Source organism: Periplaneta americana, chromosome 1, assembly GCF_040183065.1.
Source record: "Periplaneta americana isolate PAMFEO1 chromosome 1, P.americana_PAMFEO1_priV1, whole genome shotgun sequence".
In the NCBI taxonomy this organism is placed as follows: Eukaryota; Metazoa; Arthropoda; class Insecta; order Blattodea; family Blattidae; genus Periplaneta; species Periplaneta americana.
The window spans coordinates 148,020,292-148,092,380 of NC_091117.1; the positions used below are offsets into that span (position 1 = coordinate 148,020,292).

At 35.8% G+C, this 72,089-nt stretch overlaps 1 non-coding gene across 1 annotated transcript; it reads left to right on the forward strand.

The window, feature by feature from the left end:
- The first annotated feature begins 24,820 nt into the window (after positions 1–24,820).
- On the forward strand, positions 24,821–24,893 carry TRNAN-GUU (transfer RNA asparagine (anticodon GUU)). The gene has a single exon. It is a non-coding gene; the product is annotated as a tRNA-Asn (tRNA).
- The last annotated feature ends 47,196 nt before the right edge of the window (positions 24,894–72,089 follow it).

Consider the following 72,089-nt stretch of genomic DNA (forward strand, 5'->3'; position numbering starts at 1 on the left):
GAAATGATTATAGCTTTCATTTACTAATTTTGGAGAAATTGAACACTATTGTGTACTTGAGCTAAGCAAAAGAGAAAGAATAGGTTAGGTTTTATTTACCATTGGGATCCACTTCGATTTCGTGACCAATTTACAAATAAATTAAAATTACATTACATTTGGCATTAGAAAACATTTCTTTTCCACGAATTCACATATTTTGCTCATTATGACATCATACTGCATCATATGGCATACAGGGAAGTATGTGGTCATTTAGCGTCCTGAATACCACTGTTACATTACATACTAGTAGTACGTACCTATTCCAAAATACTAACGTTCCATTAGATACTAATCATACGAGCATATTCCAAGATACCACTGTGCACCTGTGTAGTTACATGTAGTAATTGTTATTTGGAACCTAATACCTTCACGGAACTGGAATAGTTGGAACTGTTACGAGGAAATAACTTTTCCCATCTCTACTGCGGACAGTGGAAGTATCGCTTAGTTATAAGTAGGCTCCGTATTCCACCTACCTGTAAACTGGAATGAGGTTGTCGGATTCGAAGTATATGTAACGTCACAGCGCTGATACAGGTACGTTCGTATACAAAAGAGTTACGCAACCTCTTCCCTCTTCCTCTAAAAAGTCAAAACCGGGACGCAGTCATAGTGCTTAGTCTTATCGATCACTGCTCTTACTAGTCGTATTATTTAAATAGCTACATCTTTGTGGCTGATTCAAGGTTCATTGCACAGGTAAAATGGCTTAGTTACGATGCTTGAGCGTGTAATATTGCAGCGCATAGTTGAGGATATTTTTAACTAATATTTTCACTGTAAATATAGTCAACATTACATATAAATTGTGTAAAATAATATAAAAGTGACAGAAACACTACACTGAAAGACACTTCAATACCAAAAGGCACAGAAAGTGTGTTGAGAGTAATCCAAAAGAACCAGTACCATCAAAATCTGAAAATTATGAAGATAATAACTCGAAGTTATCATGGATTTGTGTAGCCTACCATGATGTTCAGTGCAAGCGAATTGTATAATCTACATTTTAGGTAATTTCTAGAAAAGTACATAGCAAATTAGTGGGTTTACAGTGATGAGCGACATGTGCAATATCCTAATTAAACAGGAAAAAATACTAGACTATAGGAATATCCTCTATTACATCATGCACCAATAACATCATGTGCTATTGAAATAATTGCTTGCAATATAAAATAATTTCAAGTGACATCCGCAAATGTTGAAGTTCCGTGACTTACGAATGCACGTTATTATTCACTGCAAAGATCACGACGAAAATGAACATCACGGCTCAAGCATGTGTTTACTAGTATAGCTAGCTTCAGAATGTCGGGAGTTGACTGTACTCCACGAACACGAAGCGACGACTTGTTTGTTTATATCCTTATCCGTTGCATTACCTGTATTCGGCGTACTATATGAATGTATGAATGTATGTATTTGTCTTTAAGCAATATACCTTTCGGTGAGACGGCACTTCACATTATTAGTATACAGTGCCGTCTCACCGTTTTACACGCCTCTCGTACAAGTCATTTAGGACATTATTTATTTTGAATTTATTATTGCAATTCTTCCATTAGTCTTTTCTTGTCATCATCAATTCTTCCTCTACTTTACTCCTAACCCATCATTAGGCTATACCAAAAATACTATAGCTCCTTTCCTGTATGACACATTTCCCCTCGCTCTACATCTCTAATTATTTGCACTTTTCACTACTCCCTTTTCCACATTGCTACTTTTTAGGTCTTCGTTTTCTTTCCTCAGAGTTTATTTCCCCTCCACACCATTTCCATAAGTCATACTGTTTTTTCACATTCTTTTTCCCTCTTCCTTTATCACTGCTCCCTGAACTATCTCCTACTTGCGTTACTCTACTCCTCGTCAGCCTCGATTTAGGTCTTAGTTCCTTCACCCGCTTCGGAATTGCTCCCATCTGATGTCCACTATTTCCATTCGCTTGCATTGGGGTCTTGTTCTGCTGAGCTTGCTGAACTTGCTGAATACCAGTTCGCGTCACTCCTGTTTCTTCTTCAGTTGACGTCACTGCCTGCTTTCCGGAAATTTTCGCTGAGTTTGACACGTTTGCAGTTGACTCGCGTACACTCACCATACTTGTGTCACTAACCTCGCCTTTAGATACGAAATTCCTGATTTTTTCTTTCAAATTTTTTCGGTTCCTTTCCTTTTCTTCTGAGTCTAAGATCGGTTCCTTTAACGTTACTAAGCACTCCTCTACACTAAAAACCAAATTGTTTATGGCGTACTATATTCCCAATGTTTCTTTAACTTGAGTCTTTAGGTAGCTGGAATACGAAGCCTAGTTATAAGGAAATAAAACAAGCGCACTGTTTTTTCCGATGGCCTCGTCTAGGTAGAGATTACTGGTAGACACAGAAAATAGTGTTTTTCTGAAATACCAATGTTAATTTCTGAATTACTGCATCACATTACAAATTCAGGAAGAATTGGTTTTCTGACTGCATTTCCATCACAGAAGCGCGTTGTTGTGTTAGCAGAGATTATTCTTCCGGTAAGCCGAATTGGTTTAACTTCCGTGTGTCTAATCCCCGGCCTGCGGACTCGACGCCTACGCAACCTCTTACATTCTATTGATTTCCCGCATCCGTCCAGTATATACTCACACCAAGCCTCGATACCTTTTTATACTCCCCATATTTTTTAGTTTATTTTTGGACACAAGGGAATTTAGAGTCTCGGGGGGGTTTGAAAGCGAGAGGAAGGGGAAGGATGTATGTGTGTGACACATTTAATAACGCCCCACCGCCATGTTCGTTCGTTACGCAGGTTGCTGTGTTTTTTTTTGTCGGTCCATCATAAGCCACCCCCTTCTCTCTAGCCCTCGGAGTGGTTGTATCATCCCTTTATCTGATCCAGCCCTTTCCATTTCTAGTTTTTTTTTTGTACCAATCGTTGCAATGTTTCTCTAGTTTCGGTGTTTAAGCCTATACAAAAAAATGGCATGACTGATCAATAACTGATGCTCTTTTTTCGTAATTAAAGTGAACTGCGGCTAAATTCTCTAGCAGATATAGGAATAAAAACAATTTTTTATTCTCCCCGATTCAATTTGGAATGTCAACATATTTACATATTTCAACAAATGGCTCGCTTTCATTTGCCATATTTTTATTATGCATTTTGCAGCGAATAGGTACATAAAGTCGTATGTTCAGAGAAATTGTACAAAATTTTAGAGAATATCTCAGTGTCTCTCTTAAAAATATTTTAAATGTATATCTCTGAAACATCATCAATACTATCATTACTATCACAACCACAATAATCATTACTATCACTACATAACCACGGGTTACATCAGCTGCTTGTCTATGGGAATGACGTGAATATGTTAGGAGAAAATCCACAAACGATTAGGGAAAACACGGGAATAGATAGGTTTGGAAGTAAATCCCGAAAAGACAAGTATGAGATTATGTCTCGTGACCAGAATATTGTACGAAATGGAAATACAAAAATTGGTAATTTATCCTTTGAAGAGGTGGAAAGATTCAAATACCTGGGAGCAAGAGTAACAAATATAAATGATACTAGGGAGGAAATGAAACACAGAATAAATATGGGAAATGCCTGTTATTATTCGTTTGAAAAACTTTTATCATCCAGTCTGCTGTCAAAAAATCTGAAAGTTAGAATTTATAAAACAGTTATATTATCGGTTGTTTTTTTATGGTTGTGAAACTTGGACTCTCACTCTGAGAGAGGAACATAGATTAAGGGTGTTTGAGAATAAGGTGCTTAGGAAAATATTTGGGGCTAAGAGGGATGAAGTTACAGGAGAATGGAGAAAGTTACACAACACAGAACTGCAAGCATTGTATTTTTCACCTGACATAATTAGGAACATTAAATCCAGACGTTTGAGATGGGCAGGACATGTAGCATGTATGGGCGAATCCAGAAATGCATATAGAGTATTAGTTGGGAGGCCGGAGGAAAATGACCTTTGGGGAGGCCGAGATGTAGATGGGAAGATAATATTAAAATGGATTTGAGGGAGGTGGGATATGATGATAGAGACTGGATTAATCTTGCTCAGGATATGGACCAATGTCCGGCTTATGTGAGGGCGGCAATGAACCTCCGGGTTCCTTAAAAGCCAGTAAGTAAGTGTGTAAGTGATGTTCAAACATGAGAGAGGAAACCAAGACATTGCAAACTTCGTCTTATTTCATATGAAAAACTAATCGCAAGATATGTGTTAACATCCTTAAGCCGTTTAAAGTAGTGTCCTGCAATGTCCGAACATGAGAAAGATAATCAAGATATTACAAACTTCGTCTCACATCGCATTTAATATGAAAGACTAATAGCAAGATCTGTGCTAAAACATGAAGGTGTGGGAGTGGAGGACAGCGAATATTTTGTAACAAGTTGGAACAAACCCGACAGGCCTTTTGCAGAGCAAAAATCGACAAATGTCGAATTTCCTCATATCCGACTAATTTGAATCGAACATAATGCATATAATACACGTCGCTAAAACTTTTACCATCCGTATAGTCACACAAATATTGTGTTCGAGCAAGTGTGATTAATTTGAATAGGACCTACATTGGACTCTCCTACAGTATGTTCGACTGAACAGAATTGGAAGTTCAGTCCAATAAGGGTAGTGAGTGTGGCAGATTACATGAATACAAATTCTTATTGGTTATCCATCAACGAATACAGTACTGTACTTACATTTCCTGCCCGCCCCGAAACTTGTTTATAAGCTTCTAGTATCACAGTGGGTTTCGACAGTTGCGTCTCACAAAAGGCAAAATTCTCAACTAGAAAAAGAAGAGTTCATTCATTTAAAATCAGTGATAAATATGGATGTCCTAATCAATAAAATATTCTGTTTTTCTTTAACAAAAGTATCACCACAAGACACAGAACCAATTCCCATTCAAATGGCAATTCAATTCTTCGTGCCCGTATAAGGGCGTGTCTAATTCTCCTACGTAAGCAGTGGAACTATAGAATGTCGAACTTGTTTTCTGTCGAACTTAAGAACTTCCAATGTATTATGTTAAATTATCTGTCTTTAAATCTAAATAAAATTTCACAAGAATTGTTCTAAAATCTTTACTCAGCTAAAAGCATGATGAAATGGGAGGGGAGGGTAGGAGAGGCCAGCGAACTTCAAGGGCACAGATCATACAAGGCGCAAGTCCGAGCGAGCTGTGACAGACTCGCTTCTTCAAAACAGACTTCGGTTCTTGTTACGTTCGATAAACTTGAACCGAACATTGAGCTTGAAATGCATGACACTAATTTGTATCTTAACCTGATACATGATGTCTTTTCTCCACCCCCAAAGTTATGGCAACAAACATACCTAGCACTCCATTCACTATGACGCGTTTCGAAAATGTGTTGTAACCCCGTAATTATAAATGTGATCCCATTAATTTATTTACATTTTTTCTTTCAAATAACGTCAGGGATCATCTCCATAAACCGGGGAGGAATTTTGTGAATCACCCTGTATTTGATGAGCAAAGAAAGATTAAACTGCAACACGAAACATGTGTCGTCGGACGACATATTTATGCAGCAAGTAACGTTCAATATTGATGGAAAATAAACATACTGGCAGGCGGAATCAGCCGATTGATGTGTGTGATAAAAGTGAAGTTGACATGTTCATGTGTTGCTAGAGAAAGCATTCTAAATGAGTAAAAATGGGAATCTTAAGTGTGTTATCTCAAAATATACATATCAATATACATTTAAAGATTCAAGAAATTAATTGATATCTGAATTTATGTTATTAGTTATGTCTCAAGTGAGCATACGGCATTTTATGAAGAACTTTTCAGCTGGCATAAAGACAGTAATGATGATAGTAAAGACAGTACGATGACTGAAAAACAATAATTATTTCCCAAGTGAAAAGACTGATTTCATTTCATCATTAATGATATTTTCATATTTTTTGTTTGAATTATAATTATTATACACTCTGTTTGTAGATTGTGTACGTTTTTGTGTAAAATAATTCAAGAATAGCACGAAAATATCTGTATCGTATTTGATTTCACTTGTTATAAAATTATTTTTAAGGGCTGTTTCTTCATATTTTAAATCTCAATAAAATCTTAAGTATAAGCACAATGCTTATATTACTTTAAAAACCAATTACTGTAATCTAGACTATCAGCCCAAATGTCCATAATTATACCTATAATTCCAAATAGTTTTTCTCTAACAGTTTTTTTTTTTTTTTTCAATTTCTCACAAATTTACTTTTTCTGACTTAAGCCATTAAAAAATTTCAGTTACACTGGACAACAGCCAGAAAGTTACGGAAGCAAAATAAGCGATATCTGACTAATTTTATACCGCCAACGACAAATATGACAGTAAAAATGGACGGAGTGGTCTGGTTTTCAATGTACAGCATATGTCTGGGGTTACTAATTTCAGAAAGAGAGTACTTAAAAAGGCTTTCCCCGAAAGTAAAGTAAAGTTATTTGGTTGAGTTATAGGCTTTCCGCAAATAAAATATTTTGTTCATTATTTAAAGTGCTCTGAACTAAATTATTCACAAGCCGCGTTAAAATTTAGTTCTGAACGTAAACAGTGAGCATATATGTGTAACTTCAATGCACATACATGAGTTTTATTTTCTTCTCTATTTGTAATACTGTAATTTATCAACATTAACGTACTGTAATAAGAATAATATTTTCTTATTCTCCAATTTTCAGGTAAAATTCTGGAAATCCTCTTCATTGGTGGCGAAAAGAGAAATGTAAGTTGGAACATTTGTGAGGGCAATAACTTGTAGAATTGTCATGAAGTAGGTTAGACCTACTGTTTTATCAACTTTGAGGCATTTGGCCTAAAATATAAATTGTCTAAAGGATCATATTATGTTTTAGAATTTTAGTTGTTAACATAGGGTATGCTTTATTGGGATAATAACATACCGGAATAATTTAGATTATTCTTTTGGTATGGATATATAAAATTAGGCTATGTGACGAAAACTGATAGTTAAGGCGATATAAAATTTTAACAGTTGATCATAAATTGTGAAATCCTTATATTTAATTTACCTTAATTTAAGTAGGTGAAATTTATTTCATGAGAGACCGAAATCCTTACATTTAGGTCATCATAATTTTAGCAGATAATTTTGAATTGTGGAATTTATGTTATGAGATCCAGAAATACTTTCATTTAATTTACCTTAGTTTTAGTAGGTCATTTTGAATTGCGAAATTTATTATATGAGAGCCCGCAATTCTTACATTGAATTAATCTTAATTTTAGTAGGTCAGTTTGAATTGTGAAATTTATATTTTGAGGTCTCTAAATCCTTAAATTTAGTTCATTGTAATTTTAGCAGACCATTTCAAATTATGAAATATATGTTATGAGATCCCGAAATTGCATTGATTCATCTTAATTTCATTAAGTTAGTTCAGCTCAAATTGTGAAATTCATGTTATGAGATTCTTACATGATGCAATTTAATTAATTTTATTTTCAACGCGACGTCTTAATTTGTAAAAATTCATATTTTGAGATACTGGAATGTTCACATTTACTTCATTCTAAATTTAAAAGTTCATCTAAAATTGTGAAATATATATTATGAGATCCCAAAATTCTTACATGTTAGTCAAGTGAATTTTATATTCTGAAATTTTAGCTATAATAGATACTGTGAATGTTAAATTGAATTAATTTTTCTCCTTGTAAAATTGGGAAAATAATTATTAATATATATGCAAGACTGTGCACTCGTATGTCAACAATTGGAAGAAATAATTCCAAGTTACATCCATTTTACTCCATCCCCGCTTTTGGCTTCCTACCGTGACACCTCTCGTATCTACTTGTAGTCGACCATTTACAGCCTTAATCTAAAATAATATTAATGCTTATCTGCTCTGTTACACGTTTCGAGTGGCCGGACCTTTTATCTTTAATCTGAAAGTCTTTTTTCTATTGGAGTTCTTGATTCAGAGTTTCATTGTCGTTTTAAACAAGCCCTGAATTTTCGGAAAAATATTTCAGTTAGGTTTCAAACGATGTAGTAACAGATGTTACTACATTACTGACTTCATATTATTAGGTCGTCGTGTTGTTTTTTTTTTAAGTTTGTTTAAATGTGTTCGAAAGTTTTTCATGATACTCATTGGTTGTGTGATGTAATTTGCGCATTATGAGTATGTGACAGTCGTCAATTCTTAATAAAGCAATATAAAATGAAGAAGAAGAAGAAGAAGAAGAAGAAGATGATGATGATGATAACCTGAGATTAGAGTCCTTGTAAAGCACTACTGAAAACCAGATTATAAAGCTTTTCTGCGGCTCGAGGAATATGTGAAGTCGAGGGTGAAGTCGTTAGCTTGTAGCACAACGATGCTTCAGCGTTTGAATAATGGAAAAGGAGACATTCAAGATTTACAACTTCCTGAAAGACTTAAAGTCTGAAATATTGAGAATATTTGCAGAGATATCGAAGGAAATCCACAAAAGTGTTTGTAGATTGTCAGAAGAATTTTCTGCTTCAAAAGAAACAATATGCCGCCACATTAAGAGCTTAGGAAATCATGCAAAAGTTGTAGATCGTATCTCATGAATTGATACGTCAAGAGGTTCAACGTAGAGTGAATATCAGTCGTAATGGATATCGTTAATCCCATGGACGTCAGCTTTATGAGGAGAATTGTCACATCTGATTAAATATGGGAATATTACGGCAACTCTGACATCTCAGAACAGTGGCTCGATCCGCGTCAGCTTGCCTGAGTTCTCGTTAAACAAATTCGGTTCGGTCCCAATATAATGTTATGTGTCTGGTGGAATTTTGAATGTGTGATTCTCTGGGCGTTTGTTCCAAATAGTCGTGCAGTCGATGCGGATCATTATTTTCAACAGATAAAACGAGTTGGTGAATTTTCGAGAGAGAGGTGCCCAGCATTAGTTAATCAAAATAGAATTCTCTTGGAACAAGATAATTCGAGATCCCAAATCGCTCGAACAAACTTGGAAAAAATCCAGGAACTGAGAGAAATAGAACTTTTACCAAACAGGTCACATATTCTGATTTGCGTCTTCAGATGACCACGTCTTTCAATCTATGGCCCACTTCCTGCTTGAAAGTTTTTTTCCACAACTTGGAAGCTATTGAAATGGGTGTTACCGAATTCTTCGCACCAAAAACTAACTTTAATCTACTTGATTTATTAAAGAGAAGAATAATTAAAATATGGCTATAAAAATTATCGATTATCCTGCTTAAAATGATTTTTAGAATTTAAAGTCTTGACAATACATCAAATTTATATCAATGCATTATTAAATTTCGTACACGAAAATTACACATAGCCTACTTCTGATCATATACTCACAAACACAACACAAAAGGCATGGATACAATACGCTTGTTTGAACCAAAGTGTTCAAGGAGCACTGCTTTCAACTATAGTATTAATATCTACCTTAGAATTTATAAGAAAATTAATAAAGAAATACCCACATCTGCTTATCTTCAACAGTTTGAAATTTAAAAATGTATGTAAGCAGTTAGTTATGAGTACTTATTAATTTTAAATGTTATTTTATTGTAAATGCATGCAAATTTATTATGTATCGAATTCTTCCCTGAGCACGAGAACACTCTCGTTCAGGGGAGTGCTAGAAGTTTGTAAATTTACCATTTCTTTGCATAGTATTTTTCTGGGAATAAACAATGAAACAATGAAAAACCATAAACTGATACCGGTAAGGAATAATAAATCTCGCTGAAAGGCAGCCGTAGGCTATAGAATCTAGTGCCTTTACTTTGAAGATTAGATTAATTTCTTGTCAAGAAATACTCCAACTAAAATTTTGCTCCTAAATCGATATTAGTTATGAGTCAGTATCTGTATACAATCAATCTTCTTAATGTATCCAGGGTTTGCTGACAACATAAAGTCCACTATAGTCCACTGTAGTCTATTCAGTTGTTGTTTTTCACGAGAAATGAGGGGTATTTTGATCGGTGTTCATTATAGATGCTTGTTGATAGTAGCTAGAATTGGGGTGTAGTCAATATATACTGCAGGGCTGTATCTTCTGCAACTGGTACTGATGATTTTAATTTACTTCTTTTGTGGTTTATGGATGGACCTGGACAGTATAGAAGAATGTGTTCCAGATCTTCATCATGATTATTATACCACAAACAAGTAGGATTATCATAAATCTGAAATCGGTGTAGGTACATGAGTGACAATGTGACCTGTTCTGGCTCTTGAGTATCTGTATACAAAAGTTAAACTACATTTTTGTTGATTTACAATTTTATGGCAAGAACATATCTCTCTAACATTAAATTTTACTCTTTCCCTTCTTCTGATTATTTAAGTGCCCAAAAATTTGATTTACTTTATACTTTTCGTTGTTCGGCTTTAGCTGCTGAATGACCTTAATAATGCTATGTTGATTAATTATTATAGTTTGAGTAATCAAAACTCTCTTGGACATATTATTGAATATGTTTTACATAACGTATCTAACAAAGACATTGCTTACCTCTATATAATAAACAGCGTTTCTTTGCCCATCGCTTATATTCCATCCCTCACGATGGATCAGCAATATTAAATCGATAATCGTACAGATAAACCATCTACCCTGGTATCATCTCGCCATTGCGGAAATTACTTGGTTGAAATGCTCCCCACGCTCGTTTCTCACTGCACCGAAATTGTCTAGGATCTTGTCTAGATGGGAGTGCAGAATATGTGTTTTGAATTACATATTGCAACTCATTACTAGGTAGAATTACTCTAGGTATTTCACAAGTCCTTTGTAACACTATGGAACATGATTACTGTTTCTGGGTAATTAGTGCCATTTCCTTACTGCTTGCATCTAAAAAAATGGTCTCATATGAATTGAGCACAATATATCTGAACAACCCTTATTTCTTATTCGAATAGAGCACATGGAATATGGTGCTGCATGTTGGGATCCTTACAGATTAGAACATTATAAAGACACTGGAAAAAATTCAAAAACGGGCTCTCAAGTATTGTCGTAATAATTCACAATTAAAATGGGACACACTCACGGACCGGAGAACGCGAATTCGATTATGCGCAATGTTCAAAACATACAGAGGTGAGCCTGCCTGGAGAGAAATAAAAAATAGGTTGCAGAAGTCAAATTACTCTTTAAGGAACGACCATTCATATAAATTGAGGGAAAGAAGACAGAGGACGGACACTGGAAAGTTTTCTTTTCTCAATCGTACTATCAGGGACCGGAATGCTTTACCTGCAGACTTACTAAAGGCTTTACCAATAACCAAAAATATATTTAAAAATAGGCTTAAGGACATTGCTAATAGACGGTAGTAACTATTTAAAGGGTGTAATTCATATCTTGTTAATTGAAGTGTTCTATCAGTGAGGAAGTGTGTTGTGTCAGTGAAGTGTGTAGTGTCAGTGAAGTCTATTGTGTAAGTGAAGTGTGTTGATGTCAGTGAAGTAGCTGTGCAAAGTATTTGAACAGTGAAATGGTTAGAAGTGTTAGTGAAATCAGGTAGAATCAGTGCAGTGAGTGAGTTGACAGCGAAATAAGTGTAGTGCCGACAGGTACTTGTGTAGGTATGAACCTGTCGCACTCGTGGATATTAGTTCGAACTTAGGGTTAAGATACAAATTAGATTTACTTGAAATGTTATTCTAAGTGACCATGCTTCATTTAATTATTATTATTATTATTATTATTATTATTATTATTATTATTCTTACTACTATTATTATTATTATTGTTTTTATTAGTTGTGTTTATTATTAATGGACATTATTGAGTGTAATTAGTTACCACTGCCACCGGGTATATACCCATTTGCAGTGTGAATAAATACATACATACATACATACATACATACATACATACATACACAAACAATCTGAAATCGTTCATTTGCGTTGAGCACTAACACATTTTCCTTCCTATTTTCCACAGACTTAGGACTAACAGCATTGATTTTGCTGGTATGGTTAAAAATGTTGGTCAGAATTAAAATCATGCAACTGTTTTAATTAAAAAGATTTGCAGTGGTAGACTGCTCGTTTTACATAATACAGAGGGCTCCAAAAAATGTACTCACACTTTGATAATCAATTTCTTGGGAATGAAATGACATGTAGTTACAATTCTTGCGAGCTAATGCAGTGTACCGTAACGTTTTCTCAACAGATAGCGAAGGTCACATGAGCCACGCGCGCTGGAAGCAGACAACAGTAAAAATGGCTGAAATGTTGAGGTTTGAGCAAAGCAAGACTGTATTGAAGTAGTACTGAAAGTATGAAAACATTTTTAAAGAGGTACAACGACAATGACCGAATGAGTTTGGAACTCAACCACCAACACGTCGGACAATTGCCCATATTCGGGATAAATTTGAAGCCGGCAGATTGGTCCTTACTTCTTTAAAGGTATCGTAATTGGTCAAGTGTATCTCGATATGCTTCAGACATCGATTTTTCCAGCCATTAAAGAGGTGTTTGGAGATTATAAATTTTATCTACAACAAGATGGTGCTCCACCTCACGACCATCGAGATGTCAGGGCGTACTTGGATGACACTCTACCTGAACGATGGATGGGTCGAAGAAGTGCTATTGAGTACCCATCACGGTCTCCAGATCTAAAACCTCTCGATTTCTACCTATGGAAACCTCGAAGAATGACGTTTATCGACAAAAGCCAGCTATACAAAACACGCTACGAGAATCTATCGAAACGTCGTGCGCACCCATCTGACCGGACACACTGACAGCCGTACTTTGCCAAGTAGTTTGGCGGCATCGACGCTGTTTAGCCATTGATGTTGGTCACTTCGAACACATACAATGACTCTCTCTCTCTTTCTCTCTCTCTTTCTCTCTCTCTCGCTCTCTCTAGCTCTCTCTCTCTCTCTCCCTCCGCGCAAGAATTATAACTTCATGTCATTTTGTTCCCAAGATATTATCAAGAGTGAGTACATTTTTTTTTTAACCTCTCTGTATAATCGAGAAATTACTCCTGTCATATTTTAATGATACATTTGTCAAAATATTTTAATTTTTGTGTTTCTTCGAGCGATTTTCTTTTGGCGATTGCAGCTTCTTATGTTAATATAAGCTTTTGTCTGTACTTCTCTGAGAATATCAAAAATGCATATATGTTTGGATGTGAGCTAGTAAAATTCTTACTGAATTTAGAATGAAATTCCTCGCAAGCATTTGTAGTATTTTGAGATTCCGTTGACTCACATGTCCATATTTGCGGAGGGAATAGTGCATAATCACTTATGTACGTGTCTACAACGTAATCACTGAGTCTACTGACTTCGGTAGGTAGACAAGACATGTAATCATCTACAAACGAAGGGTCGACTTCCGTTGGATCAAGGTAGGTAATCCAAAAATTGAATGCAGCCAAATACCACACACCATACTCGGATTGTTTGTTCTTATAAAATGTCGACAGTCCTAATTCTTTAATCTGTCGAAACTAAGCATGACAAAGATGAGATCGATACCAATTAATAGGTGTCAATGATCATACAATTGACACAGCGTTATGAATACTTCGTTCAAAATCAACGACTATAGCCTTTATATTAACTCTAGACCAGTGAAATGGGGGACTGTAGGTACCCAATGCATTTGTGCTCTTCTCGTAGAATCGTTTCTACCGTTGTTTGTGCTCAACTAGAATGACATCGATGTAAGTGCAGATAGTGATTTCTGAACATTGTGCTCAACACGTATCTACCCTAAAAAATATGGAAAGTTTGTATTACTCGTATTTATCTCAGACTTTGGTTTTGTGATCAAGAAAAAGAATATTTTGAAATTTACCTATTTAGATTTTAAAATAGGCAATTAAAGTAAAAAAACTGCGAATAAAAATTATAATGCAATTGCATTCAACTTACACAAAACAAACACAGTATATTATAAATGATCTTTTTTACTCAAACTTTACGTGTATACATTACATTACTTTCATGAAATATTACCCAAATTCAGTCTCCCATCATATTCTCATTATAGTGTCATTGGTATCGGTGTTCAAAGTCCATTACGTTATGATAGAAACACTCACGTTGCTCCGCCGAATAAATCCCCATATTATCCTTCACTTGGCCAAGGTGAGCATCCAGCATATTGACTGCAGCCCATTGTGCAGGACTTTCTTCGAGGTTGGGAAAACTACGTACTTGAAACTGTAGACTCGTGTGATATAATATACAAAGGACGAACAAAATTCAGTTGTACAGCTTATAAACCAGAACGTGTTGTTGAATATTACTGCCATATTCGTGATTAGCAACCCAAGTTTACTTGTTAACCTACGGAAGTATATAATGGTAAAGATGGTGATGGTAATAATAATGATAATAATAATAATAATAATAATAATAATAATAATAATAATAATAATAATAATAATAATAAACTAATAATAATAATAGATATAATATTTTTATAAAAGACTTTTCTGTGATAGTGATAACACAGGTTTCCTTAATGAAAAGATAACTTCCTCCAGCTTTCTCGATCTGCCAGTCTTCATCTGTCAAGTTTATTTTCTGCATAGGTACTCTTCATTTCCTCTGCCCATGTTGATTGTAGTCTACCTCTCTTCCTTCTTCCTTCTGGTTTCAAAATTAGCGCTTCTCTATTTAATCTATTTTCTTCTCTCATAACAGGCTTGTACCACAGTCTAGTATATACAGTCACGAAGCTCAATACGTAGTAAATATGCATCCATAGATAGTTGCTAACCACTAGGATCGCTACTAACGTCTCATTACAGACAATGCGAAATAGTACCGGCACAGTCTATTGTTCCTAGCACCCTCAACAACTCAAGCTTCGTGACTGTATAGAGCCTATACTAGATTGTGCTTGTACCGTCTTAGCTGCACCTCTTGTATCACTTTTAACAATGTAATTTGTAACGCCCTCTTTCTCTCTTATCGTAGCATCTTTTATTTTTCCCTTCTTAAAATGTTTGCCTTAGATAATACATTTCTGTAACCATAAACCTATTTTTATGTTTTTAAGCGTGGAAGCGTCAGCTCCATGCAATAAAATGCCTTTGACTATTATATTATATAATAATATTTTAGTTTAGTTTCATTAATAATATTTCTACTCCATAGGATAAGATTAAGTAAATAATAATAATAATAATAATAATAATAATAATAATAATAATAATAATAATAATAATATTTTTGTTAGCGTTTCCTACAATATAGTGCTATATCGCCGTATCCATCTAGCACAGATTTGCCAATTGCGCTACTCCGTCGCAAGGGTGGTAGGCCTGTCACAGGGAAATGATAGGATGATGAAGGGGGGATTGGGAGGGAGTCGGTTAGTGGCCCTTGAAATTGATACTATCCCAGCAATCACGTGGAGGGAATTGGGAAACCAAGAAAAAACCTATGTGAGGATAGGTGGCTCCTGGGATCGAACACCGAACATTCCGAATGAAATATGGGGATGATAACAATCGCACTCGTTCTAATAATAATAATAATAATAATAATAATAATAATAATAATAATAATAATAATAAACACTGGATCTACGTATGCTGACGTACTATTGTGAAGCATGAACTTTTCGCGCGAACGACAGAAATAAATTGCTTACATTATTGTTGTTATTATTATTATTATTATTATTATTATTATTATTATTATTATTATTATGGTAATAATAATAATAATAATAATAATAGCTATTTATTAATTTTAGGCAAGACAATGACTAAATTTGCTTTCAAGTGGTAGACATAAACGATGTGAACAATTTAATTAAGTGAGAGTGCAATAAATGCTTATAATTTTAACATTTTCTACCAGACAGGCTACGTTCATTGCTTAGATATGCAAAAAAAGTCTTAGCCTTCATCCTTACCACATTTGACCCGTGAACAGTGCTCTGGGGTTCGGAGGAGGATGTTGTAGGTTATTTTAACAGTCTCGGGAAGAATATTTGCTGTGCTTCTGGACGCTCGACTCAAGAGCGGAGTCTCTCTTGCCCAGGTAAATATTGGATCAGTACCCGAGATGCTCCGACTTCCCGGCGTGGGTGCTTCCTGCTATAATATTTGATAGTCCGAACTGGCACAGCAGCGCTTTACCAGAGTTTAAGGTAATATATTTTTTGTTAGGATTGTGGAATGGGAGTTGGAGGGGTGGCAAGCAAAGAGCAAGCAGAAACCCCTCCTCTGTCCCCCTCTCTCTTCTCAACTTTGCATATCTCTGCATGTCATGAATACACTATGAGGAGTTGGAGATACATTAGGTACACATCTCAACGACCTGCGCATAGTAATACAGGCTACAGAGTGCCTCCGAACACAGTGCACTACACTAATACCACAGCACAGTCTAGTATATACAGGCACGAAGCTCAATACGTAGTAAATATGCATCCATAGATAGCTGCTAACCACTAGGATCGCTACTATCGCCTCATCACAGACAATGCGAAATAGTACCGGCACAGTCTATTGTCTCTAGCAACCTCACAACTCAAGCTTCGTGACTGTATATACTAGATTGTGCTAATACTTTTACGCGAAAATTACTCATGCTCTGATATTTTTCAAACACTGGTACCGAAATTTCAATATTTTTTTTATTAATTTAAGACGGGATCGTTAGGAAGCCCTCTCAGCACTACGAGTATTAATTAACCTCTCATACGTACTGAACTCCGTGTTAGAGAGTGATAAAATAAGATGATACAATTCCATAAAATTCACCAGATATTGCAGACGAAACACGTGTACAAAGGGAACTCATCAACAGTACGCCACCGATAAAAGGTAGCAAGAATTACACATAGATATACGTATGTATAACTATTACGACTGATTATTATCTACATCTTATCTGTTTACCCCAAACTGTACCATTGTGTTACGAAATGAAAGAAGAAACGAGATGAGATGAAGGGTATTGGTAAATGGAAATATATCGGAAATTCACTCACCCTCCTACTTTGTCCACCACGAATTCCCACCCAGTCAGCAACCGTATCGAACTCGTGTAATGTATTTCAAATCATTGCGGAGGGAGAAGTTTGGATTTGTCTCTACTTTGATACCGGAATATAATGAAATTCATGACAAGAAGAGTTGAATATTCTTCTCCAATAATCCCAGAATACGTGTATAACAATTAAATAAGTAAATAGATAAATGGATGGATGGATGGATGGATGGATGGATGGATGGATGAACAGACAGACGGACGATCGATTAAATGAGTAAATATAAACATAAATAAATAAATAAATATTAAAACGTATTATTTTTCTTTCTTGTGCTAAATGTTACATTACCTCGTTAATATGTTTCAGTCTGCTATCGGCCATCTTCAGAACTGGTTGTTGCTAGTCTTGGCGCCTTTTGTTTGTGTTTCCTGTGAAGGTGTGTTTGTGTAGTGTAATGTGTTGTCAAAAAGTGTGTGTGTTCTGAAATTGAGTTGTGTGTTGAGACCCTCACAGAAAACACACACGAAAGGCGCCAAGACCAGCAACAAACAGTTCTGAAGATGGCCGGTAAATGTAAAGGCTGAAACATGTTGACGAGGTAATGTAACATTTAACACAACAAAGACAAATAATACGTTCTCCGAAGTGATATAGTGTTAAAAGTAGTGTAATCAAGATGTAGAAATATTTAATGTTCCGTAGAAAATAATTTTAGTTAAACCATGCGGTACGACAATGCAGGTTATGCTGTTGTGACGTCAGAGCAAGGTGTCTGCGAACATCTGAAGAGAAGAAGCACAGCAATCGAACAAAAACAAGCTAGTACTGTTCAGTGGCGGCTTGTATAGTAGTTAATTCGGGGGAATGGATAAATTGTGATTTCTTTCATACGTAATAATTTGTTTGAACATTGAATTGGGTATATACGGTTTCGAAGATATACGGAATTATACCAGTACTAGTGAAATACCATTAATATCTACAACATTTACATTTAAGCCTATATCATTGTGGGAAAATATGTATTCTTATGTATGGAATAAGGGGTCTACAGCATAATTTTTAATTTCTTGTAAGGCGTTCTAGCTTGTCAATATCAGTACGTTATATCAATGAATAGGACAAATAAAAGGGAGATGATCGGGAACGTTAATACACTCTGTTAAGTTTTTTTTTTTTTTCATTTTAGTAGGTTATTTTACGACGCTTTATCAACATCTTAGGTTATTTAGCGTCTGAATGAGATGAAGGTGATAATGCCAGTGAAAGGAGTCCGGGGTCCAGCACCGATAGTTATCCAGCATTTGCTCGTAATGGGTTGATGGAAAAACCCGGAAAAAACTCAACCAGGTAATTAACTTGCCCCGACCGGGAATCGAACCCAGGCCACCTGGTTTCGCAGCCAGAAGCGCTAACCGTTACTCCACAGGTGTGGACGTTAAGTTTTGTTCCATTACTGCTGCTACAATTTCATTTTTTACGTTTATTGAAATTTTACTTTCAATATGAAATATAATTTAAAGAATTAGGATCTCTATCGGTGTTTCAGAGTGCCTAATTTACAATGATATAAAAATTACCACGCGTGTATCAAGTGCACGAAATCAGGTGTACAGACTGTTATCATAGAATTAAATTGAAAATTTTCAGTCCTCCTCTGCACATTTGGAACTGTGAAGTTCTCAAAGGAGAGCACGATTTCTCTGAAGGATGACATCACATGGCAATGATCCTGCCGATCACTGTGCTATGATACCGAGAGAAAGATGAAAAGAAAGAGAGAGAGATGAACAAACACTAAAGTCGGTGAAAAATGTAGTTACTAATGTACAAAGAGAATGGAAATAGAAAGGAAGATATCAGAAAAGAATGTGGTGCGAATATTGACAAAGGCAGGGTGACATATTACAAAGAGCAATGGATATAGGAAGTAAAAGGACTGAAAGATAAACTATTCCCAACACAGAACTTCTTCTTCGTCTGTCCTTTATAGGTTAAAAGCCTGTTTGTGAAGAGCAGTCATCGGCAGAATTGTACTCACGATGACATCAGGCAATGCAACCAGTAATACACATGATGTCGCATGGTTGTGGGTACGGTTGAGGGCGCGCTCAGACATCATTAAAAACATTGATGGCCGGTTTCACCAAGCTTCTTTAAATCAGCACAAACGTTTTGTCAACAAACAGATCGTTTAATTTTAACGAGATCTTTAAATGTTGACCGTTTCACCAAGTCTCGTTTCTTTAAAATTAATATGCGTTTACTAACGTGGGGATTTTGTACTTCTATCTTGCATGTTGTATTTCTCATAAGACCATGGCTTCGAAATCACGAATTTCATTGGTTACATGATCATGGCTGACTTTGGCATGAGGAAACAATCATAGGCAAACTGGTAAGAGATAGTAGTTTTAAGAACATCTAAAAGTTCTTAGTTCTTGATATTCTTCTTAAATACAGTATGTTGTCATAACGTAATTAAAACCAAAAATACAAACGCTTCCAAATGTAAATAGGAGGAATGTAGAGCAGTACAATTTTGCGGACGATAAGGTCGACAGCTTCAGAATTGATGCCACAATTAATTATATACAAAGCATTCCCAGGTGCTGTTCTTAGGCTTAAATTTAGGACGGGAAATCACTTCTTCCATAAATTGCATACAACTTTTCCCCTGTATTTCATGCAGATTTATATACCCTATAACAATTTTGTCATGCTTATGTGGCAGGATTCAGGACAGCCGTCATTAAATTGGATTTTAAGGGATATCCATTGTCTCCTAAAAGAAAACATCTTTGCACTCTTTTCATTAAAAAGACATTCTCCTTTGAAATGTTGTGGTGATCATAACATTATCTTAAAGCGAGAAGAGTCTGTTGAAGAGGCGTTAAGTGGGTGATTCCTATCTGTCGTATTCTAACCTATTACGTTTTCAATAAACTAGCGCTGAGGTAGTTCTGCTGGTTTCGGAAGTGAAAATCGTTGAATTTATAAGAGATATTTTGTGGAGATGCAGTTGATCGTATATGCAAGACATAACATAAACCTAAACTAACCAAACCTAACCTGTCACGGAAGGTGTATAAGCAGAGTACGAAGGAAACTACTTCAGCGCTAGTTTAGCCACAATTTTTATATGCGGAGCTTTACATTGCCTATGAAATTGTTTGAATATTGACTGAAAAATAGGATCTTCTATTTCAGAATCTTTTGACCATATTATTCCCAGATGATGTACACAATCTATCGTTGTCAATGACGACAGGAAATTTAGCTATAAATCTATTATAAAAATAATGACTGTATTGTGGTGGTAATGTTGATAGTACGTCTGATTATTTATTCACATATCTAGACAATACAGCTTTTGAAACCACGTCCATATCACCAATTACTATTTCAAAACTTCACGTAACATTATCTTAAAGCGAGAAGAATCTATTGAAGAGGCGTTAAGTGGGTGATTTCCATCTGTCGTATTCTAACCTATATTCAGTTTCTTCTAGAATCATTTTTACTACTTATTTCCTTAATGTGTAGCTTTGTGGAATTCTTTATCACTTAAATATTCAAAATGATTATTCCGAGTGTTATTACAACATATACGTTCGCCATTATATTGAAGTTATAAACAAAGCATTTCAGCACGAATACGTCCGCCATGTTGTTGATTTCTTAACGCATCGTTACTATTTTAACGCGACGAATAGGTCCTAATAAATTAACGATGAGTTTAAAGATGCGTTAGCAATAATGAAGCTTGGTGAAACGCAAAAACTTACTAATGTTTAATTAAGTTATTTAATGAGACGTTATAATGATAACGAAGGTTGGTGAAACCGGCCATGAGAGTTTTACTACAACCCACAAGAAGGCGCATGACTCTATCTAAAGTCGTTTAAGAACCGTTACTTCCTAAAATTCGAAGGAACTTTATAGACACACTAGCATTAAGAAATGCCTGACTGCTGTTTTTGGTGAACCAGAAAATTACAGAATTACAAATGCTGGTTGAAACAACACTGTGAGCAACAACCTGATTCTGATGTTATTAGTAGTGAGCCCATGAAAAAATAGGCTATTAACTTGAAGCGGGTGTACACACTAGAGTCCTGCAAAACCGGTTGAAAACCGAACAAACTTACTTAGCGCTACTGAACGCCTGGCTTTATTGGCAGTATGCGAAGTACATCTGCTTGCGTAGTGCCTCAGTATTCGGTTTAACGAATATTCGAGTTGATTTGATCTCTTTGTGGGTGGACGGCTCTGGCGTATAAAATGAAGATCACAGTGAACCATCCAGATATTATAGCTGCGGATCATCAAGAGGAACAAACAGCATACAGCGTGAAACTACAGACGTTGTAAAGCGTAAATTGCAGAAAAATAACTTTCGGTATCCACAAATTACCAAGGTTGTAATTTTTGCTTACACTAGAAAACAGAGTTATAATATTACAATAATGACACACTTAAAAAACAGTAAACTCGATCAATAGTAAAACTAAAACAAAAATAACTTTATATCTTCTGAAACCTACTACAATCAATGCTTTTAGTATGTTTACTATGACTAGAGAATTAAACGTAATATAGGTTTTCCATTCATTTAAGTGAGCCTTATCGCCCCGTACAATCTGCAGGGTCATTTCACTTCTACCCTGTATATGAATAGCTACTGTTTTGGAGTAATGCATTTAGAGTTAATAATTATTTAATTTTATGTTTTATGATTAATTGTAATTCTATTTTGGATTTATTTACTTATTATATCTCACATTATACATTATGCTCATTTCATTTTCTACATACTAAATTGATGGAAAGATCACCAAACAACTCTAGCCTCTCTAGCAACACTTGTGAAACGAATATTGGCCATTCCATGAATAAGTGTTTCCACCGGGCGTAACTTTAGACTAGTAAAAGAGATTTATTAATACATAAACACAAGAAGTCAACTCTGATCATGTAGTCTATGATAATAGGCCCTAATAATAATTGTGAACATCAAATGGTTGATATTAATACGTGTGTAATAAAATAGTTCTTTGAATGACACTTGTTTTCTCTGAAGTAGATCTTTTCTATACAGAATGATTTGTTTCTAAACCTTGCTATTCTTTTGTTATTCGTAGTTTAGAAATGTGTAAATTATACTTATGTTGTACAGAACAACAACCATTGGGAGCCAAAGTAATCGTATTGTTAAAAATAACATTACTGTTTATCTTTTTAAATTGATTTCTTAATAAATAATATTGCAACTGATTAGAATAATTAAAAAGCATGCAACTATTGTTCTAGAGGTAGGCCTATACATTTTTTTTAGGTTAAAGTGCAAACGTCATAATGGACTTATGTACTTATTTCCTATTTTGTTTTATAATGAATTGTAATTATATTTTTGAATATGTTTACATTATGATATTTCACATTATACATTACGTCTATTTCCTTCGATGTCACTGTGTCCATTGTTCATTTATTTGTTACTAGTCAAATTACTGCAAGTTCGAAATACAAAAATAAATGTATTAAAGTGTCAAATTATTTGTATTCCTATTTGAAGCAAACATATTTTTGTAATTAAACAAAGTAAATAACCTTCAATATTATTACTCTGTTTGTATAGCCTACTGAGAAATTGTTAAAGAGTTATTGTATGATGAAATGTACCTGGTGTTAAAATTAAAAATAATGGAGGTAATTACTACAGTTGTCTGAACACGATTTATTGATAAAATAAATAAAATAATAAAACTGGTTAGAAACCATACGTGTTTCGGGGGCTATGCTCCCCCATCTTCAGTGGTTGCACCACGACTACGGTGTAGATGTTCTACCGCATGTCGTATCTTAAAGAGGACTGACTATGCTAAAGAGCAAGACAACTACTGAAGATGGGGGAGCATAGCCCCCGAAACATGTATGGTTTCTAACCAGTTTTATTATTTTATTTATTTTATCAATAAATAGTGTTCAGACAACTGTAGTATTTATCTCCATTATTTTTAATCTTCACTTATGAACACTGTTGTATTTTGACCTTTTAAGTATTTAATTAAGTACCTGATGTTATTTGGAGATCGTATTTTCTTCCTCCGTACCATTTCTTTCTGTGTGAGATTTGTGTTCTAAATAATTCGCGATCTTACATGAACTTATGTAATATCGATCATTAGGTTATACAAATCGAACAAGATTTAGTCAATATGTGACGAGAAAGAGTTACGACGTAATCAAATGATGAAGTTATGACGTATACTGTTTAACACTGGTATAGAAAACCGCCAACTATATAGCGTTTATTGGTAAGAAAAATATTCATGGCTTATGGACGTCTTGTTCTGTGATAAACTACAACATTTTTTAACATATCTATAAGCAACTTTCATTAGTAAAACTCTAAAAGTTTAAAATATAAACGATACTTATAAAGTTACTGCAAGTTCAGAATAATAAAGAAAATATATGTGTTATAATGTCGAATGAACTGTAAGAATACTTGCAAACACTTTTTTTTCAATAAGACAACGTAAATTTCCTTGTTACTCCGGTTGTGTACTCGAAAAACGTTAGTTTCATGTAAATGCGCCTGATGTTTTGTCTACTCTGCAATACATCAGGCGTAATCGCTCGACAACCGAGTTATTCGGCCCGATGTTCATCGTAGCCGGTTGAGCTCCGACCGGTCGAATCTAAACCGGTTGTGTGCGCAGTTTTGCAGGTCTCTAGTACACACCCGGTGCGGGGAACGGAGTATTTTAAGGGGTTAGGTACAGCTTACAGCAGTAAAATTTTTAGCAATATTCAACAATTTTTTTCCTCCATTAAAGTATATTGTACAATAATGAAAATTAGTATGTATAAAACACTGTTCTTCTGCTATACGAAAAAAATATATTTTTACGATTAAAGAAGAAATTATTTATACTGTATATATTTTTCTAACTGAAAATGGTGGGAGTTTAGTGTGCAGCGATGAAGCGTTTCCCTCATAACTCATAAACTTGTTCACTTTTTTATCTTCTCTCTTTTTATTTTATTGCTGAAATCCATATTTACAATATCATGCTCTATCAACTACATTCCTTAATAAATAATATATATTTTTTTTATTTTGTGTTAGAAGAAAATACTGATATTTGACCATTTTTAAAATGAATTTATTTTTTATCAGACAATCTATTAAAGACAGAGAAGTGGTCTTGCTTCATATTGTAGGCATGACATGCATAAATACACAAAAATTTAATCGCAGAATGTTGGATAGTTTTTGAGTTATGTGGGAAACGCTTCATCACTGCTCATTGAACCACAATTTAAGTCACACGGAGTTAGTGTGCACTCGAAGTTGATTGCTTGACGGTTGTCAGCCCACTTTGAGGTCTGTGGATATAGAGGGAAAAATTGGATCGGTGTCGGGTAGAGTTCCCGGGTAGCTCAGTTGGTACAGCGTTGGTACGTTAAACCAAAGGTCCCGGGTTTGATACCCGGCCCCGGAACAATTTTTCCCTCGAAATTATTCAAATCAACTTTACAGGGAGTTATACCTGAAATCTTGATTTGCATAATACACGTCACTGTTCGTTAACAGAAAACCACAATTTAAGTCATACAGAGTTAGTGTGCTCTCGAAGTTGATTGCTTGACGGTTGTCAGCCCACTTTGAGGTCTGTGGATATAGAGGGAAAAATTGGATCGGTGTCGGGTAGAGTTCCCGGGTAGCTCAGTTGGTAGAGCGTTGGTACGTTAAACCAAAGGTCCCGGGTTCGATACCCGGCCCCGGAACAATTCCCTCGAAATTGTTCAAATAAACTTTACAGGGAATTATTCCTGAAATCTTGATTTGAAAAAAAATGTTGAATATTTCCAAAATTTTACTGCTGTAAACTGTACCTAACCCCGTAAGTAAAAAATCAACGTAAATATAAAAAAAATGAGTAAAATACATGAAAAACTGCTACTGATGAAGTGTCAGATTTCCAAAAAAAAAAAAAAATAATAACTGCAACGGTTTTCGAAATATCTCCTCTCATTTTTAACGAGAGGGAATTAATTAAGAAACTGCATTCTGAAATGGAGTGCAAAGACTTGGACGGAAATTTTATAAAACTCATAACAGCGTCTATGAAACAACGTTAAAGCTGAGCAATGGATAATTACAATTAATGACATCGAATAAGGAGCAATTGACAAAGCCTAATGAATGGAAGCACTCCCATACCGTGACGGACGACAAGATGGGCGTGGCCAGCCGCGCGACAGGTGTGAAGCAGCAGGATTCGTAAACACTCAGCTAATGAACCGCAGCCTCCCTCCCAACAAGCTTACACTCATGTGACAGTTGACGATTCACTGACTGCGGTACAAAGATAAATAATTATCAGCAAGGGCCGTCTTAATGTTGCTGTCGCTTGTACTAATGTTAAGGCATCCTAAGAAAGAGTAGGCTAAAGAATATCCAATTCAATATAATATTTACAATCAAACACCGGAGCCAGACAGCCCAGAGGATCACTTCTACCAGCCGACTGTTACTCTACTGTCCAAATGCCTCAGAAGAGGTGAACGATCATCCGACCAGTACGGAGGCATGTGTGATTAGCACGATTATACCCCCAAATGATAACTTATTGGTTGGTTAAATAGTCGGATGTTCGTTACCTACCGTAGCTTCACAAATTCATCACAATACTGGGTGGGCACCGGTCCCATACATTGGCAGAAATTTATTGAGAAAATTTCTTCCGAACTAACCCGTATTTTGTAACGCTGTAACGCGAGGTATTTGCCTAATACCAGTGGCCGGGATGTTCCGTGCTCTGTGACGTCATACCACAGTACCGCCACCACTCTTTGCTCAGTAAACTCTGCATACTGAGCAGAGCGTGGAGAGAAGGTTTAACTGAACAGTGGCGGTAAGGCACGTATGTACTGACAGAGTGTGATCCATTCTTCTCATATAGTATGGGAACAGCACAATTACAAACATTTGTACGAAAAGAAAATTGTGCAACCGTGATAAATCAATGTAACAAAATATTTTATTTTGTAATCGATTAAATGTACTTATAATAACATGATATTTATAATAAAGCCAGCTACAGAAGAGTTCGCATATATAAAGGATGCTCCGAAACTGCTATAAACATACAAATATAGAAGTAAATACTTTAAGCCAGTGATCGGCAGAATCAGTGGTCTGTGATATCCCTCATAGCAATCGTGCTCTCTTTTAAGAACATCGGCATCCAGAGCTCTGAGGGCGAAGAATACCTGATAAGCTTCAATACTGAACTCTATAGTGACGATCTATTGACCTACATCTTGTTTCGTGCATATGATTTTTTTATATAATTTTGCTTGTTTTTGTTTCATTTTCCAGACAAAAATGGTTTTTATATGTAACATTCCTTAGCGTATTTTGGGAAAGCCATTGATTTAATTTCCAATATTCTCAGTCGGTTTAAGAGAGCAGTGTATTATGATAACAAATGATTGAAATAATTTTAGTTTTGTCCTTTAAATGTGTATAAATTTGATTCGAAGAAATGTAACTTTTCGTTCAGCAAAAGGAAATTTACAATGTTACATTAGTTCGGATCAAATTCCTGCACATTTAAAGGACAAAACTAAAATTATTTCAATCAATTATTAATCATAATTCACCGCTCTGTCAAACTGACTGAGCATACTGGGAATTAAACCAATAGCTTTCACAGAAATCCTATAAAATCAATCACATTACATACGAGTCATCCTGTATAGATAAAATTAGAACTTAACCAATTCTCCTGAATCACTTATACAACTGTAATAGCTTGCCGTTGGGCGATTGCTGTGCTCCTCTTCAGGTGCTCATTTAGTCTGACCTTGCTCCGACGTCACAAATGCACAACCTGCCGACCACTGCCTTAGACCATAAGGCGACTGCGGATGAGGGATAAGTTTTTGTAGCGGTATATGCTTATATTGGCAAAACATAATGTAGGCCTTTAATATTAGCGATGTGTGTAATGGAGGAAGAACGGAACTGGCCTCCCTACTCCATTATCATCTGGCTTAGTTGTCTCATTAGTAATGCCTTATTGGTGCCTCTAATGAGGTTCCAACCAGTCTTCGACTGCTGCCTAAACATACATACATACATACATACATACATACATACATACATACATACATACATACATACATAAGCATAGTTAGATTATAATATAATATAATACAATATAATATAATATAATATAATAATCAATCTACTGAGGTACATCAGGAAAAATGCGACATAGGCCCTATACGACCCCACTATACCATATTTTATGAAAAATATCATCTAACGTCGATCAAGTTATTGGATTACTGATTGGGGCTAGAGGGACCATCACAAAAAGATTCGCGCAATTTTGCAAGCAGTTTGGTATAGGGCAAACTCTTGTCGCTGAAGTATCTCTGTCTGCAGTGAAGGGATCTATAAAAATCCTCAAAAACCATCTCTACACGTAAATAGATTGATCTCTTTCCCATGGCGATCTGCTCACTTAAGTTGGGTCTTATAAACAGTGCTAAATAGACGACTGTGATCACCTGATAGCAAATAGATACCGTACTAGGAAATTCTTTGTTTCTTCTGGAATTAATGATCTTTTGTTTAGTCGTCTTCAATTATTTATAATTTTGTTATTTCTTTTTCTTTTGCTTCTCCGTTGTTTTTTTTTTCAACAGTAATCTCACTAGAGGTTTTGATTTATCTAGAGAAAATCAAAACTCGAGTGGGATTTAATTGGCTATTACACGATTAGAAGAAAGTATATAAAGATTATAAATAACGAAGTACTCCAATACAATAAAATATTAATTGACTTACGAAAATACAACTGTCTTCAAATGTATTATTGTGCCATCTGAGCATTACAAATATTACGCTAGATGCATGCTAGATGACAGTAGTGTGTTATGATTAGCTGTCTTCCAACATAAAATATACTTTAATGCTCGAAGTTAGCTGTTATCTTGCTATCAGTTGTGCCAACTATGGAATCTTCATTGAACTCTGTAGAGATTACTAGCAATGCCTTCTCGATCTAGATCACGATGGCAGTGTTACTAGTCAAGAAGGCTTTGTTGATCCAGTTTCATTTTTATTAAAACAGTTGCATTCCACTTTAATTATCCGAATCCCAGTAATCAAGTCACTTGACAGATGGTTTTCAATAAATCTTAATATTAAACAATCTCTGATACGTGACTATCCATAATATCATACAGCAGAAGCTATAACATAACCTAAATAATATTGGACGTGTGCGTAAAAGAAGTGGAACTCGTTGATGTAGGCCTACATGGTGTATTCCTCAACTTATTCAGGATTTCCGAATGGTGCCCTTCATTTATTTGTAAATAGGATTTCAGGGAAGATGCATAGGTATGACCAGTGATCTTTATTATTTCTTGTTCTTGAATGCCAATGCGAGTCATATTTGAAACTCCTGTGCATCGACTGGAGTGGTTTGTAATTTTCTATTCTTTTTTTTTTACGTCCAGACTAGCGCAGTTTGAAATGTTGGCAAACAAACAAACAAATGCCAGGGACGCGATAAAATTAAACAAATGCTAGGGACGCGATAAAATTGTGCTATAAGCAGCCATGATTGGTTGAAATGCGTCCTTTCGTACCGTTTTATTGGTCAAAAGTAGTATCACGTAGTAAAAGTGTAATAGTCATTATAATTGTGTACCTACCATTTACTAAAAGAAAACAACAATTTTTTGGTAAGCTTTGTCTTCTAGGCGGCCTTCACTTGGAGGAAGTTGAATAAAATTCAAAATAAATATAATATAATCAGGGGATTACGCAAGGGGGAGATTACCAAGTTTAACCCTCCGCCCCTTGGACTTAAAAAAAATTGAATATTTCTCCCATGTTTTTCAATAGATTGCCTACTTTGAAAACAAACTCTACGTTTTTTAATAAGTTACATATTATTCTTTCCATTATTTGTTTCTAAACTATGGTTAAAGAGAAGAAAGCATACATTTGATGATGATGATGATGATGATGATGATGATGATGAGTTATTAAGGATGATTAATGACGTGGTGTAGGAAGTACTCTGTTGTGCGTATTATTAGGCTAAATGCGTATAGAACGATAGAGCAATGAACTGTAGAGCGTCCTTTGTTTGGCTTCTTGTTTGCTACTGACAAGTGGCTCTAGACTGAAGTACTATCGTCATTACACAGCCAGCACAAAAATGGCGATGCAACAACAGATACGTGTGTGGAGAGGAATTACGATGCCTCATATAGCGGGTGTAACAATGGCTTCACATGCCCTCATCAGGGAATGAACTTTGCATTGTGTGACATTTGGCCGTGTTCCTTTCAGTCCACTATTAAAGTTCTACTCTTCGTTTTCTGATAACGTTTGTGTGCTCTCCCGATGGCAGCGAGTTTTAATTAAGCGCCCTCCTTCAGCATTTTCTCAACCTTATAGTTCTATCTTTATTCATTTTTCATTCTATCTTCCTTCTCCCAATTGTTCTATTTGTATGTATGTATGTAACTTATGTATTTATTTATTCACACTACAATGGGTATATACCCGGTGGCAGTGGTAACTAATTACACTCAATAATGACAATAATAAACTTATTAATTAAAAATACAATTAATAATAATACTAATAATTAATACTAATAATAATATTAATAATAGTAATAATAATATAATAATAATAATAGTAATAATAATAATAATAACAACAACAACAACAGAGAATATACTAAATTAAATGAAACGATCACTTAAAATAACATTTGAAATATTCTAATTTGTATCTTAAAACCAAGATCGAACTAAAACCCACGAGTATGATATGTTCATATCTGCACAAGTACCTTTCAAATTACACTCATTTCGCTGTCAACTCACTCACTGCACTGGAACTACGACACATTTCGCTGATTCTATCCTGATTTCACTAACACTTCAAAAACACTTCACTGTTCAAATACTATGTACTGCCACTATGAACTATAAAGCTTCACTGACAGGAACACGTTTCACTTACACAGCACACTTCACTGACACGACATACTTCTTCACTGATACAACACCCTTCACTGACAAAACATAATTCTTCACTGATACAACACTTCAATAACAACATATCATTTACACCCTTTAAACACTGTGTATAATTACCGTCTATTAGTAAGGTCCTTAAGCCTATTTTTAAATACATTTTTGGTTGTTGGTAAAGCCTTTAGTAAGTCTGCAGGTAAAGCATTCCAGTCCCTGATAGTACGATTGAGAAAAGAAAACTTTCCAGTGTCCGTCCTCTGCTTTCTTTCCCTCAATTTATATGAGTGGTCGTTCCTTGAAGAGTAATTTGGCGGCTGCAACCTATTTTTTATTTCTCTCCAGGCAGGCTCACCTCTGTATGTTTTGAACAGTGCGCATAATCGAATTCGCGATCTCCTGTCCTTGAGTGTGTCCCATTTTAATGGTGAATTTTTCCGATAACACTTAAGAGCCCGTTTTTGAATCTTTTCCAGTGTCTTAATATGTTCTAATCTGTAAAGATCCCAACATGCAGCACCATATTCCATTACTGGACGTACTAGTGATTTATATGCAATCTCTTTGGATTTATCAGAACCTTTTCTTAGTACTCTCATCACAAAGTGTAACGCTCTTCATGCTTTTCCCGCTGTGTCTGTAACGTGTTCCCGCCAGCCGAGATCGCTGTTAAATGTTATTCCGAGGTATTTACATTTGTTAACTTCCGGAATGGTTTCACCCCCTAACGTATACGATGCGACTATTTTATTTCTCTTCATGGTACCTTCTCCTTCCCTTCATACACCTCTCCTAATTTTTAGTTACCTCTCTGCGTTCGCTCTCTTTTCATTTTTCTTCTACTTCATTTTTTCGCTATTCCTTAGTTTTTCCTTTCTCTTATTCTCATTCACTTTCTATTTTTACTTTCCATTTTCTATCTTTCCAATTTTCTTTCTCATTTTTTCCTCTTTCTTCATCTTATTTACGTTTCTTTTATTCCCTCTGGGTTTTCTCCTTCTTATCCCTTTTTATACTCAATTTACTTCTGAAATTCATTTTCCAAATGCCATTTCCTTTCTTTATAATTGAATCTCTTATTTCAGAAACCAGTCAAGCACCAAGTTAACCAATTGTGGGGGGGGGGGAAACTGTGTATGACTTGAGGCTTTCCCGGCGTTTGATATAGAATAACTCTTCTCGGGTTCTCAGCCAGGTGAGTTGGAGATTAGCTTCCAAGCCTTCGAGTGAGCTCCAAGCCTGTTGGCCACTAGTGATGTGGGACCACGTCTAGTCGGTATATATGCAAAAGTAGGGCTTCCCGCTGCGGGCCAATCAGGAGCTAGTTCCTAGTCCCGACCGCCAGGCGCATTCTGGTTGGTGGACGCGGCAGCCAATCAGGATCTACTTGCTGGTCCCGACTGTCTGCCATGTGGTGGTGGTCTAAGCGTATTGATAGCAGGTTTCCATGCGAATAGTATTACGTTTATAAGTCTTTTCGTTTACCACTCTTCGTTTTCTTTTAGGTACAGGTTCGTCTTCTGAACTTTCAGACATTTCACTACGATATAGGTCTATTGTTACTATTAAAAAAACCACTACGCTAACCACAAAATACTTTTTCAATCAGTTGGTTTCTGACCTAAACACGAAATTCAACGTAATGGGCCTTCTATGCCCAAGGTTGCGGGTTCGATCCCGGGCCAGGTCAATGGCATTTAAGTGTGCTTAAATGTAACAGGCTCATGTCAGTAGATTTACTGGGATGTAAAAGAACTCCTGCGGGACAAAATTCCGGCACATCCGGCGACGCTGATATAACCTCTGCAGTTGCGAGCGTCGTTAAATAAAACATAACATTTAACATCAACGTAATGCCTCGCCATTACTGGAGGACGGCATTTGATTGTTTTCAGCACTAAAATGTACGTATACCCTTATAGAACATTATGCCCCCTTTAACTAATTTTTTCTTGTTATGGCGTTTGACTGGTTTCTCAAATAAGCGATTCAATTTACCATGTCCTCTTACCCTCTTTCCTGCCAAGCACCATTTCACATCTTTCTATTTTTGTTTCCGCTACTTAATTTCCATTTTCTTAGTTTCTCTTATTCTTCACCTTATTTAATTTTTCGCGTTCTATTTCTTCATCTTTGGCGTGAAACCTCTATATTCGACCTACAAACTGGGAAAATGTGTAACAATTTTCTGCAAAATGAAATTTCTAAAGTTGATTGTGGGGGCAGCGTCATCGTTTTCCTTATTGCATTAGCCGGTAGATGACCGTTTCTAAATGAAATTCCTATAAAATAATGCCACAACATTAAAAAATAGAAGAATTAATTATATCATAGGTTAAAATTGATAAATTTTACAAGAATTGTTATTGTTATTATGGAAGATGAAACTCGCGTGCGAAAAGAATAGAAAAGAACTTGGGAGTGAGTGTAGACAATACAAAAAAAGAAAGACAAGCAATTTTACCAGATGTAGTAGCTATAGATAATAATGCATCTACTAAACTGGAAATGTGCGAACTGTAAAGATGCAATATTTAAAAGAATCTTTTATTTATTTTAATAAGCACTTTATTAACAATAAAGGAAATTTTGGCGGAGATTGATTTCGAGGACACAGTTCACTATTTTGTCTCTTCAAAGTGTCAAAAAGTATCTCTCTAGAGACTAGTATTTAAGGAAGAAGCATCATTAAATGTGTGATTCTGACTGAAATTCGTTCATATTATTATTATTATTATTATTATTATTATTATTACTACTACTACTACTACTATTAAGTGTAGTGGTGGTGGTGGTGGTGGTAGCTCTGCTATAGTTATTTTTCACTCAAGGGGTCCAATTGTTATCTTCGCCGAGGACCCATAATTATCAATTTTTTATTATTCCCCGAAAAAAAAATGAGTTAAAAAGAAGAAAGGATGCGAAACATATCGATCGTCCAGTTTAAAAGTGCGACAACTCAAAAATTGCCATTTTCTAGTTATTTATACTACTGAAAGCCCCTTTCGGAGTTCTTTCCGATTCAGTATTGAGATAAGTCATATTTACAACCAAAAAGAAAAAAAAAAACTAAATAAACTTGCTTTAGAAATAATTATAACTATGGACTTTGCTAATTCATTATTAGTACATTTCGAAATGTATTAATAATGAACTGTCCACACCTGTGGAGTAACGGTCAGCGCGTCTGGCTGCGAAACCAGGTGGCCCGGGTTCGATTCCCGGTCGGGGCAAGTTACTTGGTTGAGGTTTTTTCCGGGGTTTTCCCTCAACCCAATATGAGCAAATGCTGGGTAACTTTCGGTGCTGGACCCCGGACTCATTTCACCGGCATTATCACCTTCATCTCATTCAGACGCTAAATAACTTAAGCTGTTGATAAAGCGTCGTAAAATAACCTACTAAAATAAAAATAATGAACTGGAAAATTGTGATAAATTCGTCCTGAATAATAACTCATTTCTAATTGTTGTGGTTATGAACCAAAACTCTGTGCCTTTCTAAGTGATTTATTTGAAACTTTCAACTGAAGATATCTCAAAACTTGTTTTTTGAGTTGTCGCACTTTTGAACTAGACAATCGATATTATGAAACTCCAATTCATCTACATAATATACCAGCGAAATAAATGTTAAAATTCCAAAGCTAAATGGGCACTAAAACAAACATTTTTATATTAAAATTAAATCCAACTGAGTGAACACGTTCCACTTTTTTTCATCCCTTTCTTTCTCTTTATAATATTTAGGCATTTTATCCGTGTCAGATTTAAGCCCTTCCGTGCCTTTAGGCCTATAGGCAATTTCCATCTAACATATAAGACACACATGGAAGCATTCTCACAGTTGCGGCGAGCACCGCTGCTGCAGATCACACGTGAAAGCGGCCAGACATCCGTGCCCTAGGTGGAATTCGAACTTGTGGCCGTGATCCACACGCTGCGTTAAACTGCGCCTTGCTTGTTGCGTACACAAGGGCCGGCATATAGACATACAGCACTTTGTTTACGCGCGGAAGCACAACGCTGATTAATAACTCACTGCAACAAACCTCCGAGTCAGGCTTGGCCACTAAACGATGGATAGCCCAAGGGATTTCCTTGCCGGATAGCGAGTTAGAAAATTCGCGCAATTTGAATTTCATCTGCCTGATTATATTTCAAGCCTGCGCCTGGAAACAAAACAAAGAGCAATCGGGTTGAGCCGCCGCCGGCCTGAATTTATTTTCCGAGACAAACACACAAGTTCCATGCCTTCAGCGACACGTATGCCCACTATATTATAAATAAACTGCCGCTGGAATATGTTAGCAATCGTGATTTGCCCTGCGGCTATACGTGTGAAAATACAATATTAGCAGTAACACTCGTTTGGTGTTCAATGGTTCACCGGTAAAGTAACATAAATAGCGAATATGAAACCTCGCCCAGGGCAACTCGCTATATAGTGTGTCACGAAGTTCAATGATCTAATTCCTACTGACATGGAGAGGACACGCTCTGTATATCACCGAATTAATTCAGATTTTGTGACATGAAAGTACAAGACACACTGTTTAAAGTCATACCTGGTATGGGTGGCCAATGACCCCTCGTTTTGGAAATATTGACTATTGTTTATGACATATTTCTGTTCGGTGCCTAATAGGGAAGCATTAGACTGTGTAAGGGCGTAGCTCATGTGGTTGAATGCTCAGTTGTCATTCAGGCAACCCGAGTTCGAATCCTGATGCCTTCTCATTTTTAAAGCTTGGTATTATTATTATTATTATTATTATTATTATTATTATTATCACCATCATCATAATTACTATTATTATTATTATTATTATCACCATCATCATAATTATTATTATTATTATTATTATTATTATTATTATTATTATTATTATTATTATTATTATTCACTTTCAGTTGTCAGTTCCTATATTCAAAGCCATGTTGAAATATGCGTGATATGCATCAAAATTGATAAACGAACAAGAAGTGTTTGTGAATGTGAAGGATATCTGTTTCGCAGCAGAAGTGCGGAAAAATGTGTGCGACTGTGGACAACCTTCTTTCATTTGCTGTGCATGGTGCAGGAAATATGTATGTTTTGTGTGCTTTTATGATATAATGAAACGGGTACAAAATGAAATGGAATAGCTGCTACACAAATAGAACAGACGCCAGTGACACATCTTACCTTCCTACGTGAGCAGTATTTCATTGTTTATCCTCTACAATACAATGTTAGTTAATTAGTAATTTGTTTAAAACATGATGAAGTATTCAATACATTGAGATATAGGTATGTAAATAGATAACTGTGATCACAATATTAATCATTATTAAAAGAAAAAAAATATAGAACCAGTTAAGATTCGAACTCAGGGTGCCTGGATAACAGCTCAGCATCCAACCATATGGGCTACGCTGTTACACAGGCTAATGCTGCCCTATTGAGCACCTAACGGAAGTATGTCACAAACAGTGGCCAATATTTCCAAAACGAGGGGTCATTGGCCACCCATATCAGGTATGACTTTAAACAGTACGTCTTGTACTTTCATCTCACACAATGTTATTCCAGTCGGTGATATACAGAGCATGTCCTCTCCTTGTGAGTATTATATGGATATCGATCGGAAAACGTCGGAAGTGGGGTCTTCCAGTTCGACCAAGAGGAAGAAGGATAAAAGAATATAAATATTATGTATAAGCAGTACTAAAAAAGATTTAAAAAATGTCTTCTTTAGTTGAACGGAACAGTTAACTTATAATATTTTCTAACAATGTTTTATTCGTAATGTCACAGGACAAAAGTAGATCTTACATTAAAGAAAGAAAGGAGGGGATTCTATATACGATTGAACAAATACAATTAAAACTTTGAAAATGAATGTTGTTGTTTATTGCAGCAGGAACCGAAACCAGGTAAACAACATGCAAGAAAAGTAAGGTACGGAATATATGTAATAAATAAATTAAATAATTGATTAAATGGCGATCTTACTCGTGTTAATTTTGCAAGTATGTGCGGCTTACAGCTGTTTCGGTGCTTTTTCACACCATCCTCAGAGCCTACTAGATCTTGGCGTCATTTCGAACTTCGCTGCCTGTTGTGTGGGTGCGTTCGATTGTTGAAAATGTTGAAATGTGGTGTCAAATAGTATGTGTGTGTGTTCTGAAATTGATCTGTGTGTTGAGAATTTGATCAGGGTGTGTTTTGGTGTGTCTGTATATTTCATATTGTTCTAGTGTGTTGAGTTTTTGGTTTTTGGGTTGAATGTGCAGGATTTCCATGTCTGTATTTATGTTAGCATTAGTTATGTGTTCGGCATATGTAGATGTATTGTGTCCTCTGGTTGACGCCGAGATCTAGTAGGCTCTGAGGATAGTGTGAAGTAGCACCGAAACAGCTGTAAGCCTCACATACTTACACAATTAACACGAGTAAGAACGGCCAATTAATCAATTATATATATTCAAGTGTTAAAAGTAGTGTACGAAAGATTCAACATTAAATAAATTAATGTAACAATTAAATATGGGGAAAGCAAAATTGTAAGCCATATACGTTTTCGGCATTCTAAAACTTTAATGTAAAACTTTAAATAAAAAAAAAATCTTTTCAAACTTATGTTTTACCACTTTGTGACAATTTAAGTATGATTTCAACAATTATTCTCAACCTCACCAGCATTTTAGACCTTTCCGATGTTAACCCTTATATACAATGATTGTATTGTCTTGATTTTTTAATACGCAATAATCGTATACAAAATATGGAACGTGCTTGCTTAGGCGTGTGTCAAATTCGCTTCCGCTGCCTGTACTTGAAATGGCGACTACATTCTCTCCGGCGTCGTATGTTCACCTCAGACTAATACAAATATACTTATGTAAGTAAATAGAGAATTGTAGGAGTACGAAGTAGTAAAGGAAATTGTTAGGTTTTGTTATGAATAGGAAGTAATAAAAGATGGGATTGGAAGATAAGCAGGATTAGATAATAAACGTAGAAATATAGTAAGTAACAAGTATATGGGGGACAAAGTGAATGAACAGATTAACAATGCAATGATGAATATGCGTCGGTCTTAAACGTCTGGTTATGTAAAAGTTGTAAATAGTGTAAGAACGGGACTGCTGACTCGAATACAGAAATGTGTAGGCCAGCAGGACCGGAGAGATTAGTGTGAGAATAAATCATATATCATATATCATATCATATCATTTCATATCCTATCATTTATATCATATATCATATCATGTCATATATCATATCATATCAAATCACATCCACATCCACATCCACATCCGCATCACATTAATCCAGTCTATACATAAATGTGGTGGGAAGTGGCCTGTGGACAAGAAAAAATTAGTGAAAACTTATATAAAATATTTTATAAAGTTTGCAAATAGTATAGACTTTGAACAACTACAATAGGCTGGCTAGTATATAAGGATAAGTTATTAGGGAAGATAAAGAGATTAAAAGTCAGAATTAAGTGATAAGGGATGAAAATAGGTTACTTATACTCTGTAAATAAGCTAGAATATTGGAGGATATAATTAATTTGAAAATAGGCTCATCAAAAGATAGTAAATATGTAAATACTGTAAATATTTAAATGCTAGAATGTGTAAATAGATTCTAGTATTCATAGATTAGGAATAGGAAAATAAGTTAGACTAAGATGTAACAATATTATCTTGACAGTTACACATCGTAGATGAACTACACTATTCCATACTTAACCTAAAATTGCAACATAATAATATATAATGTAAATCCATAATGTACTTGAAGGTAAACCTAGGCATGTAGTATTACTTCTCATTTGTAATGGAACATGCTACTTAAAAAAAGGTACATACATACATACATACATACATCCACATCCACATCCATATCCACATCACATCACATATATATCACATCATGTCATATATCGTATCATGATATATATCGTATCATGTCATATCATATGGGTATAGTGCACCAATTGCTTGGCCTCCACGCTCACCTGGTTTAAACCCATTGGACTATTTTCTGATGAATAATTAAAGTCGACTGATGTAGATGATGCAGCAACTTTCCGTGAGCGATTTTTGGCAGCCTGTCAAACAAGTACTACGCCAGGAATTTTGGAGCGTGTTCGGAATCCAATCAGACGATGAGCTGAGGCCTGTATTCAGATTGTAGATTGCAAATTTTTAACAATCCATGTAAGGATATGGGAACAAAGTGTATGATTATTCCTGCAAACAAACTTGTTGGAAACTCAGAAAGTATTTCTGGACCCATATTCTTATAATAAACGTTTTTCTTATCTACACATAAGACATTCATTCCTAAGTTTCATCTCGTATTCTTGTTACGCTCTGTATAAACATTATTTCGCTTTCTTTTAAATCTGGCATAATGACGACCTCACTCAAGAATGTTCCATCATCTACTTATTTAATACGTAGGTTCTGAAATTCTGAAAAGCTTGCTAACTTTTCCCGATATTGAAAAGAAACCTTTTGAAATGTTCTGAAACAAATTGAGCGTAACGTTTCGATAAATATACATACGCTAATGAAGCAAAGGATTCCGCATACCTCACTAAACGGCCATTCGTCTCGTGGATTTCAATTAGAATGGGGTATCCAATTTGCGAGGAGAACATGTTCTACTGAGTAAACAGGGCGAGTTAATTTCGAAACACCTGCTACATAGTTGACGTAATTTCGTCCACATATTGCATGCTGCTGATATTAATTATAACAATTTCAGGCTCCATGTAGACCCTTTAGTTAAGCAACAAACCCTCAACTTCATTGAGCATGCTCTTAGCGTCCAATAATAGGATACCACCAGCTTTGCGGAATTCTCATATATTACCATCTTCAACATCATCACACCACTATTACCATTATCATCATCACTATCATCATCATCATCATCATCATCTTACATTGCGTAGCTTAGACCCTTAGGCCTATTTCGATTTCACAAAGGGAATTAAAATGTTCGTTTGAATTTGACTCAGTAGCGTCTTTCGAATTGTTTAATATTTTTCTCCGTTGTAATTGGTCCGTAATGTATCAATTTGTAAGATAATCTGTCTGAATCAGTCTATATAGACGTGATATGCATTGCTGAATAATAGAATATGGATTGGTTATCTACAATTCCTTCTTATGTTTATGCTTATTTTATTATTCATTACGAAATTATGAAATCGTAAGTCAAAAAATCTATATTCTTTGACTGTATAGTTAATACTCAAACTTCTCGGATCTGTATTTACTTAAAGAATTCCACATATTGACTGTATTTACAGAATTTGATTGCAATATTTATTCTTAGAAATGTTATAGTAATCTATCAATAACACTTCTGATTCTTTAAAATCTGCACTTTTGTCTTACAACATCATTTTTTCTATTTCAAAATGAACTATTTTATATCCTAGGATATAACACTTTTTCAAGCATTTATATACGTATATAGACTATATACTATAAGTGTCTGTCTGACTTATCTTCTTTCTCGAAAACAGTGCGTCATAGAGGAATACACCAAAGTCCAAAAACGTTCTATTTTCAGAGGCTGTCTCTGCAGAATTGTTTGTTCGTTATCATAATAGAATTTACATTTACAGGATTACTTGTGTTTCAAATTGATTAACTCTGAACAAATATAAATTTTAAAAAGAAACTGTTCGTTGTTGGATTTTTATTTTGACATTCTGATACAACCTCACGTCACTTAAGCAAGTCTACTATTGAAGAGTGTGTGTGTGTGTGTGTGTGTGTGTGTGTTGTGTGTGTGTGTGTGTGTGTGTGTGTGTGTGTTTGTTTGTGTTTGTATATCCACTTCACTTTGCATGATTCGGGTTTCAATGTTAAAGTGTTATTTTCCTTATGTAAAAGAATAATTAAGAAAGCAATAACGACTCTGCATGAGTGGTATATGGCCACAATATTACGTTAAGAAGCTTTCCTTTCTTGCCACGTGTGCAGTACACAATATAGAATAGAATACGAAACCCAAAACATAACGTAATTAAATTTGTAAAATCACCGATATTGTCCTTTTTACTTATATTGGGAGAATAGATGTAGCGCTGAATGTCTTGTTGTGTATTATTGATTTTCAATAGGCACTGCTAATTCTATAATACAGAGTGGGCCGCTCGAATGTACCTAATTTCAATTGTATGTGACTGGTAAACGGTTCAAGATAGAAACCTACAGTAACGTTTATATGAAAGGAAAACTCAACAAGTTTCGATATGCAAATCACCATATCTCTAAGTGAGCTCCAGCTGTCACTGTGACGATATCGAGCGATGAACGATTTCTTCTTGGAGCATGTCTTCTGGAATGCTCTCAGTAACCTCTACGATGCGCTCCCGAAGATCACGAAGGTCTCTGACTGGGGTGGCGTACACTTTATCTTTGACGTAGCCCCAGAGAAAGAAATCGAGCGGTGTCATATCAGGATCAACGCCGAGACGGTCTAGCATCGTATTGGCAAATTCTACTCGTTTGGGTTTGTCATCCGGCTTCAGACGTTGCATTAACTGCATTTTGTATGGGTACAGCTTGAGACGTTTGTGGACAATTCGTTGCGATGTTGATTTTGGTACTTGAAGTTCCCGCGAAGCTTTTCTTAATGACTTTCGCGGGCTTCGCTCATACGCGGCTTGAATATTTGCAACCATTTCGTCGGATGTTCTACTACCACCACCATGCTTCTTCAACACCGATCTGTAGCTAAAAATGTATCGTGCCACTTCTTAATGCTTTTAGCAGTTAGAGCATCATGGTTAAACACTCGTCGATACTCCCTTTGAACTCTAACAATTGATTTAAACTCCGCATACCCTAACACAGTTTGCACTTTCATCTGCGGTGTCGCCATTTTAACAATCGATACAATCTACGATAAGAAACCATCTACCGACAGGATTCCAAACTTGTTGAGTTTTCCTTTCATATAAAGGTTACCGTAAGGCTCTATCTTCAACCGTTCACCAGTCACATACAATTGAAATTAGGTACATTCGAGCGGTCCACCTTGTATATCCTTTAGTACGGGCTTGTCCCTAATGATTTTTCGCATTTCAAATGCTACAAATTATCTTTTTAATTCTGTATTATAATTTTGGCTACTACAATATTATGTAACGTGTGCACTCTGCATACATACATACATACATACATACATACATACATACATACATACATACATACATACATACATACGCGCGTGCGACGATCCTTCAAAATAATTGTGAAACGAGACAACATTGCAGCCTGGCTCAATAGGCATAGGTAAATTGGGTATAAAATATAAATATGATAGTAGTAGGCCTAATAGTAATAATAATAATAATAATAATAATAATAATAATAATAATAATAAAGTACGGAATTCATACCGTACTAGGAATAGTGTAGTTCTGTGATCTCATCATACAAGAGCAAGTGTAAATTATATTGGAGTAGAGAGATTACCACAAACATCTCATTCGCACATAGCAGACCTGGTATAATTATCTCCAAGGCGCTGCAGCCCTTGAAGAGCCCCGGCCCTCCTGTTAGGTATTTTCAATCTCGTACACTCGACATACACTTGGCAGGACTCCTATTACGTGGAGCCTGCTCCTAATGCAACACAGAACATCATATTTACAACATAGGAACATCCATGCTCTAAGCGAAATTGCGCCTCGACTGTAGTCGTCAGGCACAGCTGAAGCAGTGTGCCATTGCACTGATATTGAAGAATTGTCGATTTTAACGTTCTATACCATTTAACTATTATGGAGAGGAGGGCTTGAAGACAGAGCAGTCTGTAACTGCTTCATCCATGGAGATGATGATAATGAAAACGTTTAGGATAGATGAGGGTAATTGTAAACAAATGCTGTGAGAAATACAGAACTGTCAATATAAAATTTTTAATTCGGGGAATATTTAAATTAACATGTTGGTTAACGTACAAAGCAGTTTGGCGCCAAATAGTAACTGCTTAGTTCTGAACGAATGTTTTGTAAGAGTCTACAAAAAAGTTGGGAAAGAATTTTACTCCACCTTCATTTTTGGTATTGTCAGTGAACGTAAAGTGCTATTTTTTAAGAATATGTTGTTTTTATGAGTAATATATAGTAGTTAACATTCATTACAATGGTTTTGAGGTCTCCCATAACCTCAGTTCATTAAATTATGACGTGTTTACATTTGCCCCACAGTTTTAATTGCTTGGGGGTAATTGTAAACATGTTTTACTATGAGCGTATTCCGAATCTCACCGGTGAGCAATCCGATGGTATCACGGTGTTCCGAATTCCATCGATGACGTCATTGATGCTCCACCGGTGTCGCACCGATGCCATCAGCTTGCAGAGGTGGTGGCAGTCTCCATCAGCCGTCAGTGAATCTGATTGGTTCTTGTATAGGGCGGGAATTAGCAGACGAATGACATCGTGCACTGTTGTGTCATGGCGGTGTGTTCTGCTTTAGTTCTGCTGTATTGCTTCTTATTTAAGATAGATTGAATAATCAATAAGCACAACGTAAAAAAAAATATGTGAATGGCTTATGAGCGAACATGTCAACGGACCAATTATTACTACCGGTTCAAGAAATAAGTTGTTTATGATCTCTTTTCTTTGAACGAGATGGCAGTACGGAAATTTCGCAAAATTTTGCTAGCGTAGCACAGATAACAACTCACACAGTCGCCATGACAGCCATCGATCCTTCCAGCAGTTTTGTTCCTATTCCTCTGCAAAGTGACATCATTGTTGTCGACCGGTCCGGTGAGATTTGGAATACGCAGTATGGTTACATTTCATACTTTTCAGTGATCAAAGAGATCCCCACCCAACTACACTGTAGAGTATTTAGAGAGGGTTGTCACAGATGTGACAAATAGTAACTACAGTTATCGTGAAGCTCAGGAGAGGTACTGAGTTTCTATATAGTCATATATCGTAGGTTAAAGGGACGAAATGCACCAGTGACCAAAATTGGAGATGGAAGGAGTACAGCTCTTTCTTCTGAAACAGAACAAAAAATGTTCAATGTCTGATAGCTCGTGCGAAAATTGATGTTTACTATTACCCCCTCTCAAAGGGGTAAATGTAAACAGATGGGTAAATGTAAACTAGCAATTAAAAGATGAAAAAATATCAACCTTATTACCTTAAACCCATTTTTAGGGAAAAGAAAGATCTAAAAATAACACAATGTTTCTTTGTCATGTTTACCGTTACTGACGGTTATGTATTGTTGAAATGTATTTGAATTCAGTGAAAAGTGTTTACAATTACCCTGGTCTACGCTATAATCCTTTCAGCATAATCAGCAGACAACATTTGAAAAGTAGCGTGGTAGGTATATTGAGAAAGTAGAAAAACAGAAGCAAGATATAAATGAAACGCAACTAAAAAGAAATCAATAAATTATGTTGTAATTATCATTATAATTTCAGCAGAAACGACCTTTGTAATACACAAGAATAACCTTTATATTGCAACAGAAAACATTGTTTGTAATTATAACGGATAACGTCCTATATAATTCAACAGAAAACTTCCTTTGTAATTTAAAGAAAATCGTCTCTTTAATACAACAGAAAACGTGCTTCGTAATACAACGGAATGCTTCTAATTATTATACATCGAAAACGTTCTTTTTAGCATAAAAGAAAAGTCTTGTAATAATTTCCCATTACTGGTTGTATATAATATTTCGATTTTTGCTTACACTTAATTTTAAAAAATACAAAAGAAAAACTTACAATTATTGTATGACAACGCAAACCTCAGATGGTACGTGTAATGATAATGATAATAGTATTAATGGTCTTCGTCAGTGATTGGTTTCCAATACATTCGAAGTTCGCGGGTTAAAATTCGGTCCTGAGCTTTCTTCGAAAGATGAAGAAATTGAAGTATGTGTTGTCAGTTTATATAACATAAAACGAATTCTACCTCAGAATAAGAAAACTCATAGCTAAATTCACTGGTGATATTTCGCTAACGTCAAAATTCAACTATGATAGTCATCTTCGTCTATCATCCGACCATTGGAAGTAGCAAATTTCGAATCGTAGAGATGATATCCCAGAAATAGAATTGTGACAAACTCAGTATTGAAAAACTCCAGAATGATTTTATTGGATCGCGACTAGTGAATCTGGAATATAACTATTATAATCAACAGTAACAATAATAATAATAATAATAATAATAATAATAATAATAATAATAATAATAATAATAATAATAATAATAAATTTATTCTGATGTTAAGGCCTTCAGGCCTTCTCTTTCACTCTATTAGAAATATGTATACATACAAAATTTTACGACAGCAGCGAAGAGTAATTTGAGTCCTCTAGAATCATAACTAAGAATATCCAAAAATTTGTTTTTAGGCAATTAAGGAAAAGCTTACATCTTACTAATTATTATTGGCACTAATTATTTTAAATATGCTATCTGTTATAATTATTATAATATTAATGACTATTTTAAGTAAAATCGTTTGTTCTGTATAATTTTATAAATTATTTATTAAAGAATAAGTAATTTTTTGGATATTATGAGTTATGACTTTAGAGGACTCAATTAAAAGAATTACAATGTACATGTATGTGTGGAACTATTGGAAGAACAACAGAATGTCGAACAAGAAAGAGTTATATAATTGAAATTATGTAAGACGATGACATTATCTTGTTTAATATAATATGTTAGCGAAACCTAGCTGATCAGAAGAAGAGATGAAAGGCGACTGGATTTAGCAAAAATAAAGTTTTGATGTGCATAGCAGACAATATAATTTTAGTTAAGAAACGAAATGATGACATATGAGAAGAATTAAAGAGGATGTGTGAACAAAAAAAAGAGGAATCTAAATTGATTTCAACATGTTCGAGGAATTCCACCAGAAAGAATCCCCAAAATAATTAACTACTGTACCAGTCTATTGGAAGACGAGAACTTGAAAAACCAAGAACAAGATGGAGACGTTTTGTGGACGAAAGGGCTGATAAGCTCAATCCCTGAAATTTATGATGATGACGATGACGATGACGATGAATACCAGAGGTCTGCATCGGACGTTTTCGCTCGAGCGTCAAGTAGTTCATAGCATAATCCGATAGGTAGCGCACATGCATGATGGGTAAAATTGTCGCGAGCGATGAATCCTCGAACAGTATAAGCCGAGCGTTAGACATTCGTTCTTGTTACAGTGACGAACTGTGTAGTAACATCGTAGATGTTTATCATTTCAAAACTTTGCAGTGTTTAACTAACCTCTCCATAGTACAACTACAAAACTTGCATTAAAATGTAATATAAATATTGTAGGTAAATATTCCCCCCCCCCACACAGGAGTGATTTTGTTTTTGCCATATCTGATAGATGTTATTGGATGTAAATGTAATTCTTATAAACGGAGAACACAATCACGATAATGCAAGAAACGTATCAAGTTTTCTAGTAGTAGTAGTAATAATAATAATAATAATAATAATAATAATAATAATAATAATAATAATAATAATAATAATAATCTCTAATAATTAGTGTATCAATCTTTGAGTCTGTAACAGTTGTGCAGCATGATTATTCGTTTTATTATATTTTCTATGACGTTATTTCTGTACTAATATTGTTATTAATCTACTGCTATATAATAATATTTTGTACAACGTTTCTACATTGTCGCAGTATATAGGCGGGACACTATGTATGGACCTATCATATTATATATGTACTAAATCAAATATTGAATAATTATTAATTAGAAATAATAACTGTATACCGAAGTTTTTCATACTATTTTATTTATAACTTCATGTTACTGTTTTGGTACGTTCCATTAGACGTTTGTCATAAACGCAGAAAATAAAGCCTTATTTTTATCGTGTGAGCAAAACATATGTGTATCTTATCTGTCGCCTTCCATACAAGATAAGACATGTCGGTGAGATGACCTTGTTCTTTTTATTACGAGCGTATCACGAATGATCTTATCTCACTCGAGCGTGCGACATTCGACCGAGTTCAAGCGAGCGATTTAACTCCAATGCAGCACTCTGATGACTACTGTCATAATGAAGAATGATGATTAGGGGAGAGTCGGGTAGTATCGGATATCGGGTAATATCGGACAGTGAGTTTCTTTCATCTACCACACGATGATAGTACCTGATTGACATGATTACGTTTCTGTGATGTCGCATAGAGAAACGTAACCATGTCATTCAGGTACTACCATATGGTGGTAGATGAAAGAAAAACACTGTCCGATACTACCCGACTCTCCCCTACCTATTATCATTTTTATTCAGACCTCAGTTTAGTGCCGTCTATCTTCCGGAAAACAAATTATAGGCCTGTTGATGCAATGTGTAAATGATAAACTCTTCTAGAAACATTATATAATATGCTTGTAAATTTGTATAGCAATTGCGTGATGATGAATTACAATAGTTAGCAAAAATGGAGCGATCAGGGTGGCCAGCGGTATGTGTCTGTGTAGTGTTGATCCATAGCTATATGTCTTCCATTACACCACATTGGAGTGTAAATCATTGGGAAAGGACGAGGATAAACAGAAGAAAAAAAAAAACAAGCAATCATGGAATAGGGATAAATCGTCATGACATTGTATAGCCTCGGAAATAAGTAACTATTGGTGAATAGATAACACTACTCAACTATGAGATTCATAAATGTCAGACTTATCGAATATATATTACATTAATTACTTTTGATGTCGTACAATCAAATTTGAAAAGTCTGTGGTAGGCCTACTTTATATTTTATAATATCTCGAATACTGAAATTTGTTCCATTGTTAAGTGATATTTGTTCTTTCTTTTTAAACCTGTACTTCATATTTGAACATTTGCAACCACCTGGAATAATTTACATACACGTAAAAAGCTTTATTTGTATGTAATATTCATACCCCAATCCATATTTTCTATTCAAATTTCAAACTGATAGGATTATTTTCATATGCTAATACGCGTATATGTATGCATATTCAGAGTGTTATAGAAATCCATAATTTTTGGGTATTCTGGAGCTATTTTCTCGTGAATGTGTTCATGTGAGAGAGAGAGAGAGATAGAGAGAGAGAGAGAAAGAAAGAGACTGTGAGTGCATTACTGCATGAGAGAGTTGATGGGGGTGACTAATTAATGTATAATTTATTACTGAAGGAGTGAATTAATAGTAACGTGAGTGACTCCGTAGATTAACTTAGGGGTTCCCAACCGGTGTGTCGCGCAGCTCCTTGGAGCGTGTCGCGAAATTTTAGATTTGAAAAATAAATTTTATGCCATTCAGAAAATCTGTTTACAACTCATTTTTTATTTGCAACGAAGTCTTTGATATGGTACATTTTATTTTGAGACAAACTTTACCAATGAAACGTGAACACCTGCAACAATGCTCAGTTCAGTTTTTCAACCATAAGGCCCGCATAAAGAAAGTCTGTGCAACCCACCAACCGAAGATTTCTCATTAATTTAAATAGGCGAGTTTTGATCGGACATATTTTATCGAACATCCAGCATAGATAGATTGGGCTTTTGACACATACCTTTGTTGTTTTTCTAATGCCACTTAAGTTGCTGCTTATCGATTGCGTGTTAACATCGATCTATCTACAACACTACATAAAAGTTTATCAGTGCTTTTTTCTAACGGAACGCGCTGGAACGGCGTTGTGGCACCTTTTTGTTGCATTTTTCATCATGGAACCGAAATATGTGTGAATAACTAAATTTTAATATAATTTTTCTTTGATTTCCGCTTATACCTTGAAAGTATTAGTTGGACGAAAAGGAGGTTAAAAACGACAAAATTCCGTGCAGTGAAAAGTAATCAATTCCTTGTCCGCTATAAAATATTCTACACAGAGTTCCACCACCTTTTTCTACAGAAGAAATGTACAGTTATTATTATTATTATTATTATTATTATTATTATTATTATTATTATTATTATTATTATTATTATTATTATTATTAAAATCAAGTAAGTGTGTCGCAATATCGTGGGTTTTCAGTAAAGTGTGTCGTCAGTCAAAAAAGGTTGGGAACCCTGCATTAAGTTACTGAGTAAGCGATTACCTGAAAATAGATTTGAGATATTGATTCAGTAATAGACTCAATGTGTTAGGTATTGAAGATGTGAGATAGCGGATAAAATATGCGAGTATATTGCTGAAAGAATATTTTAGTAATAGCGAGAGTAGTGTGGTAAAACTCACAGTTTAAATCTAAGCTAAGAGTGAATGAAAAAGAAAGTGAATTAATGAGAGGTTTAATGAGTGATTGAGAAAGTAATTTGTAACTGCCTATGTGAATTATTATTAGCCTATTGAATATTCGAATTTATTGAACTTTACTTAACTATCTATATCTATATATAATTTGAACTGGTAATGGAAATTACGGGAAATCGGTTGAACGGATTTTAATTAATGACCCCTCATTTTGAAGCTTGATATCCAAAGATGTGTGGAAAAATAGTAGTTTTCAATACAATGTCAACTTTTCTACATAATTTTCTTATTTTCCAAAATTCATCTGCCATCAATTTTGAGAACTAATGGTTTTTCAAAATGAGACAAAACACACACACTACAATAAACACTATCACACGAAGGCTATAACCTGCATATTCTCTGACATCATAATGCCGATATGTCGACCTTTATTTGTGTAATTTTTTAGAACATCTCTATAGAACTTCAATACTTAATAAAAAGAATTTACAGATCTGATTCTCTGGTGTGTAATTTTATGAGTACAGCTGTGTATTTGATATTAAAAACTATAAATCTTACGTAAGATAATAATATCGTTATTAAAATGATATATTTCTATAGCTGTTATTAATAAAGTGATGTGGGTCTTTTTCATATATTTGATGGCGGTATGTGTAGATGTTTATATGTGTCACTATATAATTTTTGTAGGCAGTACTGCAGTACTATAGAATAAATATTAGGCCTAGTAATGGAGTCATATTTGCCATTTTAGCTGCGTCTTTAAAACACATTAAAATTAATTTCATATTCCTTTCATTTAATTGATTAGATTTGTGATCGCTGCCAAGCATATAATTTTGTTATAGGAAGAATATTAGGCTATTTCACTTCTTTCTGCCTTGATGAGTTAGTTTATTTCCTTCAACCAGCAACGAATGACACTGCAACTGCTAATGATTTACGACGAACAAATTTAGGGCGCATATAAGATTCTAGAACTATGTTATAGCATTCACCTCATTTTTCGCATCTCAATAATAGATTCCTCACAACAGTCTATACAGTTGAAAATATATAGGATAATACATAAAGAACTTATGTCTCTGATCTTCCGCCATTAACAATAAATTCATTACGAGCTTATGGCCAATTATTCGAAAGCATAGCAAACCTGACATTTTCTTAACTCTCACCTGCAATTTGCAATGACCTAAAATAGCTACTGCTTTACTCCCACATGAAAAACCCGCTGATTTTCCTGATATTCTTACTTGCATTTATGCATTAAAACTCAAGGAACTGAAGATTTATGTGTTCAAGAAAAAGTATTTGGCATAAAATTCATTCATGGGGGATCTTTTTAAAAAATATATTTTGACAGGGTTACATTTTATTGAGTTATTACGTTGCTTTCGATGTTACATCTTCATTATTATGAAAGCAAACAACTTTCAAAATATCTGGTAATTTTTCTGGAAAAAAATCTGAAACATTTTTATTTCAACTTCAAATAAAATTAGTATACAAGCCACTACTTAAGGGTTACATATTGTGACTTTTATTCTACTTTAATCACCACACACTCGACAACAATGTGACTTTTATTCTTAATAATTCACCCTACAACAATGTGTATTCCATTCAACACAGCAACACAATAGTCGTTATTGCACTCCACACGACAACAATGGCAATACACGACGTGTATTATTGAGAAAAACAACAATGTACTCCTAATTTTAATTAATGTCCACAATGCACTATGTGCAGAACAAAACTGTCAGTTCTCAGTTCACAGTTCGCTTGTCTTGGCTAGTTCTACTAGCTCACTGTTCAAGTTCACTGCGCGTCGAATTCGGGTCTTCAGGACTGTGTCGCAGTCGCCTTGTGGACACTGCCACAGTTACGGACTCATTCACTCACTCAAGTTCACTGCACGTCGAACCCAAGTCTTCCAGATGCGATTCCACTGCACGTCGAACCCAAGTCTTCCAAGTGCGGTTCCACTGCATCCAGTCTTCCAGATGCTCTCGAAGACTGGCTTCCTTGCTCGCTCGAAGACTCACTTGTAGACTTGAAGACTCAAGACTGACTCATTCTCTGTCTGCCACTAGCGCTTTTATTTATTACACCATAACTTCTGGAATCTTCGATTCGCGTGGCTTTCAGAATCTTCGAGAGAGATCCGCTTCTCGATGCTTCCTTTCTTCTGCCCAATCATAATAGCTTTTCTTCCCCCCCTCGCTCCGTACCGCGGCTAGCGCCAGGGTTTCGTGTTTCCTCGCGCCTCCTTCTTGCTAGATGCGCGCGCAACTCCCTGATGCAACGAGAACATTCCAAATGGTGCCACAATATACAGGGTGTTTCAAAAATACGGGGCATAATTTCAGGTATGTATTTCCCACATATAGACAATCAAAATAGTTCATTACAACATGTGTCCGGAAATGCTTCATTTCCGAGTTATGGCCTTCACAACATTGAAATTCACCGGAACGTTTTTCTTTCCGCAGGTCGTTGTTATTACAGAAGATGTTCAAAATGTCCACCTCCTGCTTGAATACAGACCTCACATCGATGTCTCATTAACCTGCGAACACGATCCCAAACTCCAGGAGTATTGCGTATGTCCTCAGAACATGCCACAATTCGATTCCGAAGGAATTTCAAATCAGGCACCGGAGACGAATAAACCAATGATTTAAAATGGCCCCACAAGCAGAAATCGAGAGGGTTCAGATCAGGTGAGCGTGGAGGCCAAGCAATTGGGCCACCTCTACCTATCCATCGATCAGGAAACCTTCAATCCAAGTACCGGCGAGCCTTACGACTGAAGTGTGCAGGAGCGCCATCATGCAAGAAGTGAATGTGTTGACGATTGATCAGTGGAGTGTCTTCTAAAACATGAGGTATGGTGTTTTCCAGGAAGTTTGTGTACGCCTGCCCCGTAAGTCTGTTTACAAGTACATGGGGTCCAACTAATCGATCACCAATGTTATCGGCCCACATGTTGAGGGAGAACCGCACCTGGTGGTGAGATGGAACAGTTGCACGTGGGTTTTCATACGCCCATACATGCTGATTGTGGAAATTTGTTATGCCATCTCGTATGAACTGTGCTTCATCTGTAAATAATACTAAGGCAGGAAAGTTCGGATTTACACCACACTGCTGCAAGAACCACTGACAGAACCTAACTCGTGCAGGGTAATCTGCTGGTGACAGGGCCTGTACACGTTGCAAATGGTAAGGATACAATTGATACTCTTTCAACAGTCTCCAGACAGTCGTATGAGGAACATTGACTTGCAACGCTACCCTTCGTGTGCTGATAGAAGGTGTCATGTTCACAGCCTCCAGAATCTCCTCCTGTACTTCTGGAGTTGTAGATCTTGGTAGTCCCCTTCCCAAACCGGGAGAGTTAAATTTTCCATACTCGCACAGACGACAATGGAGACGTACAAATGTCTTCCGATCTGGACATTGTCGCTGTGGGTACCTCTCCTGGTGCAAACGACGAGCCAGCGCAGAATTGCCGTCCGCCTTACCGTGCATGAAGTGTATCTCTGCCAGCTCTTGATTTGAATACATGTCGCGCAGTCTAACGCCTACACAACACTGAATATAACCTTCGCCTCGGAATGAACTGTCAGCGTGCCCTCTTAATGTCTCCTTTGACGGCAACGACCTGCTGAAAGAAAAACGTTCCGGTGAATTTCAATGTTGTGAAGGCCATAACTCGGAAATAAAGCATTTCTGGATACATGTTGTAATGAACTATTTTGATTGTCTACATGTGGGAAATACATACCTGAAATTATGCCCCGTATTTTTTAAACACCCTGTATATGTACATATTGCATACAAATAAATACATAAAACTTAATTATTTATATGTATAAATATTACTTTAAAACAGACATAAAATATACAAATACATAGTTATGAAGAGTAGAGGAGAAGAACAATCAAAGTCACAATTCTGATAAGGGTCATGTCATCATCTAATTGAGTATATTACTGTAAACGTTAGTATTTTTTCATGAAAACTGGTAAAAGAGAATTATCGTCACGGATACAGTCACTCTTTCCTACCTTTTCATTAGGAACAACAATAAATTTTCAATAATATACTGAATTAGATTATGATATTACCCTTAAGATAATCGTGACTTCGGCTGGTTTTCCCCTGTATTCTTCAATGACAAAGCAGACTTATTACGTACGAACACAAAAATATACATACGATTTAAAGATATAAATATTGCTTATAAATATATAGACGTGGTTTAAAAATTTAGAATTAAATGTAATTAAGCAATTCATTCATTATTTAAGTGAATGATTAAGTGGAATACAGGGTCACTAAGGAGTGCGTTTTTAGTGGAACAAATCAGTTATTGGGAAATTAACTAATAATTAAGAAGTAAGTAAGTAAATCTTGAGAGAAGTATATACATGATTGAATGAATAAACTTAATTATTCAAACGTTACATGAATGGCTGAAGAAGTGTGTTAGTCGTCCAATGACTTGGTGAATTAAGGAGCTTATAATGTGTAATAGCTTACATTTGTTGTTCTGTGTAAAGCGATTGACTGCATGAGGTAAATTAACGAGTTACTGAGTGTGGTTTAGACTCGGAGTTAATGATAGGGATAATAGTTTGATAAATTAAGGCGTGACTAAGTGAATGAGTGAATGCATAACTATCTCAGTGAATTAGATATGTCTAGGTGAGTGAATGATTGCATGAATGTGTGAGTAGATTGAATTGTAATGGACCAAGTATATGGAATAATTTGTGATTTCAAGATTTAGTTAATGACCAGTTGAATTGGGAGTGGATAAGTTAATTAGTAACTTGGCAGATAAGTTGGTGAGTGAATGAGTGATTCATACAACGACCGAGAAGTAAATTTAATGCATGAAAGACTGTGTTAATGTATACATGACTTATGGAATTAACGTTAGGTAATGTGGGTGATTGAAGAATTGTGTTGGTGGTTGAGTGAATGTATGAATGACTTGGTAGATTCATCGGGAGTGGATAAGTGTGTAATAAGTTGTGTAACTCTGCGAGTGGATTGTAAATTGACTGAGTGCATGTATGACTACAAGAGTAAATGGCCGATGTAGTTACTCTGTGAATTAGTAAGAGGTTAAATGAATGATTGGTTGGAAATTTAGTTTGTGATTGAGTTGTGATGCACAAGATCAGTGATTATCTGTGTTTGTTACTCAGCGATTTAGCGAATGAAGTAATGAATGACACTTGAAATAGCGAGAGTTACTTCATTCACCGTAAGAGAGGTTTATTCTTTAATTCAGTGAAATGTTGAATGATAAAGTGAATTTAAATCAATTATGGTCTTAATGAATTAGTTAATATGAGATGTGTTTAGTATGTTAACCATTCATCTTGTGAATTTTTGTAAATTCAGTGTTAAGTGGTTGGCGTTGTATAAATATCGAAGAAATGTCGACTTCGCTTAATGATTAAATCCTATTTAGAAACTGAGGTACAAAATATATGCTTAAATGAAGGGTTCAGAACCATCTAGTGGGCCAAGCGCCATTTACTAAAACCGTAGGAAAACAAGGGTTAAGACGAAGTTATTACTATAATTCAATGGAAACATATAGCAAGTAATATAAAGTATACACATTAAAAACTAAATGATATATCAATATTCATTAAACTATGGTATTTACATAACTTTAACCCTCGCTTTATCCGTTTTTAATAAATGGCGCTTGGCCCACTATGGTTCTGAATCCTTCAAATGACGTAATTTATGGACATTACACTCTGTGGATTAATGTACACTTGCAGAATTGTTACAGTTATAGTATCATTAACATAATGCGTTATTTTATATCTTACATGGAGTAATTAATACTATTAAAATTGATAATTCAGTAGACTAAATTGAAATTATCATATTTATTGTTGTGTTTGAATGAACTGAAACTGTTTTATAACCCATTGTCAATGTAGATGAATGAGTGAGAGAATTTATCGATGGGCGTTCGTAAGTGGCGATACAAACTAATGTCAGAGAGTGGGCTTCCCTGTCCACATGTGATTTCGTTCACTCTGTATATTGAATTTCGAAGTATGTATAACTGTTGGTCAGTGATTTCATGACTCAGTTTGTTAACTAAGTTAATAAGAGATCGTTACATGCTTAAAGCTATTCTGATGAGCATCGTTTCAAAACGTATTAAGTCCCCCAGTGGGCGAAATTAAATTTGTTACTCTCTATTTATTTATCTTTCATGCTGTGAAGTCTGATGGTTCCAAGTCGTCATATTTGTAAACTGTTAAACAAGTACTTAAAAATGGTTTTGTGTAGTGTTTTGAAAACTTCTCCGGTTTACGAGTAATCCAGTTTTTCGTCGTTCGTGTAAAAAAATTGTAAGTTGTCTTTTCTTTTCAATTCAATATCACCTTTTGGAGATAATCTGTTATGTATGGAAAAACGTTTGCGAGAAAGAAAATGGTGCTGCTAATCAGGTTACGGAAGTTATTGAGTATTTATTATTTATTTGTTTATTTATTATTTATTTATTTATTTATTTATTTATTCTGGTATATTTAAGGCCATCAGGCCTTCTCTTCCACACCACCAGAAATACAAATACAATAATAGAAATAAAAAGGAAAAAAATACACTATAAACAAAGTAAAGCCACACAGAAATATACAGAGGTTGCAGTCAAAGAAACTTTAAATAAGTGATTAAGTATCATAATTAATTGTATCCTAACTAATTAACTAACATAAACAAGAAACTTGCAATTTTAATTTAGAGTAAAAAAAAAAACAAAAACACAAATCAAGACTTCTAGCAATACCTAAAAAGCATTAAATAAGACAAAATTTTCCAATTTAATTTTGAATTGTGATAAGGGATCACTGAGTGTATATTACAGTGAACGAGTGAATATTGAAGATTGTTTAATAATGATCAAGTATTAGTCAGATGGTGAGCTTGTGATGGCACTCAGCGAATGTGATTTTTATATGTGAGTTTACATCAATGTGTAATTTATTGAATAAATTATTGATCATGGCAATTTTAGTCATTGAAAGATTGGGTAAACATGAAAGGTTCTTCTTCACATTGAATCACTGGCAACGCCTGTAAGTGCGTTGGTTTGTGTCAGTGTTTATGTTCATTAATTGATAAGTATGCTCGTAAATTTGTGGGTATGCAAGTGCCGTCATTCCGATTAGTAACTACATTAGTCGGTTGATTGTCAATAATGAGTAGAGAGGTGTGTGAAGGAGAGTCAGGTAATATGTCGGTGGGTACCGGTGACCTTGTGCCAAAATGTGTGCGAGTCAGTAGTTTTGAGTAGTGGTAGTGTATGATTTGAAGATCTGTGATTTTGTCGCTGTGACAGGTTTGTCGCTTGTTACGACTGTGACTATAGTTCCAAAATCACAGCTACGAGAAATCGCCACCTCCCACCGATATGTGATTCATAGCGATGGCGACTGGTGTACATATTACGAGACAGCTCCATACAACTGCAAGTCAGGAGATTAATTTGAAGGCAAACATAACTTGGATATAATTAATTTTCGTCCCACTCAAACGGTTAACGTCGACAACTGTTCGATACTCACGCTACAATGCACTCGATAAATTTTTCCACAAATGATTCACCTATCCATTCGTAAATATTCTTAGGCAAATATACGTGCCCACACATCGCAATAACACAGTTCAGAGCGTGGTTGTTTTGTACTCGTCACGCTAATTAGTAGAGACGAGAATTTCATCCACTATAAAATCCCAAAATATGTATGCATTCATGCACTGTCAAACTATGAAACATATACGATCAAGCGAAAAATACATAAAATATGAACTTCCATTTTTTGTTCCAAATTTCATACTTCACTTCACTTTTTTGCACAGTTAACAACTAACATAATTTCTAAATTGTTTCTGTCAGTTTCCTGCTCTTGTCAATCAATAAGTTTTTGTAGGCAGAGAATGACCTCTCTACATCGTAAGAAGTTATGGGTACAAACTTCACCGAACCTTTTTCTGTTACTTTTCTTTTTATTTTCATTTTCCAATCTTGATTCCTGATAAAAATCGAGAAACCGAGGTGTCTACTGAAAACAATTAAAACGTGCATTTAAACTGAATATAATGTATATTATATGCATGATTAAGCAAACAAATTCTTAAATATGCATTATGCATGTCTTTATCCCCAAAAAGACAAAAACATGCAAATATGCACGGAAAAAGTAGACATATATTTGGAACAGGAAAGTAATGAAATGGATAAATACTACGTTTGATCTATGTCCTATGTTCCTATGAAAACATGCATTTGCATGGAGTTCTCGTCTATAGTAATTAGTATTGCTGGTATAAGAATGGCTCCTGTATATCTATTCGCAAATAGAGATAAATGTAAAAATATGTCGACTCGTGTGAGAAACATTAACAATTGACAAGAATCATCCGAACATAAAAATCACATTACAACCACAGTCTAGTATATACAGTCACGAAGCTTGAGTTGTTGAGGGTGCTAGGAACAATAGACTGTGTCGGTACTATTTCGCATTGTCTGTAATGAGGCGATATTAGCGATCCTAGTGGTTAGCAACTATCTATGGATGCATATTTACTACGTTTTGATCTTCGTGACTGTATATACTAGACTGTGCTACGACAAAATCGCTATTATCTGTCACAGCGACTTTTCCAGAGGTCTCACAGTTTGGATCTGTGACGACAAAACACTGTCTTGAGTCAATATTGCGTCGGTGGCTGGCAGTGAGTGTATGGAAATAATTTATCCACTGAGTAACTAACTGTGCAGATGCTCTAAGAGTGAGTGCTTGCTGAATGCGTCTTCTCGACGCCACCGTGAGAGATAGTCTGCTTCTTACCATCAGCCGCAACTGCGAGATGGAGCCGTCAAATCAAAGTATCGCAGTTAATTCAAATGAGGAGCGGAACTGCAGGATCTGGAGTGTGCCGCACAAACGAAACTGTAATGTACAATAATCTAGTCTCAAGTGACTTTATTCTGCTGCGCTGCGAACTCCAATGTTATTACGGAATTTAATTAAGTCCCTACAAGTGATTAGTTCGTTCCAATACACAAGCACAGAGTGTGAGTGACGCAAAGATATAAATGCTGGCGTTTATGTACAGTTTTCATGAAAGGATCGTAAACTCACTCAGCTGACGGTTTGTTGACGAAGAGAACAAGGTTCAATTCACGGCATAGCTATTTACATTTTTGGTAAACGAATTATAATGAAAAAGAAATTCCATTCGTATTCTTCGAGTTTCTCCGATTTTTATCCTACTATTGCTTAACGAGGTGCGTTTTTAAAGCGAGTACAGACAATTTAAAAAATAAACGTAAAATATTTTCAAAATGATTTATTCTCATTGGATTCTACACACTTTAACCTTAGAACACTATACATGAGTAAATTTTACTCACTTCGCACGATTTCACTTTACTCGAGAGCCCTGATTATTTTGAATGTCCATTGTAATATTCTTCTTTCTGAATTTCGTGTTCATATTTACATAGATAATGTGCTTCAGCAATACAGTAAATACTGCATAAATTTATGTTTGAATCTTAATTCACACAATATATTATACTTACTTACTTACTTACTTACTTACTTACTTACTTACTGGCTTTCAAGGAACCCGGAGGTTCATTGCCGCCCTCACATAAGCCCGCCATTGGTCCTTATCCTGAGCAAGATTAATCCAGTCTCTATCATCATATCCCACCTCCCTCAAATATATTTTAATATTATCTTCCCATCTACGTCTCGGCCTCCCCAAAGGTCTTTTTCCCTCCTGCCTCCCATCCAACACTCTATATGCATTTCTGGATTCGCTCATACGTGCTACACGCCCTGCCCATCTCAAACAACAATATATTATGTTCAAATAATTTCTTATCCACATAAAAGAAACATGAAGGTAATCATAAAATCCTCTCTTAAGATTTTAGTGGTGATTTAAAAATATGTGACTAAATTTTACTCATGATTAGTATGCAGGGGTGTAGAATATCGTTAGTATTCTAGTGTTAAGCTACTTCTTCACACAGTTTTCACCATTATTGAGACACATATCATAACGGGGAACCAATTTTTATAGAACTATACCGCCTGTTACGAAAGCTATGTCTGCACTGCTGCTTCACATCATCATCGTCATCGAAATATTTGCTACAAGATGAAGGAACAAGTGAAAATTACTCGGTTCCAAGTTATGGCTGTAGGGAGGATGGTCAAATTGTTCCCAACGAAATGACGGGATTAGGTCGCTCTCATGTGGAATCCTCTTGATTCATGAATATAGCCCGGATTTATAAGCACAATCAAACAGTAAACTAAGCAAGCAAATAAGTACGAAAAATGGTGAAAATAAGCAGAAAAATAAGCATAAACGAATACACAGAAACAGTAAAATAAGCACGAAAAATTGTAAAAATAAGCACCAAAATAACCAAAAACGAATACAAGGAAATGTGATAAATTATTTGTTTCGTAGAACTTCTTACCTTATTGCAGGCTGTTGCAGTGTACAAGGAAGGTCATCCTGAGATTTTCCTGTGTGAAGCTCCTGCATCTGTCAGTGAAGAATGATTGTAAAGAGAAAATGTTCTTTCGACGTCGCATGACATCACAGGTGCATGTGGAAAGCACTACAGTTCTTCTTCAGTGAATTCCTCTTCAATATCTGTTTCTTCACCAGAAAGCTTTTTAGAAATTTTACACAGTGTTTTGGCGTGCAATCCCAAGGTTCTCGTCTGATTAGGACTACGCAGTATTATTTCTCAACATCCTGGGTCATACCCTAGCATTCCTTTCTTACGCATTCGACTGAAGTTAATTGTTTATTAGCCAATAAAAAAGGGAATCAGTGATAAATGATGGCTGGAGTGAAATAAGCACTTTTAAAATTACAGTTTTGGGTAAAATACGTTGTTTTAATCAAAAATCGTAAAATAAGCGAGCAAAAACATTTTCCTGCGAAATAAGCTTTTATAAGCACTAACAAACATAGTTAAAACTGCTTATCTAGGTAGTCTTACGAAGTATAACCTTTCTGCTTACCTTTAAAAGTGTGGAAAAGAATATGCATTTTGCTTAGAAATCCGGCTTTATTCATGACTGTACCAGTCCACACACAACCAAACAAACCCAAAACATCATGGCGTCATTTGATTGGGAAGAATTTGACCATCCTCCCTATAGCCCTGATTTGGCACCAAGTGATTTTTCACTTGCCTCTTCATCTGAAGAAATTCATCGGTGACAAAGCATTTTAATGACGAAGATGATGGTGTGAAAGAAGCAATGCAGACATAGTTTTCATCACAGACGGTATAGATCTAATCTAGCTATACAAAAAACAGTTCCCAGTTATGACACGTGCATCACTAATGGCGGAAGTTATGTGGACAAATAGTCGTAATTTTGCAACGGTGGACGTACATCATATCCACATTTATATGCATCCTAACGTCCACCAACAAACATTACGACCAAGTTACTATCCATCTGTAATGACCTTTGCTGGACATTTAATTAAATATTTATAAATCTTTGATTCGATAACTGATAGTATCTGTCAACTTATCACAGATTGTAACAAATATGTACGATTAATTAAGTCAACATATTATGTTGTTCAACTGTTTTAATTGCATTTTAACTGTTTTATAATTAAGACATGTCTATTGTACATAATAATTTATAATTCTGGTTTTTCCACGTTAGACAATGATGTACAAATACTTTAAAAACCACACATACACTCTGACATGCTCCTAAAAAACTCATCTAAGTTTCTAGTTTTTGTGGTAATGGCACAATTCATGCATGTTGTAAGTTGTCAGTCAGATATTCTAGAGGGACATCATTTTGTTTTTACTAATATTTCTAATATTAATTTGACTATATCTTTGGATTAACGGTTGAGAACCGGAAACACTGTTCCCGCTTCCACTATCGGAGTTTGATGATACTGGTGTAAAACAAAAACAAATCACTTTACTAAGTATAAGAGGGAAGAAAATTAGTGCATCCATTTACGTACCTAAACTTGGAAATATTACGTTTTTGAGTTTCATAATTTTCGTTAGGTTTTTATTTAATAAAAATGCAATACAGTATTAATAATACGTGTTTTTACTCACGAATTGAGCTATCCATGCGGACATAAGAATAAGGTAGATAGTATTGCATAGTATCGGGGAATGGGATTGAGGTGAAGAATTGAAAATAACTGTACATCTGAAAGTGTGGAGGAAGAAGTAGACAGAAATAGGGTTTAGCTTTATGTAATGGGAAGAAATGGGGAGATATAGGTGATAGGAGAAATATATTAGGATATGTGATTGAATGTATCAAGGATAGTGGTGGACCGTATGCAGAAATGTGAGGGAAACCACTACCTGATGATAATACATATGAATAAATATAAATATCCATGAGGACGTATTCATTATGCAATGCATATTATACTGTCTTGTAGCACATTAGCATACATTATATAAAGTGCATTAAAATTTAAAAATAATAAAAATCTGGATATTTAAACAAATTGTTGAAAATGGTGGCTGTTCATTTCAATAGAGGCTTCAGTTCTTTTGTGCATATTATCGCACTGTAGCCTATTGTACCTAATTCAAATTTCCGGTTTCGCCCTTCGTACCAGTAACTCATGTTGTAATAATTCTGTACGTACTCTATACCAGAGTACCTTACGTACTGTAAATTCAGTCTTCACTTCTGTCCGATCCGCACAGATAATTTTACTCAGACATGTTATCTACTGTTCGTCCAAGTGGTTATGTTACAGGGTCGTAGAAAGGGGGAAATGACGTGACAGTTAATGACTTAACGAGACTCTTTTACTTAAGTTATTTTAAACACTTGTATAATATTACGTAGACGTCCAATTCCTAACAGAAAATAGTTTCAAAACCTAGGACAGCCCAGCAGAAGCGGGTGAGAAAAATCGTGATGTGATGTAACCAAAAGGACGCACAGTATCTGTACGAAAATATGATTAAATAATTAATTCTCTTTTTTCACTGGAAAACGCGACCTTATTTCTCGAACGTACTATACTCACTCACTCAGTACTGTTTACTATGACCGTAAGACGACTTTCCATATGCGGCCTTGGTTCTGTGCGGAAGATGTGTCGAAGTTCACTAGTAGAAGGAGTTGGAGTGAAGTACATTAAAAAACTCAGGTTCAATAAAAATTGAAGTAGGCCTAAGAATAAAATGATGTCCCTGTATAATGTGTTTCTGTCATGTTGAGATGAGACCTGATGATGCCGTAAGGCGAAAGCGCTCATCGTAAAATAAAATAAAATATATTTTTATACTCAATGATATAATTCATTTTTTAAGTGGTAAGTATTGATTGAACAGTAACCTGATATAATTGCTATCATTTAAACCAAGTTAATATTTTAATCACAATAATTGTAATTATTTGCTGATAACTTGCTTTACTTAAGCTTGAAATTTTTATTAATTCTGTAACTCTCTCAAATATAAAATTACATGTCACTGTAGTAGCTCTTCCACCTCTAATACCAACAACTATCAATTAAATTTTCAGAAGGAAAGTGGAATGTCATGTTCCTCCCGCAGGATAGATAATGTATACCTACCCACTTACCTTGTGTTTCCTTCTGTTGTTTCTTAAGATGTCATCTTATTCTAATCTATTCACGTACCAAGAAGCCCCTCTGTTTAATTTCATTTTTTTTTATTTCTTCGAAATAGGGAGCGCAAAGGGCCGAAATCTAAAAACGCAGTAAAATGTTGCTGCCACTTCTGTTACTAGATATGGTGGTGGTGGTGGTGGTGGTGGTGGTGGTGACTATAATAATAATAATAATAATAATAATAATAATAATAATAATAATAATAATAATAATAATAATAATAAAAAACAAATACTGTCCAATTGGAGTATAGAAGTTTTATGCGTGGGCAAACGCGACGCTTAAAAGTTTTTCGTAGAAGCACAAACATACTTAAAAATGTGTTTGAAGTGGTTGTCATTTCCCCAAGTCAACACTGAACTTACGTAAATGTGCGTTCAGACAAGTTACTAATTAATTTCCTTTGTACTTCCCAAGGGTTTCAATAAATTCTTCAAAGCCTCAAAAAAACAAACACGACAAGAAATTATGTGATATAAAATGGGGTAGAATAGTAGTCAAATATTTACATTTCAAACCGTTTGTTTGAATGATTCTTCCCTTCATGTTTTGCCAGGTAATTGACTCAGTTGATTCCAAACGCTAATGCAAACGTGTTCAGATTCCATTACCTGCCCTGTTGACTGAATCTATGTACACTAACAAAAGCGACGAGCGACTGTTCTCAACCGAACTGTCCCAGTTAAGTTCCTGTCTGGCGATTTCATACCGTGTAAAGGTACGTTTTCCTCGGTGCGACTATTGCGATGATCGTTCAACATTTATTGTTGAACGATGAAACCTTGAACGATAATCATTGGTTACCATTTTGCTCGGAGCGTCTACGATTTGTCGATTTTTCACTAGTCGCGTGTTTTCATTCGCAATCGCATCGTTCTAGAGCAGCCGTGGCGAAAATGTGATCGTGCGCCGAGCCACTGTGTAACCTGCAAAGTGCATAGCACCTATGGAGGGAGGCAAACACCAGAAGGGGAAGTGAAGCAACTGTCTGACTTATTAACGGATTTTCATTTTCTTTACGTCAAGCACCCAAATATGATTTTATACAGTACAAGGCTACAAACTAACGTTTAGTACGTGTAACGAAGAAAGAAATGAATAAGAGAACATAGGAAACATTATCACAACCTAAAATTAACTGTCTTCAGAATGTCTCTGCGACAGAGTTTCAAAATCAGGAATTGTGTCACTTACTGCCAGTCGTAGTTGATCACGAAGGTTTTTGTCTGTCAGTCGTGACCTAAATTTGGGTTTTACTATTTTCAACAGAGCAAGCGAATGAACGAAGCTTCAGATATTTATTTATTTATTTTTGGCAAAGATTCGAAAAGTCCAACATTTTTCAAGTCCTAATATATAACTTTCATTTAACATCACGTTGTAAATCTGTGAGTTTAAATTGAAGATTTAACCGCATTATTCGTACATCTGCTGTAAAAGGATCGACGTTTAATAATAATAATATAATAATAATAATAATAATAATAATAATACCTTTTAATGTTTCATGAGTAACATGTGAGATAATGTCGTTTTATGTTACACAGCCTTTTTCCTCGTAATACTTGTGAACAAATCATACATTTAATATTCTCATCATATTGGCAGCAAAAAAATGCGTCCTCCCATTCTACTTTGAAACTTTCGTTTTTGTAGAGGTATATGGTTTCGAGAGAGACATTGCGACGATACGCCGCTCGCAGGTCAGAGACAAATACAAATGGAACGAAGTTTGACTCCAGTAAGTGAGAGGGTGGGTGTTGGAGAAGGTAGAAAGCAAGAGAAATGCATAGCTATCATTGCGAGCCACAATGTGCTCGTGAGTCACATTTTCGCCACGGCTGTTCTAGAGGAAGATTGTGTTTAACATAATGAGTTTAATGAGTAGACGTAAAAGATTACTTAAATGCCTTTAATTGAGGAGATGGAAGATGACGAAATACTTCTCCATACGTATGGAATGAAAAGAGCCAAAAAACACCGTCTGCTTGAGCTCAATAATGAAAAGAGACTGTATCAAAAATTTAAATAACTTAATTTTCCAACTTTATTGACAAACTCAGCCCATATATTGTCCTTGACCCTTTGTAGGACGCATGTGACAGCTGCCACAGTGAAGGATGATTCGCCACTTCCTCGAGAAGAATTTCATCATCCGCGTCAGAAAACGGAACCATGATACACGTCTTTCTCACAATAAACGTTAGCGACTGACGATTATATTCAACCTTTTCCTGAACGACTATTCAAGACGTACGATCGTCGTTAACGACTCTAGGGACAGTCGCTCGAAGGAAAACAGCTCCATATGAAATAAAAAGAAATAGTGCTCAACGATTTCGTTGCACGATCATCGCGATAGTCGCACCGAGGAAAACGTACCTTTAAAATGCACCCTCCATTCAATTTGTTCTTTCGGCCGCAACATTGTACGCAAAAGGTAAGGCACGGAGCTATAACAATGCACAGAGGTCACTGTTTTGCGTTCGGATTTCATTTAAGGTAGGGATTTTGTAAATTTGTTAATGTTACTCTTATAATCCAGGGGCCCGGTTAAAATCGCAGTTAATCGACTATGAATTACTAACTTATGTTGGACAAGTCCGTGGTTCAGGTATCACAGGGTTTTCTCCGGTACTCCGGTTCCCGTGTGAAATCTAACAAATCTCCATCATCACAATCATCATAATCACCATACAAGCATTCTTAGGCCTATGTAAGGCCTATATTACACTGTCAAATTTATGTGTCGCACAAGTTTGATAAAATATATACGATAAAATCTTTTACAGTGTAATATAGCATCTTTGATCACATCTAGTTGTGACATAGTTCCGTAATAAAAGTTGTCATCATCATACCTTTGATAAAATCAGTTGACTGAGAAGAAAGAAAATGGCGACATTAGGCCTAAGTATACATGATCTGTGAAAACCACAGAACTTTTAATATTGCATTACGAGTCACATGAAATGTTTCATCATCCATTATTAAATACTTTATATATAAGATTTCACATCTTCACACCGAAGTTACCTCAGTAGAATCTGATGGATTCCGTTTGTATCTTTTCTCCCTACCCCAATCTCTAATCCAAATCGTCGGCTTTTAGTGTAAACCTACTAACAAACAAAAAGGAAATTTTACAAGGAAAACAAGAAAACTGTCCACTCTTGTGGAGTAACGGTTAGTGCGTCTGGCCGTGAAATCAGGTGGCCCGGGTTCGATTCCTGATCGAGGTTAAGTTACCTGGTTGAGGTTTTTTCCGGGGTTTTCCCTCAAACCAATATGAGCAAATGCTGGGTGACTATCGGTGCTGGACCCCGGACTCATTTCACCGGGATTTTCACCTTAATCTCATTCAAACGCTAAATAAATTAAGATGTTGATAAAGCGTCGAAAATAACCTACTAAAAAAAACAAACAAAAACTGAGTATAAATTAACTCTGAAACCTCACCACCTGTACTTTCGATTTTTGGTCCTAAAGTTTCGTAGTTTATTTATAATCAGTTTTTTGTTTCTCCTGTAAAATTTCCTTTTTGTTAGTTAGCAGGTTTACACTCTAAGCCGACGAAATACGTTTATTTCTTTGATTTCTTCTGTTGTATTAATGCAATAATCATTATTGCATTTACAGTTACAACAAGCGTAGAACTGTTGTGGATCCATTATTAGAACTGTGATGAAAGATATGATAGAAACTTTGATATAGTGTAATATAGTCAAAATCTTACATTTGATCATATATATTTGATCAAAAATTGTATCGTGTTCTGTGACACGGAAATGTGATAGTGTAATATAGACCTAAGTATCGATTAATGAATATCCACCGCCTATGATGCACTCTGGGTAGTCTCTAAGAAAATAGTGGCCTATGCTTCTATATAATTGAATGTAATTTATCGGACCATACATTCCTCACATTGTTCTTCAGCTGTAAAGCCAGCATTCTCCAATGCTTCCTATTTCCCGCCTTCCTCTGAATCTCCGCTTACGATCCATGTACCATAATAATATCCATCATCTATCTTCTTCTGCCCCGAAATTTTCTCCCGTTCACCATTCCTTCCAGAGCATCCTTCATTAGGAAAATTCTTCTTACATGGAGGCATTCTCATGGGGGCAGATAAAGAAGTTATTTTTTTCTTCCATTGTGTTAATAACGCCGAAACAAGTGCTTATACAAATTTTGGCCACTCGAGTGCAATTACGAGGGCCGTCCAGAAAGTAAGTTTCCCTGGGAAGGAAAACAATTTCATTGAAAAATTTATTAGAACCGATACAACAATTCTTGAGCTATTTTTAAAAATATATTCCCCATCGGAATTGAGACATTTCTCATACCATGGGATCAACTTTTGTATCCCTGTGTCATAGAAGTCTGCCACCTGGAATCGGAACCAGTGTGTGACAGCCATAAGCAATTCTCTGTTGATCCCACGGTATGGCAAATGTCTCAGTTCCGATGGGGAATATGTTAAAAAATAGCTCAACAATTGCTGTGTCTATTCCAATAAATTTTTTCAACGAAATTGTATTTTTATTTCTGTAAATGGCCCCAAGAAAGCCTATTTTTACGGCCCTCGTAAATACGCTCGAGTGGCCAAAATTTGTATAAGCACTTGTTTTGACATTATGAACATGATGACAGAAAAAAATTAAATTCTTTAACTTCTCCCATGAGAATGTTTGCTTGTTAGCCAGTGACCCAGCCAGTTACTTTTTCTCTTCCTGATCAGTTTCAGCATTACACTTTCTTCATCTACTCTATTTAGCACAGCTTCGTTTATTATTCTGTCTGTCCATTTCACACGCTCCATTCTTCTCCATACCCACATTTCAAGTACTTCTAGTCGTTTCTATTATCTTCCTCTTAATGAAGTTTATACAGCACTGCTTTCTTAATCCAAGAGGCTGCTTAGTCATATAGGCTACATAATCCTTCCTCCTTCCATACCTAGCACTTGATGCGCGCGCACGATGTCAAGGTCAGAAAAATATGCTTGCTTTAACATCACTTTCGTAGGCCTCAATGATCTGCAATAGGGATAACTTTTATGTTATACTATTCTTTCAGGATACGTTTAATTGAACAGTAGATACTCGTCCTGAATGTAAATAAAAGCCTTTCCATAACTAAGGAGAAATTGCTGAACACAGATGGTATAACTAAGCTACCTAAGCAGTCTGTTGGTCCTAAGACAGGCTGGAAACACGTATTTCTGTAAAAAAAAATATCTCGTTTTATTGCATCTAAATTTACAATATATTCTTTGAACTTCGTACGCTGAAAAATTGAAGTAAGAGATCTAAAATCTCTATGAACCAATCAATAAACAGTCTAAACAAAAAATAAAAGTAATCTTATTGACATTGGTGTCATGGCCAAAATTTGAAGCCATATCCTTGCCTTCAACGCAGAGGTGAACTGCGCCTTCCTCTTTGTACGACTGCCACAATTGGAAATGTGATGTGTACGATTTAATTAACCACACAACTGAGCGTTCTGGATTTGAGTCTAGTGGTTGTGGTGAGAAATCAGCACCCCCAACCACAACAAGGACCATGGAACTGAGCAGGAATTAATACGGGGACTGCTGGGAACATGCAGAGGCATCTGGTGGTCGTGCTTGCAGTTCATAACGTATTCACACGGTACACTTCATCAATATGCAAACTCTAAACCAATTTTTGCGGACAGATGGATATGAAATCTGTCACTTTGTGTTTAAGTGGAGCTGTTATTGGAACATTAGCTCGTAATTGTTGATATAAACGAGAAGCATCGTCCTGGACGGAAAATGGGGGAGGAGCTGTTGAAATACTCTGGACATTTCTGAAGCTGGCGTCTGAAATTCATTACATTACCTCTGGTTTGGGAACTGCATTTATTTCTGTGTTGTAAAATGTTTGAATGCTCATTTTAGATCAGAGTTAGAGCTGATTTAAAGTTCGATCTTTTTACGTTGAGCCACTGCCAGACTTAACTTCTCTTGTAGCTCAAATTCCTAACTTTTAGTCTCTCTTAACTCGATGTATCTGAATACCTGCAGGAACAACGAATAAATGCGTAGAATAACAATTTAATGCATATTTATATATTGCCATTTTATATCCTTCCTTTTCTCTGGCATTGCTGTTCCTTGTTGCCGTTAACTATAATTCAGGCCACCGGCGTAGCTCAGTCGGCTAAGCAGCTTTCCTGCCGATCCGGAGTTGTCTTCGGTCATGGGTTCGATTCCCGCTTGGGCTGATTACCTGGTTGGGCTTTTTTCCGAGTTTTTTTCCAACCATAAGGCAAATGTCAGGTAATCTATGGCGAACTCTCGGCCTCATCTCGCCAAATATCATCTTGCTATCACCAATCTCATCGACGCTAAATAACCTCGTAGTTGATACAGCGTCATTAAATAACCAAGTAAAATTAAAAAAAAAAGACTATAATTCACGGCATTCACTTTCCTTCTCTCGTTCTTTTCTTAATTTCTCCTATTTTCTCCACTATTGTTATAATTTTCCTATTTCCTAAGTTCTCTACTTTAAATAAATTTGTTCGTAGAGTAGTGATTGCCGTTAATTTTATGAATAAGGTAGGCCTTATCGTATAATTTGCAGATAAATATAATTAAGAAAATCTGTCTATCTGTCTGACTGTCAGTCCGTCTCTTTGTCTGCCAACTTTCTAACCTACCTACCTACCTACTTACCTACCTACCTACCTATCCCTCTTGATCTAATGTAGTCCATTCTGTTTGTTATTAATGGAGAAAAATTCGCTTCGACGCCGAGGATCGAACCTGGAACCCCCAGTTCTATGCACTATGTGCTCTAACCATGTTGAAGTTCAATTCCCGTACCTGATAGAATCTTTCTCCTTTGGTTCTTTTCTCTTACTCCAGGTTCGACTTATATTTGACACAGACCTATATTATATTGTCAAAAGTCATCACATAAGGCGCGCACTCAATTGAATGGCTTGGCGGCTGGGACTCCTGCAGTATATGCACTGTTAGGCGAATAATATATATAAAGTTTTTTTTGTCTTCTGTAATGGTTACCATTTGTTATTAACGGAGAAAAATTCACTCAGGCGTCGAGGATCGAACCCGGGATCCCCAGTTAATCTTTACATAGATTATTCGTCTAAAAGTGCATATACTATAGGCGTACCGGCCGCCAAGTTACTCAAATGAATGCACTTCTTGTGTGATGAGATGACTGTTGACTTGGAATGGAATAGAATTTAACTGAGGAGGGCACGGATGGCCCAGCACTGCGACCTATTGAGATCTATTGCGCTAACCCTCGATATAGAATGAGTTCCATGCCACAGATCCCCTACGCGTACCGCCCTAACCACATGAGTCTCTTAACGACCGGTCCCTACAGCCGACAGAATCCATATACCATTCCTGCTTTGGCAAATTCCCCGACTGTTGACTTAATATACCTAGGCTATGTCAATATTTAAGTCGAACATGGAGTAAGACCCCTAAGGGAAAAGAACCAAAGGAGAAAAATTCGCTCTAGTGCAGTTGAACTTCGGCGTAGCTCAGTGGTTAGAGCATCCAGTGCGTAGAACCAGAGATCCCGGGTTCGATCCTCGGCGACGCGCCGGAGCGAATTTTTCTCCATTAATAACAAATGATAACCATCACAAACAATTCTGTAGGACAAAAAATTAATTTTTACATAAAACTATACATAGTCTAATCTAATCTACTCTAGTCTTTTCTTGTTCTCCACTTACACCACTCTAGTGTAGTCTTATCTTGTCTAGTCTAGTGTTAAGTCTAGTTTTGTCTTGTCTTATCCTGTCTTTATCCTAATCTAGTTTTCTTCTGTCTTTAGTCTAGTCTGTAGCCTAGTTTTGTCTCGTCTTATCCTGCCTTTAGTATAATCTAATATTGTTTTGTCTTTAATCTAATCTTGTCTTTGGAATGGAATGGAATGGAATTTTACTGGGGGGAGGGCACGGATGACCCAGCACTGCGACCTATTGAGATCTATTGCGCTAACCCTCGATATGGAATGAGTTGCGAGCCACAGATTCCCTACGCGCACCGCCCTAGCCACATGACTCCCTTAACGGCCGGTCCCTACAGCCGACAGAATCCATATACCATTCCTGCTTCGGCAACTTCCCCCAAGGCCCCCCTGTCGGTCCGAGGCGAAACTCCTCCCTCGAGTAGGTCCGCCTCGGGTGCTCGTTGCAGAAGTCATCCAACGTCGCTTAACAACATTATACGGAGGCCAGTCGAGAGAGTCAGCAGCTTCGGGAGGCCGCCTGTAGAGTGATCTGAAAAACCAGAAAGGGAATGATGAGGGAGGAAAGGAAGTGGCGAAGATGAGTGGGGGTTTCAATCACCTCATAAAGTTACCTGATATTCATCCATAGGAATGAGAGAAAAAGCCCGAAAAAAAACCTCACCCAGGCAACTCGTCCCTACCGGGAATCGAATCCGGGACCGCTGGGTTCAGAGTTAGACTCGCTAACCCCTCAGCCACAACTGTGGACAATCCTGTTTTTAGTTTTGCCTTGTATGTCATCTTTTTTAGTCTTGTCTTTAATCTAGTTTTTCTGGTCTGGTCTTGTCTTTACCATTCTCTTTTGCTCATCTTGCCTTTAGTCTAGTCTAGCCTTGTTTTGTATTGTTGTTTCTAGTCTTTAGTCTTACCTTTAGGCCAGAATTTTATTGTCTATAGTCTAGTCTTTTCTTGTTCTGTCTTCTCTTTAGCTCTCTCTTTAGTCTGGTCTTGTTTTACCTTGTCTAACACCTGTTAATTTGTTTCATCTCTCTTTTTCTTTATTCTTTCTTTCCGTTTTTCTTACTACCGCCGCTTTTTCACCTCTTTTCCGTCTTATATTTCGTTATTATCTTCCCGTTAACGATATCTTTTATTCCGTATGTTCTGATTTTGTCCCTGATAAAAAATTCAGTGTGGAGTTGACCAAATTTAGCAGCAACAGCAGCATGTGGCTGTCAGAACACACACATTAATGCGACTGAGCGAGCGAAGAGGCAGAATTGCGGGCAGCGTAGTGTGGCGCGAGTTGTAATTTCCCACATCATGCATCAGCAGTCGCGTATTCTGTAAAACTCTGAAAAGGGAAACGACTGCGGAGATTCATTGTGGACATTGAACGTCTCTCTCGGCCTCAAATCCAGGCGCTGTCCCCTCTCTTACTGTCCTTCGTTTAACGGTTTAGTAGCAACCTTACAAAAACGTTCACTTGAAACTCTCCACGCAAGAATTACGGCAAGTAATAGCTTAAGAAAATAGACGAAAAATGCAGGTATGCGATCGAGAAGAAATTTTAGATTTACGTAATACTGAATTTATTCCAATTTGTTTTGTGGAACAGATAATGTATGGAGAAAATAGTTCATAAGTTTTAGGCTCTCATGGTATTTTTTTGGAAGAATTTTGAATTTTCCACCGTGCATTGGATCTCCAGATTTTTGGTACAATTTGCACGCTCCATCAAAGTAATATAGAGCTATCCAAAGACAAGAACGGTTGCCTACTCTATTACATCTCTTATGCCTGGTACAGATATTTTGTTTATCCACGCATAACAGAACCATTAGATCACACCTTCAGAACTCCGACTGTAGGCTATAATCTTGATGATGGGACCAGGAAACGTTTTAGATTTTAAATCTTAACACACAATATAACATACAAAATTCTTATTTAAACGTAGTTTAGTTAAGTAGTTATAGACCCACAAGATTTTAATTTTTATGTGTTTGTAAGAAGATAACTTACGTGTGAGAATCGAATATACTTTTATGCTCGATCATGCCGAAATATACTAATTATACA